The sequence below is a fragment of the Sinohyriopsis cumingii genome, chromosome 10, assembly GCF_028554795.1.
Source record: "Sinohyriopsis cumingii isolate HCF-2022 chromosome 10, ASM2855479v2, whole genome shotgun sequence".
Lineage (NCBI taxonomy): Eukaryota > Metazoa > Mollusca > Bivalvia > Unionida > Unionidae > Sinohyriopsis > Sinohyriopsis cumingii.
Window position 1 is genome coordinate 14,309,640 of NC_142970.1, and position 72,089 is coordinate 14,381,728.

General features: G+C 35.4%; 1 protein-coding gene and 1 pseudogene across 4 annotated transcripts; one reads left to right on the forward strand and one right to left on the reverse strand.

The window, feature by feature from the left end:
- The first annotated feature begins 18,031 nt into the window (after positions 1-18,031).
- Positions 18,032-45,845, forward strand: LOC149789628 (uncharacterized). 4 transcript variants are annotated; one of them, XM_089971663.1, is made up of 5 exons: positions 18,032-18,136; positions 21,989-22,156; positions 31,564-32,341; positions 38,357-38,476; positions 39,554-45,845. In XM_089971663.1, the coding sequence occupies exons 2-3, from the start codon at positions 22,078-22,080 to the stop codon at positions 31,971-31,973; spliced, it is 489 nt and encodes a 162-aa protein (XP_089827789.1). In that variant the 5' UTR covers positions 18,032-18,136; positions 21,989-22,077; the 3' UTR covers positions 31,974-32,341; positions 38,357-38,476; positions 39,554-45,845. The 4 variants fall into 4 exon arrangements, with proteins under 4 accessions (XP_089827789.1, XP_089827790.1, XP_089827788.1 ...); XM_089971664.1 differs by having other exon boundaries at positions 38,357-38,437; XM_089971662.1 differs by having other exon boundaries at positions 38,357-45,845.
- Positions 45,846-45,993: 148 nt separating this feature from the next.
- LOC149789629 (carbohydrate sulfotransferase 11-like) lies at positions 45,994-50,083 on the reverse strand (annotated as a pseudogene).
- Positions 50,084-72,089: the final 22,006 nt, after the last annotated feature.

Consider the following 72,089-nt stretch of genomic DNA (forward strand, 5'->3'; position numbering starts at 1 on the left):
GGGTGGGTTACCCTGGGTTATGATTGTAGTGTTATATATCGTCATAAAAATTCTTTTGAGGAACTATTTAGCCTTTTTGGCAATGCACACCACCTTAGACTTTGCAGTGCAGATCAAACATACTCAGCATTGTTTTATAATACATTTTAAAACTGATAATAAAGAAAGATTAAGCACGATCGAAAAAATATTTTAACAAAATTCATCCTTAATTGTTTCGGATCTTTTTGGAGACCAACCAGTATCAGTGGGTACATTGTCTCCGCCTTCTGTGTTTTGTTCGTACTTCTATTCGGAAAGCACCAAATGGATGCTTTTCTATAGGTATCTAAATATGCCGTGTAGTATAATCTTTTAAGATGGAGCAATGCAGTGTCTGTCTTTGTCAGAGTGCAATTTACTTCGTCGCGGACATGTTGAATATGTATATACAATGTTTTAGCAGTAATGCATTTTGAACACTTTTTTATCCTGCGGCCATCTGTCCGCTTTTACAAAGGTTTGCGGTCCAAAGATCAACTAGTCACAAGTCAAAAAGAATAAGTAACGAGTTACATATTCCAGATGGAAGAAAATTCAAAATACAAAATAAAAAAATAACACTCTGCCGGGCATTCGTTGATAGGGGTCCACTTAGACTCCTTCTATGAGTTTCACACGAGCCTAATCGGAGAAATAGGAGTGTCCGTATTGGTGCCAGCTACATATTGACATTTTCAATGACAGTAATCTTTGCTTAAAGTATGTTCATCTGTACCCCTCTTTGTCAGTTTATACCTAAGGATTTGCTCCAACCATAGAGCAAGTTTATACAAAATTCGTCTAGTCGATTTACAACAGTATAAAATGTTTAGACGAAATTCGACTAACTGATTTCCAACAGAATAGAAAGTTTAGACGAAATTCGACTAACCGATTTCCAACATAATACAAAGTTAAGACGAAATTCGACTAGCCGATTTCCAACAGTATACAAAGTTTAGAACAAATTTGACTAAGCCAGTTCGCGATATCGGAGACTACATAAATGGCAGCTATTAAACATGCACGCAAGGAAATAAAACCATTGATCTGCAAATGGACCATAACATTCCCTTCTTAAATGATTTTGACATGGACACTTCTTTCATTTATTTTATCTGGGAATCTGTCAGACAGCGAAAACAAATTGAGGAGATTTGTCGAGAGGAATCAGAGAAATAAGAAAGTTCCTATAAATATCGGCAAAATAATCTGATATAATGCACACCGTTTATGTCGACATTTTTCAATACGTTAACCCCCTTATAGATCATTTTGATTTCAACTCCTCATTTTTAAGTGGATAGAATCTTACATCAGCGTACGTGTCTTAACGTCGTCTTACGTCAACATATGATATTTTACGTCAGCATATGTGCCTAATGTCACATAAAGTGAACATGAGATTTGACGTTGGTATATTAAATTTATTTCTATGGATATAATTCAACCCACAGAAGAAGTATTGACAAAACTCGTGAAGGGGAATCAGAAAGATCATAGGGTCTTTTTGCGGTACCAGCTATGTAACGGATGTATACATTGGACCGATTCAATCAACAATTTGCACCAACCAAATCTCTGCTTAATGGATTTTTATTTCAACCCTTCTTTGACAGTGTATATCTATTGTTATTAATCTATGGGACCGCTTCGGTGGCCTAAGTGGCTAGAGCGTCCGCCTCGGATGCGGCAGGTCGCGACTTCGAACCTCGGCCGAGTCATACCAAAGACATATATACAAATGGTACTAGCAATTACCTCGCTTTGCACCCAGCATTAAGAGGGCAGTGTTAGGACTGGCCGGCCTGGTGTCATGATAATGGGACTGGGTAGGACATCATACCACATGGGTGCGGCATGATGCCCAAGTGCTAGACATCATTATTAATTGCCACGTCGTAGTGACATGACTGAAAAATTGTTAAAGCTACGTTAAAAATCCAAATCACACACACATACATTTAAAATAAAAAGCAGAAAAGAGAGAAAAACCAACAAGTTTTGTACAATTTAACAACATCACTTCGTATTCCCCAAATAACCAAGTGAAAATTTGAAAAGAACTTAAGCATTGTGAATTAAATCTCAAATAATAATGAAAGTTATATTACATGTCGGAAAATAGAGTATTCGGAATGAATCTCAGCAGTCTTCCGATATTTTGAATGTGTTGATGTACTATTAGCCTGGAACAGCGTTGATGTGCTAACAAAAGGCTAATTTAGTCCAAAAATATTACTGAGCATCTTCTAAGTCCAGTAAATGAATACATAAATAAATACTCTCAGCTATTAACTGAAACACAACTTAAATTGATTCCACTACGGCTGAAGTTAAGTTATGGAATGAGCAATTCTGAAGTAAACAATATTATATACGTCTCCACTTGACCTATGTTGCAATAATTATTTCCGGACACTACTATGTCATCCTATTGGAATTTGCCATGAATCAGGTATATTGACTTAAATTTTAGCAAGCTACCTCAGAAAGGTCAGGTCGGCCATGTTTTTCCTAGGAGAATACCATTGTCCCGAATTCAGATGCAAGTAAACATGTTTACCAGCAAATGTTAATACTCTTAATATATAATCATACAATCTCACATAATCTAACTGATATATTTTCCAACGAGCATGAAAATGAGAACTTCTTTCAATGCACATAGCTGTTGCATTTTCTATTTCCACACAAAACTTTCTTTGATACTCGTTTCTCTTGACCCTACCTGTGAACATATATATATTCGCCGCAATACCCGGTTGCATGTGTAACAAAACTACTTTTATATTGCTATTGAATAATCTCTTAATTTTGCACTGATGTATCGGTGTCTATGAATTTCGCTTCTTTGCCCAACCGTTCATCTTGATGGGATTACGGATCTGTAAACTGGCTTGGTGATGATAGCAGATACGTGCATTTGACTAACCACGTGCAACCACTCGATGCATACTGTATACAGTACTTGCTACTGAAGGACAGTGTAACAGTAATGTAAGTCAATTAAAAAAAAACATTTCAGCCAAATGTATTTATTTTATTGGCGTGTTTTCCATTGTTGAATCTCGACTAAGAGGTAATCGATATGTACTAGCAATTCTTCTTTGCTTTTGTACTGCAGAACATACCTTGATTATTAAGGCACACAGCTGTTACTTATATACACTACTTACGTTAACTGCTTAAACACACAGCTGATGATTATACAACACTACAGACGTTGATTGTTAAAGAACATTGTTGATGTTTATACTACTTTACATACGTTGATTGTTAAAACACACTGTTGATCTTTATACTACCCTACAGACATTGATTGTTAAAGCACACTTGATATTTATACTACTTTACATACATTGATTGTTAAAACACACTGTTTATGTATATACAACATTACAATCGTTGCCTGTTAAAGCACATTGTTGATATTTATACGTTGATTGTTAAAGCACACTGTTGATATTTAGACTATTTTACATATATTGATTGTTAAAGCATACTGTTGTTATTTATACTATTTTACATATATTGATTACTAAAGCACACTTTTGATATTTATACAACTTCACATATATTGATTGTTAAAGTACACCGTTGATCTTTATACTACACTGCATACATTGACTATTTATGCACACTGTTTATATTTATCCTACATTGCAAACAATTTCTCATAACTATTGTTTACATAATTGTCTGATGGAAATAAAACACGAGACTAATGTTTGCCGTACAGGGACATTGTTTCCGTGGTATAGCGCTGTTCATATGAACCCTAAAACGGAATCGCGTTATAAATAAAACCGCCTTATATTGATGTATATCCCTTCAAGACAGTGTCAAAATAGTGCATACAAGGGTAAATACAGATTTATAATGTAAAGCCATATTTCAGTTGGGTCTCATTAGCCAAGACCATAAATCTAATCAAATGAATTAAGTATTTATAATTACACACATATCCCAGCTTGGCGGGTCCCCTGCCCATTCCTCCCTTATAGAAAAGGCAGGGGCATAATGACGGTGCTTATATTTAGGGTGTGTAATAGCCTGGACGCTACTTTTTTGGGGTGGTGGGTTGGGGGTGGCTCAAGATTGATTTTCAGCCTGCATGCTGGATTAGGAACCAAACTGGGTCTTAAATTGAAAAAAACACATTTTCTTATCCCATGTCTTGTAATCCAATGAGAATGTTGTACATTTTGACTCAAGTAGGAAAAAAGCCATCATTTCAGGCAACAGGAAAACTCGAATCATGTGGTTGTTTTTTTAATCATACTTTGATCAGCTGTTCATCTTTAATTTCACATAACCGTAAAGGCTATCACATTGTCCTCTAATTTGCCGCCATCGTTTGCGCCATCAGATGTGTGGGAAATATTATTTTATACATATTTAAAAGCGTCACATTAACATTATCTATCCAAACCATGTATGAATTGTGAATGTATGTTACATATCTTATACTTGTTTAGTTTTATCATACTTAAAATCTGTCAGTATTCCTGGTATGCGTCATAAAAAGAGCATGGCACAGTGTATTGGTGGTGGTGGTTGTGGTGCACTTATGACCGTAGAGACCAGTATTCATATTTACATACTTCTATATCAAGGCATCATCTTCACAAGCCATGGTCTCGATACGATAACCCTATCTACACCTTGGCGGATATATTGGTGCTTTGTCCTAGCGACATCTATTGGATTTCATTAGCTGTCTCTCTTAGTATGTAATGCCAGCTAACCAATAGCGTGGTGTAAATCGGTTGTAAATGGTGGAGGCAACTGAAATAAAAAGGATACTTTGCAAGTTTAACATCGAAAGTATGACTATGTATCAGAGGGAAGCCATTACAGGTATATTTGAAAGGTATTTTTGCAAACACGGACCGGCAGCGGATAATTGCTTCTTTATCAGTCCATTCAATTTGTGTGCTCCCTTTGTCTCGATTATACGGATATAGTGTTCAAATTTTAACAACTTAATTTTGGTTGTATGTGGTGGCTCAATACGTCAGGGTGTAGATAGGGTTATCACATCGGAAACTTGGCTAGCGAAGATGTCAAAGGAGTGGCAAGCGAATCAAATGTCAGTGGCCTCATTTTTTTAAGAGTAGAAAACTGTGTGGTCATGTTTATTTTCTGGAACGTTTAGTGGCTTGGCATAGAATATGTGAATATTACGTTAGTAAAACCATGTCCGATTGCATTTGTACTACCGTAAGAATCCATAACTCACAGAGAGCTTGACTGTAATATATTTCAAGCTTTACAGAACACAAGCTAAATGTTATTTTCTTAAACCTGTTTATGATAATAAATCTGTGATGAAAGAAATTAACGATCCGTCTTTCAGGATATGGGAGTGATAAAAAGGTTAATTTGACACTGAAATGTCCATTTATCGTCTACAAATAGCCGTGTATCACTTAACGCCATGAGGTTTCTACGATGGTTAAACACCCGAGATCGGCAATCTCACTTTGTTGTACATTTCGCTTAACGGAGCAAATACCTCTAATGTATTACCATAAAACAACATGTTACATATTTCAATAACATTACAAGGTCATGGCTGATCTACTGGAAGACAAATTATGACTGGCGTGTTACATGCATGTTTAGACTGACTTTGCGCGAATTATGAAATCTGAATATATAAATATGTTTAGTGCATTTGAGGAAATTGTTTTATGACAAAGGAAATAGTTCCAAAAAGTGATATAGATGAGCGAATATACTTGTTGTAAGGGAGGACCAAAAATGTATTATTATAGTAACAGAGACGAGTATTTGTGTTTTTTTATATAAGAGAGGAACTTGTTTGTTAAGAACAGTATGAAAAACAAATGCCTTGCCAATGGCACATGAAATGTCCATCTCCTGACGTATTTCCCTCTAATGACCTTGGCCTTTGAGCGAGGGATTTGACAATTGTATGATCAAGTATGGACCTGGATAAAGTGTTACCAAACTTTTGTAGGGGTTAAAAGTTACTTCATGAAACAGGCCACTATTTTAAATTATCTCCGGTTTCGACCTTGACCTTGGGACATAAATTTGAAATGCGAGACACAGCCAAATCAACAATAATGTAAGTCAAACGTTTCATTGTAATATCTTCATTGGCTCAAAAGTTATACATGTACATCTATAGCTTTCACTTAAATATTTTCCATGTCATAACCTTGACATTGGGGGCATGTGGCATAATATAATCTCTTGTAACCTTGACCTTGGGACCATGTGGTATAATATAATCTCTTGTAGCCTTGACATTGGGGCATGTGGTATAACATAATCTCTTGTCATGAACAGTCATAATAAACTTAAAGTAATTTTTTTCCCCCCAGAGTATTGCACTAAAATTTTGGGCCCTGAGATCAAACTGACTTTGAAACCAAGTCATAAGGTGGTTTTTGACCTCTTTTAAGTATAAAATCGGACTTTCTATCACAAGTAGGTCTGTTAATGATTGCCATTGCACCTAAAGATAAAAATGACTTTTCTCTAATGAAAAGATACAAATATTTAGGCTGTTAATAGGCAAAGTATCTAGTCATCCATGCTTGCTAGCCGAAGCTTCCGATATGTTAATCGATTTAAATCTTGGCGGATCGATCTGATTTTTCATTGCTTCAGGTCAAGCCACTGCATCCCAACACAATCACCCTAACATTTACCGTTGTCACTGTCAACAAAATCGCGACTTGTTAGCAGCCTTAACCATTTTCGGCCGATGCACAATGCACCGCTGATACACGCTGCTCTGTTGGTTAGATGATATTACATGCTAAGGGAAGCAACTCGTGAAATCCAATCGATTTTGCTAGTGCAAAGCACTAAAATATCGGATCGGTCCGCTAATGTGTAGATAGGTTAACATATCAGAACCTTTGCTTACGAAGATTACCCGGCTAGAGTGCAAATTATATGGGCATACATTGAAACAACCAGTTTCATTTCATTACAAGGATATAAACTGTACCACAAGCATATCACATTCTGCTGCAGAGTTTTGAGTTAAGGCTGAAATTTGAGATTTAAAATGTAGATGCCTAAACCGAGCTAATATTTTGTGGACTTGGCAAAATGAAGCTAATTTAAAGGGACTGGTATGAAGGGAACTAATATTAAGGTACGTGACTAAATGAAGCTAATTTTAGGGGATTTAGCTACATGGAGCTAAGGGGCGGCACTTTGTTCGACAACTGCTCTATCTTAAATTCTATGGCGTTAAAATGTAGTTGTCAGTCATATAAATAATTAAATAGCAAACTAAATGTCTTCAGCGGAGCAGAATTATTCCATGCTTTACTAAGTTACCCTTATCCCGCACACCCAATGTACACCGCACACCTATTCTACACAGCACACTAACTATATACACCACATACCCACTCTATCCCGCACACCTACTCTACACCGCCTACCCAACCTACCCTACACACTCACTCTACTCCGTACATCCACTCTACCTTGTACAACCACTTTGCGTCGCATACCCACTCAACCCTGCACACCCATGTCCTATCCTACACATTCAACCTATCCCGCACACATACTCTACCCCGCACATACACTATACACCACATACACACTCTGCCCATCATATTGACACTACCCCGCACACCTACCTATCCAGCACACATACTCTAACCAGCATACGCACTTTCCAAGTCACTGGACACCATTTTTCTTTAAAATAAATGTTATAATGAGAGAGAATCGAACAACAAATTATTCCAACTTTCTATAAATGTTTTACTAAAAGGTCTTGTGCGGTTTAAACATGTATGTAAACTGCCAGTTTGAATTTAAATATTTGAAAGATGTATCATGTTCAAAACCAATCCCCCCCATGTCTGAAATCATAAAATAGATAGCCAGTATGTGTCCAAAATTATGAAATCGATAGCCTATATGTCCGAAATAAATGAAATCATTTAAGCTCTCTCTCTCTCTCTCTCTCTCTCTCTCTCTCTCTCTCAGTACACGTCAAGAGTTTGGTTCATGATGATAATTTATTTTTGAGCAGATCTTACATTTTCACCATTCCTATCAAGCCATCTTTGCCATTAGAATGACAATCAAAGTCGAATTTGAAAGATATTTGAATATGAAAGTTTTCATTCTATCTTCAGAAACCAAGACTGCAGAGAGAGAGAGAGAGAGAGAGAGACTTTCTATATACCACATTCTAATTAAACTCGGTTCTCTACAGTACTACGCGAAGATCTGACAGCGACTGCTTAGGGGTCATGTCCTGGCGACCCATGTTATTACCATAATCGCTAATGTTATCCGCCAATCAAATGAAGTATTATACCTTAGTGTTTGGGAGACTGAGTAGTACGGCTGAAGAGCATCAATGTGTGCCGAATGATTTGATTCATTTTCAAATTTCTAAAAGCTGTGTTTTCATTGGTTAATTAAAAAGTCACCTTGACCACGACCCAAAGCTTTCAGATGTTCACAAAGGACAGTGAGGATCTGATTTTAATCAGATTGTATATCACCATCCCATGCCAACTCAATTTCTGATTCACGCATGCGCTGACCTAGGAATTAATTCTCATGTATCTACACAGTCATTTCAGATTACTATGAAATACATCAAGGTATATATAATTAATTATAGAAAATTATAAGTATACACCAGACAGAAAGGAAAGTGTTATCCCTGGATTCCTATAGAAGAATGCTTGATAACAGTTGGCAGTAATAATAATTTAATACAAATAATACAAAATACATATGGCGAATAACAATCCTTTCAAGTGCATTCGATCCAGCAAGGGATCACGTGTGTCAGAAATTGATTAAGATAAATACAATAAACTAACAACGAATAGTGAGAAGCTAGTATCTAGCTAGCCAGAGCGCTTTCGACCCTTTAATTGTTTTTTTTCAAAGGCAAATACAAAACATAGACAAGACAGACAAATAAAACAGAAAAAGGGTTAAGTTTGCGAAACTTGACATGGCTGTTTCTATAGGAATTCAACCTCTTTACTCAATTATCATTTATACGTCGACTAGTTCATTTCAGTTTGTTGCTGATACTGGAACATATTTGTATTGATCAATAAATCGATGCGCCATAACGACATCTATTATTTTATGTAAATTTATGTAAGCGCAGATTATATCCCGGATATTTCTTTGTATTAATATAGCCTATGACTAATATAACAACGAAATAACCGGGATGTATCTGCGCTTACATAAATTTACATAATTTAATAACCAATTATGTTGTGAAGAATTGAAAAATAAATATGATTTGTAAATATCATATTGATTTATGGGCAGGGGAGCTGATGTCTAAAATGATCACAATTACTTAATAATAATGTGGAGAAAAAACTAATAGAAATAAAAAAGACCACAAAGTCTTATTGACGTCATCATGCTATCAAGCAAAGATGGTGAAGAAAATCATCAAAATATTTGTATAGATGACAACCTTTGATTCAGCTCTGATAAGACGAGTTTTTCAATGTCCAGAATTTGAGGGAAAAAGCTATGACCTTTTATGGCCTAATAATAAATTGTCCATTGTATGATTTGTTCATCTTTTATTATATTTTAGAAGCATTTGTTTTAAAAACATTTTTCTTTATGGAGAAAAACTTTGCATAAACCAACAGCTGATGGTTACTTTCTTTGCTTTTGTTTTAACTGTTGGCGTTAAAGAAGGAAGAACAATGCGTGTGTGCCTACGCACGTGCGTGATAAATAACAGAGAGAGAGAGAGAGAGAGGCAAATTATCAGGAAAAAATAAATTGAGAACGATTTTGCAAAAATATCATGCAAAGACTGAGTCTACCATGAAGATGCTTCATGTTCTCAAAGTCAAGACTATATGATGCCAAACACAACCGTGAAAAAAATAATCACTAGAGTGATGAATGTCAAGAATATGTGAGACCAAACACAACCGTGAAAAATAAAATCTCTAGAGTGATGAATGTCAAGACTACATGCTGCCAAACACAACCGTGAAAAATAAAATCTCTAGAGTGATGAATGTCAAGACTACATGCTGCCAAACACAACCGTGAAAAATAAAATTTCTAGAGTGATGAATGTCAAGACTACATGCTGCCAAACACAACCGTGAAAAATAAAATCTCTAGAGTGATGAATGTCAAGACTACATGCTGCCAAACACAACCGTGAAAAATAAAATCTCTAGAGTGATGAATGTCAAGACTACATGCTGCCAAACACAACCGTGAAAAATGAAATCTCTAGAGTGATCAAAGTCCAGACTATATGATGTCAAATACAACCGTGAAAAAGAAAATCTCTAGAGTGATCAAAGTTTAGACTATATGATGCCAAACACAACCGTGAAAAATAAATCTCTAGAGTGATCAAAGTCCAGACTATATGATGTCAAATACAACCGTGAAAAAGAAAATCTCTAGAGTGATCAAAGTTTAGACTATATGATGCCAAACACAACCGTGAAAAATAAAATCTCTAGAGTGATCAAAGTCCAGACTATATGATGTCAAATACAACCGTGAAAAAGAAAATCTCTAGAGTGATCAAAGTCCAGACTATATGATGTCAAATACAACCGTGAAAAATAAAATCTCTAGAGTGATCAAAGTCCAGACTATATGATGTCAAATACAGCCGTGAAAAAGAAAATCTCTAGAGTGATCAAAGTCAAGACCATACGATGTCAAATACAACCGTGAAAAAGAAAATCTCTGGAGTGATCAAAGTTTAGACTATATGATGCCAAATACAACCGTTAAAAAGAAAATCTCTTGAGTTATCAAAGTCAAGACTATATGATGCCAAATACAACCGTGAAAAATAAAATCTCTAGAGTGATCTAAGTCAAGACTATATGACGCCAAATACAACTGTGAAAAAGAAAATCTCTAGAGTGATCAAAGTCCAGACTATATGACGCCAAAACACAACCGTGAAAAATAAAATCTCTAGAGTGATCAAAGTCAAGACTATATGATGCCAAACACAACCGTGAAAAATAAAATCTCTAGAGTGATCAAAGTCCAGATTATATGATGCCAAATACAACCGTGAAGAAAAAAATCTCTAGAGTGATCAATGTCAAGTCTATATGATGCCAAATACAACCCTGAAAAATAAAATCTCTAGAGGGATCAAAGTCCAGATTATATGATGCCAAACACAACCGTGAAAAATAAAATCTCTAGAGTGATCAAGGTCCAGACTCTATGATGCCAAACACAACCGTGAAAAATAAGATCTATAGAGTGATCAAAGTCAAGACTATATGATCCCAAATACAACCGTGAAAAATAAAATCTCTAGAGTGATGAATGTCAAGACTACATGCTGCCAAACACAACCGTGAAAAATAAAATCTGTAGAGTGATCAATGTCAGGACTACATGCTGCCAAACACAACCGTGAAAAATAAAATCTCTAGAGTGATCAAAGTCCAGATTATATGATGCCAAACACAACCGTGAGAAATAAAACCTCTAGAGTGATCAAAGTCCAGACTCTATAATGCCATGCACAACCGTGAACAATAAAATCTGTAGAGTGATCAATGTCAAGACTACATGCTGCCAAACACAACCGTGAAAAATAAAATCTCTAGAGGGATCAACGTCCAGATTATATGATGCCAAACACAACCGTGAAAAATAAATCTCTTGAGTGATCAAAGTCAAGTCTATATGATGCCAAACACAACCGTGAAAAATAAAATCTACAGAGTGATCAGAGTCCAGACTATATGATGCCAACTACAACCGTGAAAAATAAAATCTATAGAGTGTTCTAAGTCAAGACTATATGATGCCAAATACAACCGTGAACAATAAAATCTCGAGTGATCAATGTCAAGACAATGTGATACCAAACACAACCGTGAAAAATAAAATCTCTAGAGTGATCAACGTCCTGATTATATGATGCCAAACACAACCGTGAAAAATAAAATCTACAGAGCTATCAAAGTCAAGACTATATGATGTCAAACACAACCGTGAAAAATAAAATCTCTAGAGTGATCAATGTCAAGTCTATATGATGCCAAACACAACCGTGAAAAATAAAATCTACAGAGTGATCAGAGTCCAGACTATATGATGCCAACTACAACCGTGAAAAATAAAATCTATAGAGTGTTCTAAGTCAAGACTATATGATGCCAAATACAACCGTGAACAATAAAATCTCTAGAGTGATCAATGTCAAGACATTGTGATACCAAACACAACCGTGAAAAATAAAATCTCTAGAGTGATCAACGTCCTGATTATATGATGCCAAATACAACCGTGAAAAATAAAATCTCTAGAGTGATCAAAGTCCAGACTCTATGATGCCAACCACAACCGTGAAAAATAAAATCTCTAGAGTGATCAATGTCAAGTCTATATGATGCCAAATACAACCGTGAAACATAAAATCTCTAGAGTGATCTAAGTCAAGACTATATGATGCCAAATACAACCGTGAAAAATAAAATCTATGGAGTGATCAATGTCCAGAGTATATGATGCCAAATACAACCGTGAACAATAAAATCTCTAGAGTGATCAATGTCAAGACTATATGATACCAAACACAACCGTGAAGAATAAAATCTCTAGAGTGATCAACTCCAGATTATATGATGCCAAAAACAACCGTGAAAAATAAAATCTCTAGAGTGATCAAAGTCCAGACTCTATGATGCCAACCACAACTGTGAGAAAGAAAATCTCTAGAGTTATCAAAGTCAAGACTATATGATGTCAAACACAACCGTGAAAAATAAAATCTCTAGAGTGATCAATGTCAAGTCTATATGATGCCAAATACAACCGTGAAAAATAAAATCTCTAGAGTGATCTAAGTCAAGACTATATGATGCCAAATACAACCGTGAAAAATAAAATCTCTAGAATGATCAAAGTCCAGACTATATGATGCCAACCACAACTGTGAGAAAGAAAATCTCTAGAGTTATCAAAGTCAAGACTATATGATGCCAAACACAACCGTGAAAAATGAAATCTCTAGAGTGATCAAAGTCAAGACTATATAATGCCAAACACAACCGTGAAAAATAAAGTCTCTAGAGTGATCGAAGTCCAGACTATATGATGCCAAATACAACCGTGAAAAATAAAATCTCTAGAGTGATCAATGTCAAGTCTATATGATGCCAAACACAACCGTGAAAAATAAAATCTATAGAGTGATCAAAGTCCAGACTATATGATGTCGAACACAACCGTGTAAAAGAAAATCTCTAGAGTGATCAATGTCAAGTCTATATGATGCCAAGCACAACCGTGAAAAATAAAATCTCTAGAGCGATCAAAGTCAAGACTATATGGTGCCAAATACAACCATGAAAAATGAAATCTATAGAGTGATCAAAGTCCAGACTATATGATGCCAAATACAACCGTGAAGAAAAAAAATCTCTAGAGTGATCAAAGTCCAGACTATATGATGCCAAACACAACCGTGAAGAAAAAAAATCTCTAGAGTGATCAAAGTCCAGACTATATGATGCCAAACACAACCGTGAAGAAATAAAATCTCTAGAGTGATCAATGTCAAGACTATATGATGTCAAACACAATCGTGAAAAATAAAATCTATAGAGTGATCAAATGTTTAATCAATGACATGGAAGAATGTTTCATTAATATCCGCTCGTGTCACCCATAATGGACTATAACCAAGCTTTCAATGATATAAGTGTATAAATGATGTAAATTGAAAGACTGTTAATGAAGGAAGCATTTATAATTGATCACAATATAACACTGCTAAACTTGTGACGTATGATGAACGTATGATGAACGCAGGGCCATGCTTATGGCTTGCTGTTCCTTAGGCCACATTAGCTAGAAAGAGTGGAGAATATACACGTTTAACTCGTGTGCTTTTACATTTTTCAATATTCACTTTTCTTTTCTGTAGCTGGACTGTAATGGATTAATTATTTAAAAGGTTAACAATATGATGACATTATAAACGCTTGTTTATTAACCATCCCCGCTTGTTTGTCTTTTTGCAGCTGTTTTGTTTGCAAATCAACAGAACACTATTTGCAGCTGTTTAGCTTGCAAATCACAATACACGGTGTGTCCGTTTAAAGCTGTTTTGTTTGCGAATCATAACACACGGTGCGTCTATTTGCAGCTGTTTTCTTTCCAATCATAACACACGGTGCGTACATTTGCAGCTGTTTTGCTTGCAAATCATAATACACGCCGCGTCTATTCGCAGCTGTTTTGTTTGAAAATCATAACACACGGTGCAACCATTTCCAACTGTTTTGTTTGGGAAAAAAATCATAACACGGTGCGTCCATTCACAGCTGTTTTGTCTGCAGATCATAACACACAATATATCCAATGGCAGCTGTTTAGCTTGGAAATCAACGACACAAGGTTTATCCAGCTACATAAGCATAAAGTCAAGACTTGTTTTTAAAGTACATAATGGGACATATTTTCAGGCGACCGTTAAGACATGTTTAAAAAAATATACAAACTATTTCATTTATTTCCAACATGTTCTAAATTCAATAATATTTATGTATATGAACATGGATTTTGACTGAAAATTTGCTATATTTCTTTGGCAGCCGGGTCTTCAGGTGATCAGTAAACTAGGTTGATAACTCATTCACTCTGTCAGTTTCTCCTTGAGCTATATTCGCTAGATCAACACCATGACCACAGCAGCAGAAAACGATTATACTTGTGATCTGGTCCAAGTTGGAACTCTGACATTAGAACAGTGAGGTATGTGATATATAGGTATTCTATAACAATCCATTTGTTTTTATTAATAAATAAGTGCGTATACAAGATGTTTTAAAAGCGCATTAAACTCAGTAGTGGTAAAATATATACCATCGTCAAAATTTCATCACTGGGAACCCTGATGAAATAATGTTACACGCAATCGATCTCATACCTAACAAATAAACATCTGCTTAATACTGAATCGATATGTCATGTTTTCCCATATTTACAAGAGCCCCAAGACAACAGTCATTGTGAACAGAAAGGTTCCTAAACGCGCAAATGCTACAGTAGTTTTTCTCTAATAACCTAATTACCACACATAACGAAACTCTAATAGGTACACACTTGCATGCTTTTTTGTTTTACATTTGTATCATTACTTAGGAAGCCTATCATATTAGTACATTACGTCACGGAATACAAAACACGACCCAAACACCCAGTGCAAAGAACTATTTGTATCCCAAATTACTAAAACACCTATGGAAAAAATTTCCAGATAATTCCAAATGTTAAGAAATTATGAAGGATGTATTTTAAGAAACTAATATATGCTGTCAAAAAGTCTTATGAATGCTATGCATGATGTCATCTGCTCCTAGAAATTGGCTAATTACTTGGGTTGAGAAATATCTTCATAACACCAACTCCCCATACTCAACAAGTGATTGCTAAAGTCAAACAAAGCTTTAAAAGGAGGCGTTAATACGAATAGTTCGTACCCAAGACGTTTTACAATGGTTCTGTCAATTCATTACTTTAGGTCTGACAAACGTAATGAAACCGGATATTGCATGAGCATTACTGCTTACTGTCGTCACTGACGTAACATGTTTGGGAGGGGGAAACAGCAGTACAAGTAGATTTGAAATCTTACCGGTAAAGTACCGACCCCCCCACTCCGTCTCAATGGTACGGCATTCCTTACCGTACCCATTATTTTCACTTTCATCAGCGGCAAGTTTTTAAAGGTTTTTCCCTCAACTAATAAAAAAGTTACAGCATTAGGATATTTTAGAAAGTATTTTTTAATAGCATTTGTGTAGTTTTAATTTCCAATATTTATACTGCTGATGGTCAGCATCGACATGAACTATCAAGTCAAAAGCAGATACTCGACAATAGTTTTAACTTGCATGTTTCTTTCCATTTGTTTCAATATCATTAGAAATTAAAAGTTAGACATTAGGAACTATCTTGCAACTCTGTGCAACCTGAATAACAGTGTCATAGTTTATCTTCCATTCAATTCCATCATTCGGCAAACTTGGATTTTTCTGTTAGGTTACATTGTTCACATAAGCATTAATTCAGGGCACATGTGTTCTCATACCTAACTCCACCTATCTTCTGCAAGGTGAAATGATCCAACCTAGCGGCTATAAACAGAAAAGTGACATTTAGAAGATCATTTGCCTTTAGACTGCATACAGAATGTAAGTGAAATATTGCATGAAACAGCTTTTACTGTGTTTCCCATCAATAAAATGCATTCGAATGAAAGATTTTCTTTTTTTCTGAGCTTGCATTTTACAAAATAGGAAGGTTTTGACTAATGATGAACCAACGGGGAATTATGGAGAATGATACGTTTTCTCCGCTTTGTCGGAACAGTATATTATCCAAAAACCTAATGTAGCCAGTTTGGCAAGACATGCAGATCTTGACAATCACAATTAATTTTGTGTTAATATAAGTGATAAAGGTGAATACATGCATCAAACTGCATGGCCATAACGCAACAGTGTAGAGGAGACTGAGCTACGTGTATCAAGCGATGCTTCAAACTGCATGACCACAATGCAACAGTGTAGAGGAGACTGAGCAACGTGTATTTAGCGATGCATCAAACTATAAGACCATAATGCAACAGCGTAGAGGAGACTGAACTACGTGTATTAAGCGTTACACCAGACTGCATGGCCATAATGCAACAGTGTAGAGGAGATTGAGTTACGTGTATTTAATAATACATCAAACTACATGACCATAATGCAACAGTGTATAGGAGATTGAGCTACGTGTATTTAATAATGCATCAAACTACATGACCATAATGCAACAGTGTAGAGGAGACTGAGTTACGGGTATTTAGCGATGCATCAAACAACATGACCATAATGCAGCAGTGTAGAGGAGATTGAGCTACGTGTATTTAATAATGCACCAGACTGCATGGTCATAATGCAGCAGTGTAGAGGAGATAGAGCTACGTGTATTTAATAATACATCCAACTACATGACCATAATGCAAGAGCGTAGATGAGACGGATCTACGTGTATTAAGCGATGCATCAAACTACATGACCATAATGCAACAGTGTAGAGGAGACTGAGCTACGTGTATTGAGCGATGCATAAAAATGCATGACCATAATGCAGCAGTGTAGAGGAGACTGAGCTACGCGTATTTAATAATACATCAAACTACATAACCATAATGCAACAGTGTAGAGGAGACTGAGCTACGTGTATTTAGGGATGCATCAAATTGCATGACTATAATGCAACAGTTTAGAGAAGACTGAGGTACGTGTATTTAGCGATGCATAAAAATGCATGACCATAATGCAGCAGTGTAGAGGAGACTGAGCTACGTGTATTTAGGGATGCATCAAATTGCATGACCATAATGCAGCAGTGTAGAGGAGACTGAGCTACGTGTATTTAGCTATGCATCATAATACATGACCATGATGCAGCAGTGTAGAGGAGACTGAGCTACGTGTATAAAAAATTAGGGATGCATCAAATTGGATGTCTATAATGCAGTAGTGTAGGTGAAGACTGAGTTACGTGTATTTAGCAATGCATCAAAATACATGACCATAATGCAGCGTGTTGTATGGTGAATGTACACATTAGTTTTCACAGAATCGAGTGCCTGTGGCTTCTTGGTGGAATTTCAAAGTTGCCGATAAACTGTATTTACTTTTAATGCGCAGAAGAATTTCTGACTCATACCGCGCCAAATTTGTACTCCGATTTGTTTACGTTTCCAATGGACGCATTTTCAAGTTCCGTTGACATACATTTGAATTTGTTGCAATGCGACAGTACTGTAGTTGAGATAGACCAAAGTTCAAGTAGGTACATGTTGGGGATAATAGTCTTGAACGAAACGAACCGTTGCTTACAGTTCCAATAGGCATAATATATTTTTATTCGTTTCGTTAAAGAATAATATTTCGACTTAACCCGATTTCAGCATTCCCGGCTTTAATCGCTTTCCAGCTAAGTTAAATGCAGGCCAGTGAAACTTGAAAATAAGTCCATTCCTTTTGTGAGAATTTGAAATTATTAGAGAAAAGACATCCGACTTTTTAGAGTAAGTAAAGTGACTAAAATATTATGATTTTACTTTGTAAAAAAGCATCGTTTTTTTTTAGTTGTCAATTGTTTGAAATATTCCTGAAAATTTGACTTTCGTAACGATGTTAGTCGACATCAAAGCACGCTACACAGCGCCATTAGTTAGGCTGTAAGACCTTGACGCCCACAACATACATATCAGTATCAGGTCTTACATGTTGGACTACTATAAGGGAGGACACTTTCTCTCCTTTCTCGCGCGACCATATGAGAATAGACGTTATTTTAAGCTACATTTCGCGTAGCGTAATACATTTCGTACTGTTATTTAGCACAGGCATTCGACTTTGCATGCTTATCCGTAGTTTGGCTTAGTATCATACCTTTAAGGAATGCCAAATCATTTTCCCACGGTACCGCTCGACATGTAACTGATCACGCCCGGTTAATATGTAGCAGTTATTATATTGTACATGTATGACAGGTCAATTTTAAGCTATGATACGAACCCATGTTGCAGTGATTGGTTGGTTTTGTGTATGATAATACGACTTTGCTTGAAGACAAGTACGGTCATTACAGAGAATACAGTCTGGTTTATTTGAGAAAGTTGCATTTCAAGGGATTTATAGATATTCTGTAAGCATCAGTCTTTCCATTTACTTTCATGAAACATGAATTCCAATTGAATCAATGCATGAAAATGGAATAATGTTGTACTGAATATGCAGTCATACATTTACTCAAATCAAGATCACAAAACACTCTGAGAATTATTTATATAGTTGATGATACATCATCAATTGAATTCAGAGTTTTTAAATATTCATGCGTACGTTATGATGCAGAGAGTTGTACAGTTGCATTGAGTCAGATGTTCACATATTAAATCAGTTAACTCACACCTAGGTCATTTAATGCGCAGAAAGTATTTTATTTTTAGCGAGTGCGATTATAAGGTACATGTGCACATCATTTCCAGTGACTGAGGTCAATAAGAGTAGATGAAGACTCTTTAGCAGAAATCATTACTGGTATTTACATGGATTTCTAACCTCCACTATCATTATAATTACCACTAACACCTCATCTACATTATTTACACACACAAATTACTCCCCATCTACACTACTTACACACACTAACACTCCATCTACACTATTTACACACACCACTAACACCCCATCTACACTATTTACACACACCACTAACACCCCATCTACACTATTTACACACACCACTAGCACCCCATCTACACTATTTACAGGAGCCCCGAGTGGTCTAAAGCATTCTGTTACCGATCACTGCCATCTAAACTCTGTCTGCGTGGGTTCGAGTCGTAGATTCGGCCAATGTGGATATGTGAGAAGGCTTGCTAGTAGCTTCTTGTGGGTCGGTGGTTCTTTCAGGGGGTTTTCCTGGGTTCTTCTTCCACAACTAATACTGGCTGCCATGTATCGCTTATCTTGTGCTGAAAAATGGCATTAAACCGAACAGCAAAAACAGCAACATTATTTACACACACCACTTACTCCCCATCTACACTATTTACACAAACCACTAACTCTCATAGTTGACTGCTCCAGTGGCCTAGTGGTTAGAGTATCCGCCTCGGATGGGGGAGGTCGTGGGTTCGATCCCTGGCTGAGTCATAGCAAAGATTTACAAAAATGGTACTAACAGCTGCCTCCCTTGGCCATCAGCATTAAGAGGTTAGTGTTAGGACTGGTCGGCCTGGTGTCAGGATAATGTGACTGAGTGGGACATCATGCTACATGTCAGCTGCATGATGCGTCAGTGCTAGACATCACTATAAAGTGCCGCACTGCATACAGTAATACCTCATGTATTCGCGTTTCTGGATTCGCAAAATTTTCATTGGTACCCTCTACGTACATGTTTTCTTTGTTTTATTGAATTGTACCTTCGTTATATGACTTCTGTGACATATGAAGTTTACCTAGTTTACCTTCCTGACAATGACAAAGAAAACGTCAGTCATTAAGTTTACTGTCCCATTCATCACTTGGTTTTACCTTACTGTGAGTGCAAAAGAAAACGGCAGCCAATGAATTAGTATAGGGGTAATATTAGTACATGTACGGTACTGTAAATGCGTTAGTGTGGCAAATATCCATTAGGCGATACTGTACTCTATTTTTACATCAACCATTTATTTCTCTTTTTAAGGGTAATGTATTAAGCTAACTTTTAAATGAAATCAAAGTGCTTTGGAAGCATGATTTGGGTCATATTTAGGGTTTAAACCCTAGAAATAAGCATTTATATGCATTTTTAGTGACTCATACCAAACATTCACGATTCCTCCTGAACTGCAGCTGGTTCTGGAACCTAACCTCGCGAATGTTCGAGGTATTATTGTACATCGTAGCGATATGACTGAAAAATTGTTAGAGCTATGTTAAAAAGTCAAAATCTCACTCACTCAGCTCCCATCGCTAGTTTTTAAACCCACCACTAACTCTTCATTTGCAGTATTTACATCCACTACTAACTCCATATTCATTGTATTTACACATCCCACTAACTCCTCATCTATATTATTTACACTTACCACTAATTAACTGATATAATTTAGCATTTACCCCTAAAACTTATCTCCCCATCCTCATCATTTATACTCTCAAACTCCAAATCTAGAGTATTTTCCTACCTCTAACTCCCCATCTACAGTATTTATACCCACCACTAACTCCCCATCTACAGTATTTATACTCACCTCTAACTCGCCATATACAGTATTTGTACCCACCTCTAACTCCCCATCTACAGTATTTATACCCACCTCTAACTCCCCATCTACAGTATTTATACCCACCTCTAACTCCCCAACTACAGTATTTATACCCACTTCTAACTCCCATCTACAGTATTTATACCCACCTCTAACTCCCATCTACAGTATTTATACCCACCTCTAACTCTCCATCTACAGTATTTATACCCACCTCTAACTCTCCATCTACAGTATTTATACCCACCTCTAACTCTCCATCTGCAGTATTTATACCCACCACTAACTCCCCATCTAAAGTATTTATACCCACCTCTAACTCCATATTACATTATTTATACCCACCTCTAACTCCCCATCTACAGTATTTATACCCACCTCTAACTCCCATCTACACTATTTATACCCGCCTCTAACTCCCCATCTACATTATTTATACCCACCTCTAACTCCCCATCTACAGTATTTATACCCACCACTAACTCCACACCTACATTATTACTAACCAATAATTCTCCAAACACAAAAGCACAATGCTTCATCCAGTCATTGTAACCATTAGCTACTCTAACATGTATAAGGCCATTAAGATCACAAAACACACCTAAGATGACACAAAACCACTTAATATCACACAACACCTCCAAGATCACACAGAACCACTAAGGTCACACTACACCTCTAAAATCACACCACACCTCTAAGATCACACAAAACCACTAATATCACACACCTCTAATATCACTTAAAAACCGTTAAGATCACACAAAACCACTAAGATCACACAAAACCACTTATATCACACACCACATCTCTAAGATCACACAAAACCACTAAGCTCACACAACACCACTAAGCTTGCACAACACCTCTAAGATCACACAAAATCACTTATATCACACTACACATCTAAGATGGCACAATATCACTAATATCACACAACACTAAGAGTGTACGTAAGTGCAGATATATAAGGTCTTCACACACCAAAATGTTTATGCGATTTCATTTTTATAGATATTTTCTTTTACAAGCAGGCTGATATCATTACAACAGTAGTTATGTATATTATTACATCGATACGGCTAGAATATTCCTGTCTATATTTTGCAGCCCAGTCCTCGTATCAGCATTGTGTTAGGTTGAAAACTCATTTCATTTGGAGTCAGTAACCCTCAAGCACAATCATATAAAAAGATAAAATGGCCACAGGAGGAGAGGAAAAAGTTTGTTACAGTAAGAGTCTTGCCAATGTTGGGACTCTGACACTAGAAAAAAACAGTAAGTGATCCATAAGTTACATATAAAAATCCAGTGGAGTTTGTCAGTGATCCATAAGTTACATATAAAAATCCAGTGGTTTTGTCAGTGATCCATTAGTTACATATAAAAATCCAGTGGAGTTTGTCAGTGATCCATATGTTACATATAAAAATCCAGTGGAGTTTGTCAGTGATCCATATGTTACATATAAAAATCCAGTGGAGTTTGTCAGTGATCCATAAGTTACATATAAAAATCAAATGGAGTTTGTCAGTGAATATTTTCATGCTCTGCATACTGATACTTGCAATACATTCATTACAGAGTGGAATATGCCAGTGACTATTTTCATACTGATTTGTTTCCTAAGACATACCTATTGGAATATGACAGTTAATAATATCAAATTTTCAGTCTTTGTTACATAAGGTCTGACATACCTAATGGAATATGACAGTTAATAATATCATATTTTCAGTCTTTGTTACATAAGGTCTGACATACCTAATGGAATATGACAGTTAATAATATCATATTTTCATTGTCTGTGTTACATAAGGTCTGACATACCTAATGGAATATGACAGTTAATAATATCATATTTTCAGTCTTTGTTACATAAGGTCTGACATACCTAATGGAATATGACAGTTAATAATATCATATTTTCATTGTCTGTGTTACATAAGGTCTGACATACCTAATGGAATATGACAGTTAATAATATCATATTTTCAGTCTTTGTTACATAAGGTCTGACATACCTAATGGAATATGACAGTTAATAATATCATATTTTCATTGTCTGTGTTACATAAGGTCTGACATACCTAATGGAATATGACAGTTAATAATATCATATTTTCAGTCTTTGTTACATAAGGTCTGACATACTTAATGGAATATGACAGTTAATAATATCATATTTTCATTGTCTGTGTTACATAAGGTCTGACATACCTAATGGAATATGACAGTTAATAATATTATATTTTTATAGTCTTTGTTACATAAGGTCTGACATACCTAATGGAATATGACAGTTAATAATATCATATTTTCAGTCTTTGTTACATAAGGTCTGACATACCTAATGGAATATGACAGTTAATAATATCATATTTTCATTGTCTGTGTTACATAAGGTCTGACATACCTAATGGAATATGACAGTTAATAATATCATATTTTCAGTCTTTGTTACATAAGGTCTGACATACTTAATGGAATATGACAGTTAATAATATCATATTTTCATTGTCTGTGTTACATAAGGTCTGACATACCTAATGGAATATGACAGTTAATAATATTATATTTTTATAGTCTTTGTTACATAAGGTCTGACATACCTAATGGAATATGACAGTTCATAATTTAATATCTTCATAGGCTTTGTTACATAAGTCTTGTATAAGTATTTGAATATTTCAGCAAATAGTTTGATCTTAGTTTCATACTCTTTGTTACATAGTGTCGGTCATACCTAATGGAATCGGTCAGAAAATATTTTCATACCCTGCATACATATGCTTTTAATACATATATTAGGAAGGAAAGACAAGAAGGACCATGTGTAATAGCAATACAGCAGCAGTGGGAAACGCATCAGAGTTGGCTAAACCTAAATATGGAATTACCAAGTAACCTAAAAACTACAATGTAAAACCATAAGCTCAGGTTTTGGTAACTTGATATTCCAACTGGCTGCAATACATGTCTTTTCATTGGTAATGCTTGTAAACTTCCACCATGACACCTATTGTTGCAGTACTGGATTTCTAAGTTTGCATGTCTAATGGTTATACATAGAACTTCCATTTAGAATTAACATTTTTATTTCGCTTTAAAGCGTCAAGTCCTTAGTGTATCAAACATACATGCAAATATAGTCTGTACAAAGAAAGAACCCAAAGACAGAGTCCGCATCATAACAAATGCATGTATTCTTTTTCTCTCTTATAAAAGAGATTAATAACTGACACCACTCTTTGTTCAGTGTAGTGTGTGGCTACATAATGTGTATTCATATGCAATATGAACCGACCAATAGCAAGTGTGACTGTGGTGACAGGTACAAACATGCTTTTGTCACTCTTGGCAGGTAATCTTATCACTGCAATGCTAGGTTTTGTTTTTACAGAGCTTAAAGAATTGTGTACTATTATGTATACCACTTAAAATGTCTGCTCTGTGGAGAGGTATTAGATTTTTGTAAGAAAAGGGTCAAAAATGTATGAATTCTTTTCCTCGCATGGACGATGTTAAGACAACCTTTCTTGGGATGATCTCGATCTAGATATTATGATAACAAAGAAGACTGGTAACGATGACAACGATTTCGTTGATAAAGCATCCCCAGACAGATGTGTTGTTGTCTCTGGCATAAAATAGATTCAAGAAAAAATTATATCTTTTAATACAGATTTTATGCATGTGCCATTTTAAAAGATTGGAAATTAGACGTCACAAGAATAAAACTTTGTACATGTATTTGTATGTTTTCAATTGATGAACATCTAAACCGAAAAGTCTAATTTTGTTTATATTAGAGTAGAATTACATTGAGGAATAATGTAGCCTTCTAGTTAAAGTCTACAAGAACATGTTTTGCAAGACCGTGGGTAAAAGAAATCCTGATATCTATATCCCGTATAATTCAGTCTATAGTCAACTTTGTTGGCATAAATCACAAATTTTTATTGTTATTAATACTTATCTATCACAAGCAAGTGTCCGCAAGAGGGCAACACAAGACTGCATTAATCGTGTAATCATATGAGGTGCCGTTTTATTATTGTATGTTGTATAATACATTCGGTGTATGATATGCATAGTCTAGTGTGTGATAGCATAACTTCCAGTTCATTATATTATTATTTCTTTCAATTTATTGTTTTATAAAATTAAATGCATGATATCTTAAATTTGTCTAATGAATGATTTACATTCGGTTGGAATAGAGTGAAAAGTGTTGGACATACTTGATATTTCCCAATATTAAAAAGAGAATTAGCTCGTTCCTCCAAACAAATCTCGAGCTGCCCCCACCTTTGCAGTGTTTAATTGCACCAGACGTGATTTTCTCAATAACGGTTTTGATGGATTCTTCAATTTCTTGTTATCGTTTGAATTCATCACATGAAATTCCGGAGATCAATTCAGGGACTATTAAATTCTGAAACTCGGTTTTTTCATGTCATGTTTGCACTCTCCTTTTGACTGCCTGTGCCAAAGGTATCCTGAAATCTGCCATGGTTGGAAGACGAGAACCTTCAAAACTACTGATCGTCTTATCGTAAATAGGGTTTTCCATACAAAGGGCATCAACAGTTCCGGTTAGGAAAGGTGTTTCAACCGTGATCCTTGCTAAGGGAATGCGACCGATCGTCTGATCGAGTAGCATACATGGGGACTCCCACCCAAGCATTTGGTTATCCTGCACGAAACTGCATTTGATCACTACACCCGTGCAACCAAGTGTCACATAATGCTATGACTTCTGGACCGTTCACGAAATCTCTCGCGGTTGGTACTCGTGCTTCGGGGAAAAGACACGTGCCAAGTGTATGAATACTTGGTTCTACCTGCTCAAAATTATTAGATATACCTTTATTCTGTATAGCCACGGCTACCTTATGTAAAAGTCCCTTTCTTTAAGGACATTTTGCTTGAACACGACCCCATTCCTTACACAAGTAACATCGTATATCCTGACGACTTGTATTCCTACTTGCCTCAGCTGATTTCACAATATCCCTAGGCATCGGTCTCGTTTACTGGTTTCCAGACTTTAAATGTTTTGAAACCACATTCTGGGTTCCCCCATGAGCCTTGGCAAAGAAATCGGCTTGCTTAACCATATCCTGTATGTTTGAGAAGACTTTCTCTTTCAGAAACTGATTTAGTTCCCGCCCAACTGTGTTCAACAATTGATCTCTGAGCAAGAAATCAGTCAACCCTTCAAAATGTTTTCACCACTTTGTCGCATTTAATCCACTGCTGAAAATAGTTCGCTATTCCAATGATGAACTGATCAAAGGTTTCTCCATTCTCAGGCTTGCTATACCTGTTCAGTCAGCTCGTACCTTTTTAGAAGTGCTTCCTTCAGGACATCCTGTTTGAACACATTGTCTATATGAAGTCGCGAGTACACATCCAGCGCTTTACCTTAAAATAAAGCACTGAGATGCAGTGCCCAGTCATTTTGACTCCACTTCTGGTTCATGGCATACCGCTTAAACTGATGAAGATAACTATCCATGTCATCTTTTTATCGTCAAAGGGGAGTAATTTGGGACCCTTTAATTTACTAGAGGCAGAATCATGTTCTCCTTTTCTAGCTGTTGCTAACTCTACCTTACGTTCATGATCTTGTTGCCTTAATCTTTCTTCTACCTCCAAAGTTTCTAACCTTGCTTTTTTTCTAACTCTATCTTCTTCCTCTCAGCTCCCCTTTCCCATTCTATCCTTTCCTTTTCGGCCTGTTTTTCTAGTTCTATCTATTCCTTCTCTGCCTGTTTTTCTAGTTCTATTTTTTTCTTCTCTAATTCTACCCGTTTTTCCTCTGTTTCCCTTTTTTCCCTTTCTAATTCCCTTTTTTCATCCCTCTCCTTTACCCTTTCATCCCTCTCCCGAGCTTGTTCTTTCTTAATAAATTCCTTTAAACTTTCTCCCTCATACCCATGTTCTTTGCCTAAGGCGACCAAGTCCTTAAGGGATGACATGTCTAGTAATATAACAAATTTAATTTTACAAGAGAAACTAATCCTATATTCCTGATGAAGGCAAAGTGATTATGGATTTATACTAGACCCACAGACCTAGAACTAAACAAAGTAAACACCTACTTGAAGATTATCTTGTCATGAAGGTCACACTCGAATATAAGCAATAAGTGTAGACTTTCACAAACAAGATGATGACGATTAACTTAATCCAAAGATCCCACTTCTGACCCCATTGTCGCAGAATAGAAACGAGTGGGTTTTTGGACTAAATGAATAAGACAAACACAATGTGCGAAAGATGGAAATTTATTAAAACTCTACACAAACATTCACACAATGAAAGTAAACCAAGAATATGAACTCAATATGACAAGAACCTCATGGACTGCATATACGTTTTCAAACAGTATTATACACTACAAGAGAGATTCACATAATGTCAAGTATGAACTCCGATTAAGATTCAAAATAATGTCAGACTTTGAGAGATAGTCACATATTCTCTTGTGACACAACTAAGATTCAAAATAATTTTATAAACATAAAAATGCGCCCAATTGGAACAGCAATTGAATCAAACGTATGCTTCTAGACCCCTTGTAGAGTCGCACGATTCCATAGGTTGGCCCACACTCTTATCGGATGCTGGCACCCTTCATGGATCCACCACATGTACAGTCATATGTATACACATGTACAGACAGCATACAGCACCCTCTAATTAGCTACATCTACGTCCATGGCTCAGACTTATGTACATACATACGTATTGACAGCCCGCAGCCTTAAATACTCTGGAAACTCCAGACAGCTTTAAACAGCTTCAGATAGCTCTAGACATCTCTAGTCAACTCTAGTCATATTCACACAGTCACAGTCAGAATCACCTAAAAGAAAACCAAACTGGTCATAATAATAGTTTCTGTAAAATCTCTAAATATATGATAATACATTAACCTCTAATAGTTACTTGTAATTCAAAGTTCAAATCTGCGTTGTAATAAATGCATTATTACGTGATAAGACATTACAAACCAAATAAGCTTCGCATATCAAATGAAATATAAATTTAACACTTACCCCTATGGCTGGAGAACAATGGAAAGCGTACACTCCTTGACGTGATCCAAAACAACCACCGCTCCGGTGGCCTAGTGGTTAGAGCGTCCGCCTCGGATGCGGGAGGTTGTGGGTTCGATCCCCGGCTGAGTCATACCAGAGACTTAAAAAAAATGGTACTAACAACTGCCTCGCTTGGTATTCAGCATTAAGAGGTTAGTGTTAGGACTGGTCGGCCTGGTGTCAGGATAATGTGACCGGGTGGGACATCATGCTACATGTCTGCGGCATGATGCCCCAGTGCTAGACATCACTATAAACTGCCACATTGCAGACATTGTAGCGATATGACTGAAAAATTGTTAAAGCTATGTTAAAAATCAAAATCACATCACACCAAAACTACCAGTGTTGGTTTAGAAATAGATCTTACTTAAATCCATAGGAGAGTGAACAATAGTCCGGCTAAAATACGCATGCATATCATGTTATTAATTTCTGGCGAGGTATAATATAGTCGCTTACCTGGAAAAACATTTATTCACCCTAGATAATGTATGTATGTACAATGAAAAATAGTCAAATAGTTCTAAGGCAAGACCAAGTTATTTCTTTGCCTAATTCTGTGACAACTTCCTCTGGCTTCTCGTGGGTTGGTGGTTCTTCCCTGGGTTTTCCAGGGTTCTTCCTTCACCAGTTATACTATGTATAGCCTATCTTGAGCTGAAAAATGGCATTAATCCCTATTGTTGTTGTTGTTGTTGTGGGGTTTAACGCCATTTTTCAGCACGATAGGCTATACATGGCGGCCAGTATTAATGGTGGAGGAAGAACCCGGAAAACCCCGGAAAGAACCACCGACCCACGAGAAGCTACTGGCAAGCTTTCTCACATGCCCACATTGGCTGAATCTTAGACTCGAACCGCCGCAGACAGAGGTGAGATGGCAGTGATCCGTAACGAAGAGCGCTTTAGACCACTCGGCCACTCGGGGCCCCATTAATCCCTATAACAACAGCAACATCAACTTCCTCTGGTGGCAGTCTCTCACAAGGACAGTTAGGTGATGTCGCATGACTGGACTAAATGCAATAATGATCACATTGGTACGCGTTTGACATCTAAGATACATTTGTTTGTCACTGTTGAGTTTCAAATCACTTATTAGGATAACTGTGTTTGGTAAATTCTTGGCAAAGTATTTTTGTTATTTTTTGCTTAATCGACATCGCTAATTTCATCAGCGTTAATAATTTTCAGCTTCTTTTAGAAAAGTGATTTGTTTGTGTTAATGCAATACATGTTGATACAATCTTTGTAATAGAAAGTCTCTTTTCAGGAGAAAAGTGCAGTTTTTGTTTGTAATTACCTTATTTCACGAAAAAGAGCCTGCAAACGGGGAAGAAAAAGTTAATCTGCTTGAAAATGTGCATTTTTCATACAATATAATTTCTGCATGAACAGGTATTGATCTTCTTTACGACCAGTGATTCATTTTCGTGAACATGGCGGACTCATCATAACAAGTTATTCATGAAAATCTTTTACTATATATATATATATATATATATATATACACACACACACACGTACACACAAGCATACACATGGTTTGAATGCACATGTTTAAAGTGAACAAATGGCGATTACTTTCTTCCCAAGATAGTCACTTTCTTTGCGAAAAGTTGTCTTCTTGAAAACTCACTACATCAGTGACATGCACGACATTTGCTTAGTTGATTCTTTACTATCCAATGACATGATAAAATGGTGCAAGACTTTCCTCTTATGTTGAGAAATAAAACTCGACACATATCGATAATTATATATCTGGAGTTCGGATCTCTCTTCAAGCTCGGGAACATGTTCTCATGGAAAAGGATTTAAACTAACAAGACCCACTACACAAAGAGAGATAACCCCAAACGCATTCAAGGTGTCACGGTTTAAATCTCTTTACAAATTATTTCTTCAATCGTTACAAATGTTTACCAGGAGTTTGCACATAACAGCATTAAGAACAATGATAAAATTTGGTTAAAAGCTGACGATATATTCTTGTTTTATATTATAAAGCAACCTAATTTACTAAGAAGTCTTTAAAACATAAACCTCTGTGTAATCTGTCTTCCGTTATATAAGTTTGTCAGATATTTTCATTGTTCCCAGAGAGTGTTGTAGTAGGCAGAGTTTGTGTGATACTTTTGAAGACGCATGCTCTTTCAAAACTCGATACTCAAACTCTGTCAGAGTAAATTGCTACTTTTGACCTGTGTCGTGTAAACTTTAATCCAATGCAGACAGCCCAGTGTGAGACAATGCAGCAGACAAGTAAATGAATGAAGACATTTACTAACATGGATTTTCATTGAAATATTCAGGGTAGCACATACATAACTGGTAACGACTAAATGTTGAGTATGACAGGGAAATGTTAGATGAATGGTTTATTATTATTATTATTACTACACTGTATTATTATTTTGTGAATTTTGTTCACCTGCTGCTCCTACCTCATTTGCATGGCCAATGCTAATAATATAGTTAAACATCTTTTCAGAGAATGAGAGAAATGGCATTCATCAGGTTAAATGCTTTATATTTTCGAGATATTTTTTCCCTGGCCTTTATTGGAATTTGAAACAAAATTTAATTTTTTTAAGTGATACTGTTATAGTTGTAAATTAGTGAAGTGTTTCACAATTTTGTAATGGTTTTGTTAACAAATGGAAGTTACGTTGATTGTGTTTGATTTATGTGTGATGATGCTTTATTTATAGTTGTACTTGTTAAAATTGACAGCCATTATTCTCTTTGCGAAACCGGTAGTCTGTCCACCATTTCCTTGTTTTGACTCAAAACCAGTTTAAAAAAGTGTTTTTCTTCTTGATTTTGGTGTATTCCTGTTTTGTGCAGTTAGTATGCGGTAGTGGGATAAAGACCTTTACTCTGTAGCTTTCAAGCAATGACACAGAGACTGAGTTACTTAATGTAGGGATGGCCCCCATGTCTTAATTTGTCTTGTCCATTTTGGAGGCATATACGAGTAATACACATGCATGAATGCACGTACGTAACATGATTAAAAATGAGGGACAATAGCAGTTTCCACATAGAGCCTGTTAACACACTATTGTTGGTATCTTCAGTTTATTACAATACTGTACAGAACTATAATAGTGTGATTACTGGATCTATGTGATGTCTGCTGTAAATCTCTCTTGTAATAATAATAAAATGATGACGCCATTACGAAGGTTGTAATGGTCAGTTATTTAGTATCTAAATTATACATGTATAGTATTTTTGTGTAGATGTGTGTTAACGTTTATATGATGTATTTTAATGTTTATGTCACACAGATGTTATTGTAGTATTTTAATTTAAATATATCTATGCAAATTTAGTAATATAAACGATGACAACCGCTACGACCATTGCAATTTTTTGACTAGATCTAGAACAAATAGTATAACAAATTTAACAGGAATTAATTTTTTAAAGTCATAAATATAATGAATTAAATCATTATTAATGTATTAATACCTACACACTTCAAATGTACAAGCTATTTCATATTTTAATATAATTATATATTTTATGTGTAGACGATTTTATATCACTTTATTTCCAAAGCCGACGTGGACCCCTTCTACATCTCTGTTGTCGTCTGCCAAGACAAGATAGTTGTCCTAGACATCAATGCGGATAAAGTCTGGATCCATTGTCTCCATGATGGAAAATTCCTGGCCACGTCAGACAGACTGGAGTCAGAACCACGTGACATGTGTCTGATGGACGCCATGACAATTTGTGTTCTTCATATCGACGGTCTGATAAAAATGATGTCCACTGATTCTACAGACATGTCACGTGATATTAAAATGACCAGGAGTTTACGTCTAGAGGGAGTATTGGATTTATATGATGGTGTTGTCAGATTCCAGGATAATCTTGTTGTCACTGGTGTGAAACAGGACACGATGTATTGGTGCATTGTGTCACTTGACAATGGACATTTTAACAGTGATTCACCAGATCTGTAAAGGGGACTTATTGAGTAGAGTGACAACAAAAGACCACATGATTTATATCTTGTGTGATGCTGGTTGTCAATCCCCTGATGATACTGGTGTTTATGGATTCGACGTTTTGAATCCCAGTCAGTTTAAATATACATACAGACATCAACATCTACAAGACCCGACATCAATCCTTATAAATGAAGATGGGAATATTTTCGTATGTGACTATGGACTTTGTATTCATCAACTAACAGCTTCATGTCAACTTGTTGCCATTTTCACACAGGGGATTCCACGGGATCTCCTTGCCATATTCTGGGACCATGGACATCTGTATGCCACATGCTATGAGATTAGTGAAATTACTGTATTCCAACATGTGTATCAAGGTAATTCATATTTCTCATATTTTATTGACATAACAAACTTTTAATGATGTCGTAAATAAAACTACAAACTTCATTTATTGACAATTCTTAATGATTTCATTTTAAATTTAGAAAACAAAATGTAAACATGACAGTTTCGCCATGCAGAGCTGTCATGCTGACATGAAGTTAGATATAAATAGATAGTATTTGTTGTTATAAAATTTATATTAAGTTCACTTTAATACTCTTAAGTGATATACATTTATTTATACTATTTTTTTATAATATATTAATTTTTATGCATATATAAATAACAATTTTTATAGACAAAAATTATCAACGACTGGAGGATGACGACATAATTTTATAGTTTCTTCACCAGATGATGCTTTCATTCCAAGCATGTGCCATTCAATCCGATTTAATGTGGATTACAAAGCTGGCCATTGGATATCTTCACTTCTTCTATAGACCATATCTCTTGACATGGTTTTAGAATTATTTACCAGAAGAGTATTGTTTACCCATGTCTTCAAATGTTTTCTTACCGCTCCGGTGGCCTAGTGGTTAGAGCGTACGCCTCAGATGTGGGAGGTTGTGGGTTTGATCCCCGGCCGAGTCATACCAGAGACTTAAAAAATGGTACTAACAGCTGCCTCTCTTGGCGTTCAGCATTAAGAGGTTAGTGTTAGGACTGGTCGGCCTGGTGTCAGGATAATGTGACTGGGTGGGACATCATGCTACATATCTACAGCATGATTTCCCAGTGCTAGACATAACTATAAACTGCCACATTGCAGACATCGTAGCGATATGACTGAAAAATTGTTAAAGCTACGTTAAAAATCAAAATCACATCACATCACACAAATGTTTTCTTGCTTTATAAATGAATTTCTATTTATACATTTTTTATAATTTAAAAGTTATGCCACGACAACCATCAGTAAAAAGGAAATTTATTTTAAAACCAAAGTTTTCACTGATGGATCCAAACAACTGACCTCCCCCCACCGAACAGCAGCTGCATTCCCGAATTCAACATACAAATGGGATCCAGATTACCAGACCACTGCTCTACTTTTACCACAAAGTTCTGGGCAATAATAGAATCAGTAAAATGGATCCAAAAGCAGTTATCAGTGACTCACTTAGTGTTATAGAATCCATCAAATCTAACAGCACCAAATCAAGACAGCAATTCTTGACTAGAGCTTTCTGTATGGTAAAGGAATTATCCACAGTGGATCAGATAGTTGAATTCGTGTGGATACCCTCGCATATAGGAATCCCTGGTAATGAGCTAGCCAAAAAAGTTGCACAAACATGTTAGGAAACATGAACCTTGCCCCACTCAAAACAGAAGCCCAAATCATAAACAGAAACTACATTAACTAGAAGTGGCAGGAGCACTGGAACACCAATATCAAAGACAGGACACTCCATTATGAAATAAACTATATTAACCAGAAATGGCAGGAGCACTGGAACTCCACTACCAAAGGAAGGATACTCTACTCCATTATGAAAGAAACCAATAGGTCCATCAGACCACCCAAAGTGAACAGCCTGGACCAAAAAAGTATCAGTCTCATTGTAACTGGAAAAACTGTTATTTCCTGGAGGACCTGAGTACTCAGCAAGGGTGTCCCTCTAGCTAAAAAATAACATGTAAAACATATAATCCACCCAGATACTCTCAAAAACCAGATTAATATACATAGACAGATGGGTGCTTTGGATGCATCTCTAGGGACCTAAATACTCAGCAAAGGTTCTCGTTTTCTTAAATCCCAAATATATCTTAAAAATCAACAAAAATAATTTAAAAAAACATAAAAACATCTTCTCTGCTCTCTACCTAGCTCTAACATGAAAGACAGCCAAGGTAATACTGCGGCCTACTTCTGTGTACAGACCATATTAACACTAAAGCAGCAGAGTTTTCCATCCAGTCTACATTTCTATGCTACACAGCTACCATTTCCACGAAATTACCAGAGAGGAAAAAGGACTGCGGAGAAATGTAAAGAAGCAGAAGAAAAACGGGGAACTTTTGCTTACAAAGTCCTTTAAGGGCTATCAATATTCACTGTATCCCCCAGGGGTGTAAAATTGAGGGTACAAAAAAAACCCTAGGTGTCAAAACTGGGGGTCAAATAAAAAATGTGGGGGTCAAAAATGTACAGACAAATTTTCATACTTTTTCAGCTTGAAATAGGATATTGCAACTTGCACAACATTCTCTCTCTCTCTCTCTCTTTCTCTAAACATACAAATACACCAACATGCACAGTTAACAAACAAATGCATTGTCCATTCAAAGAATAATTTTATTAGTTTATTTTTCTTTTAAAGTCGTACTTTTAACAGTCACCTCAACAGTATTATAGCTCAACACATTACATATAAGCCAGTACAAAAAGCCAAATAAATCTTTTTAACCAAATGGGAGTTAATTTACTTCCTTTCATCAAATGTGTACTATCATAGGTTTCATTGTACTTCATCCTAGTATACATTTATCCAAATATTGAGGAGGATACTGATTCATCTTTATAATAAGTTACACTTGAACTTTAAGATCTTTCTTTTATTGCAGTAAAAGTTAAAAACCAACAAAATCTGCAATGACCTGCTGACTTTGTAATCCAAATAACGCATTTGTCTCTGCAAGTTTACTGATTTCTTTGTTGTGAAATAATGTCTTAGGTTATAATGTGTTGTCCAGATATGGTGAATGAGGGCCTATTTTTAAAAATTTTAAAATCCTGTCACAAGAGGATTATTCAATTTTGCAGTCTTTGCAATCACGCGATCAGAAGTCACACAGGTAATCATAATGAATATTCAAGTCAAGGGAATAATTTTCTCCATTTTTCATTAAAGTTAGATCCACAGTTACTCTTTTGTGTTCTGCTTCTTTCACTTTCTTCGCTAATGCTTTTTAGTGCATGACGTTTTAATCTGGAGATCACTTTCTAGTGCAACGAGCCTTGATGTTAAATATCTAGAACAGCTTGCTGAGCTCCATGGAAATTGCAAGATTAGGGGAAGCTACTCCATCATAACATTGCCTATGCTAGTCTGGTTCATTGTTTTATATGTTCCATGCGTTACACTTTGCTATACGAATAGAGGAGCGCAAGGCAGGGAACAAAGCGGGGAACCAGTCAGTGCCTATGCTCGAAGTATATACGATGCCACCCTTCGTCCTACGCATTGGATATTAAATAAATCCTGATTGCATTATGCGAATCCTTTGCGTCAAAAAAACGTATGGGAACAAAATGTGTGTGTCAGTTTTCTTCAGCGTGTGTCCCTGATGCACAAATTAGCGTAAAGGGAAACACTGATATTGCGTCTTATCCAGGGAACTGTTTTGGCTTGGTATCCTGTTTTGATAAAACTATTATGTACACTAACTTGAATCCTTCAATCCAGTGCTTCAAAATTCAAACCTTTTGTAACCTAATAGTGACCAAACTTTTTATATGTCACTCAGACATTTTAGTTATAAAAAATGTGTAGTGCATCTACAATGTACAATATGTACTTGAATTTTTCCGATTGTTAGGATGTAGGAAAATTTTACTTGTTTTGATTTGACCCAATTGCACAGGTGGCTAACACATTTATTGTCCATTAGTACAACTAGACTAAATTAGACTAAGTACAGGCTGGCGTTCTTGGGAGTGCACTACATCCATGGCTGGCTTGCCGAGTTCCTTGCCCTCTTGCCTCTCTTGGACATTGTATAACAGTGGAGATGTGGAACAGGTTCCACCCACCTAAAGATAGGTGTCCCGATGTGCTATCATTGTTCTGTCCAATCACAACGGGCATTAGATACTGCTTTTGTCAACACCTAGTACAGTCAGTAACAGACTGAAATCAACTCTTTGTTAACATGAGTGTGTGTTGGGCCCATTCCCACCCATGAAAGCCCTTCATTCAGGTCGTTAGAGACATATAGTCCTATGACCTGATGGCTAAATTAGCATTGCTCCTTGAGCACATAAACGCCTGTGGGATGTGGCACTAGTTCCTTCTCCCAGGAACATTTAGCATCCTGATGTGAGGGAATAAACCCGTTTGGGCACACGAGACTTAACTCTTAAGTAATCAATCAATCAATCAACCAAACAGATGCTGTCAACAATCAGACAGATGTCCACTGTTCTTTCTGCATTTTCGTTTGCAATATTTCTAACACCATTTGTAAGAAGATTTTACCAAGCTTAAAAAGTGTACTTAAAAAAATGTGCACTAAAAATATGAGATTCCCAAATTTACGAGAAAGAAAAAAAAATATTTTTCTAAGACGGTGAACAATATCTCAGTTGTATGGTAAAATGATGGACTTGTACACGTAAATAAATCGCCGTAAATAAAACCCATAAATTTGAAATTGATGAATGAATGAGCATGTTTTGTAGATTGGTTTCTGAGACTTTTCATCACCTTTCAACCATCTTGATTTTTAGATATTTACCTTTGTAGCAGATGTACGTAAATATGTAAGCCAAGTCGGTTGTTCATTTGCAGTCTGCTAGTCTAACTGTGACAGGCAGTCACCAAACAAGTCAGCCCAGTTTCAAGTCTTGCTCAGAGTAAATCTAAACCTAAACCAGATTTACCTTCGGTGTGAATTTATCAATGCTAGGTGTATGATAATTAGGTTCATGCCTTCTACCTTAAAAATTAGGGAGATGTAAAATGTGAAACTATTGAGACCTAAGGAAAACACTTAACAAACAATTTAGATTTATGTTCCTTTTTTAGTGTCAGTACAATAATGACTTGGTTTATTCTAATGGTCACTATGGGAACAGATGCTGGCACTACCTGTTCTCTTTGGTCAGATGTGGCCTATGAAACATGTGGCATTTTCACACACAAGTCATGGGAAAATCATGTATTTTCATACACAGATCATGAGAAAATCACGCTCACTGTGCACCTGAATGAATGGCAGTCATTTGGGGCACTTTCTCAAAAGTTTTGCATGTTCAATTTGTACACATAAATAAAGGTAATTTTTTTCTTCATTCCAGCACCGATTTGACATTAAAATGTCTTTATTCACCTTTCACAAGCTTATTTCCATGACATTCCCAAACCTGGACGATTGATAACGCTAGATACTACATTTTAATACTAATATCCATCGTTATGTCATCATCAGTGATTCCATCGAATCAGATGTCATCATCAGTGATAGAACTGGACAACAGATGTTACCATCATGTAACTTGAGACTTAATAAACTCCCGTGTTTTTGTTGGTGCTTGAATGGTCAGGCTACCGAGGTCTCACATTATCAAAGTTTATTAACTACAGAAAGTGAGTGAAACTCAAGTTCTATCTGTGGTCATTATTAACTGCGAAATAAAATCGCACAATATTTCTTTGACACTGAATTGAAAAGACAGAAGGTGATTAGTATTAGCACAACTTTCATTTTATGTATGTGTATCTAAAATAATAGTCAAAGAACTATTGCCTGATAACAGGAACAATAAGATCAACAACAATACTAAATAAAATTATAAGGAATTAATAATATAATAACAACTATGCAATAATAATAATAACAATATAAAAATAATACTATAATATGATAGAAAGGGTCTTGTATTATAACGGGTCATAGGGGTCATCAGAGGTAATTTGTTCACTTATATTTTCCTTCAGATTGTTACTTTTTCAACATCAAGCTCACGTCGAGCACCTTTGTATCATATATGGTACAGTTTACATGCAATTAGAGAACTGTGTCAGATTTCAAATGTAAATGAGTCAGTTCAATTTAATCCAGTTTTGAAATATGCAGAAGTAAATGCCATGGAATGAATTTGTCAGTTGCAGTTGAGTAATGCTTTTTGTAGTTAAATGCCCGTGTCTCAAGCCAGTTATATTAGGAAACTGAAATTATTGTTGCAGACTCCGGGATTGTATCACAGAGCATTGTTTTTTTGTACATTAAGTTTTGCCATAGTTTACCAGTGATTTCTTTTGTTTGACATCTAGGTTGATGAAGGCAGTCAAGTGTAGAGACGGAAATGCCTACATCTGGACCAGCCACTGCTGACCCTGAAGATGAGAAACAAGGTCACAGCAATGACACAAAATAGGATTCAGTTAGTTCAGGTTCATCACCAGTATTGTGTATAATATGAGAATTGTAGAGGTGTGCCTCAATTAGATACATTTATATGACATTCTGATTTACAAAAAATGAAAGTATAGTGGGAATTCAACGGTTTATTTACATGACAGCCGTCATTTCATTATGCATCTTTGCAGATTTGGTATTCTAGTTTATATTTCAAAGTACAAACTGTATATGTCTTGATGAGATAAATTAGTGGAAGAAAAATGATATAACCACAATGGTGGTGTCTCTTGTATTGCCCCAGTGGTGATATCATATTTGGAACTACATGTGGTTTATTTTTGCATTTAGAAAGAATATCTCCCCTTGCACATGTTCTTCAGACCTGCATTACAATACTTATATAATTCATTATTTCCTTCTATCTCTCTCTCCTCTTTCTCTTCCCATCATATGTTTGAATGGATCTTAAAATGTGTCGAGACTGTTGACCTTCTAGGACACATATTTATGTAATCAGTATAAAGGTGCCACCAATAATGCAATCTCAGATAATAAAAAGCAGGCTTCACATTTATAATAAATAGTTTTTCCCACTGTCACAGAATAAGGCAAGAAATAACTTGGTTTTGCCTTAGAATGATTTGATAATTTTCGTCGTACACGCGTACAACATTATCATGGGTGGATAATTGTTTTTCTAGGTAAGCAACTGAACTAGCATGTATCTTGTCATAGATTGCTTGCTGCGAGAGTCACTGAAAGTATGGTATGCACGGGTTTACCCTAATACTCACTCTCCTGTGGATTTAAGGCAAGTTCTGTTTCTAACTGACATACTGGTCTTTGGATCATGTCAAGGAGTGAACGTTCTCCATTTGTGTTCTCCAGTCATAGGGGTATGTGTTACATTTGTATTTTATTTGATATGTTGAGCTTATTCAGTTTTTAATGTCATATCATGAAATGATGCTTTTATTGCTACTACGCAGATTTTAAACGTTGTGAACATTTGAATTACAAGTTGCTATTAGAGTTTAATTTAGTAGCATGTATCTATTATAGATGTTAAATCCGAACCTATTATTATGACCAGTTTGGTTTTATTGTAGCTGTCTAGGGCTGTCTGTACGTATCTCTGTACGCATGGTGGATCCATGAAGGGTGGGCGTTGTAAATACAAGTGTGCCAACCCAATTTAGGAGAACTGTGTGCAAGTATCTCAGGCTATCTGTCCGGCAGGCCATATGAAGACGAAACTGCTAGTTTGTAAACTTGTGCGCATGGTGGATCCATAAAGGATGTGTATGGCTAATACAAGTGATGGCCAACCCAAGAATTTGGGAGAGCTGTGTGGTTTGTCAGTGCATGGACACATTTGCAAGTTTTACAAATATTTATGAATCATACAGCTTTACAAATGACTGAGTCATGTTTGTTTCAATTTATTGTTGTTTCGTTTGAGTACAATTGAGTCATTTTGAATATATGAGATTATGTGAATCTCACTTTCATTAGATAAGATTATTTGAATCTTTATTTTCCATCCAGTAGATTATTTTAATCTCACTTTCATCACAGAAGATTATTTGGATCTTGTTTTCATTCCATGAGATTAGTTGAATCTTATTTTCATTACATGAGATTAGTTGAATCTTATTTTCATTACATGAGATTATTTGGATCTCACCGTCATTTCATGAGGTTACATAAGAATACATGAATCTTTTTTAGTTTACCAGTTTGGGAATGTTTGGGTAGAGTATTTGAATGAGATGTATGAGATGTATATTTGGAGCATAAACGTGTATATATATATATATCTATATCTATATATATATATATATATATATATATATATATATATATATCCCATACGAAATCATACGCCTGTATCATAGACATACTACAGGTGTATTCTGCACCTAAAATATGGGTTCTCTTTGGTTTATGAGAATATGAGAAAAGTTTCATATTAGCGTATCTCAGGCGTAATACTAGTATATCTCGGGCGTAATACTAGTGTATCTCTGGCTTAATACTAGCATGCTTTAGGCATACACAGAAGTGAATTATTTAAATTAGTATACCTGTATTCAGATACATAAATGTAATAAGGTGTATTACAAGCGTAAATCACACACGTAAAACATATTCAAGTACAGGCGTAAAACATATCAGAGTAATATTACAGATGTAAACCATACAAAAGTACAGGCGTATATTACAGGCATGAAACATTGGCATAAATCAGACCTTGAGTATGGGATATTTTATATTCATTTCAAACAAAGCATATTATGCAAGAGGCGTATTATTTGAAAAATGTACATCCAGCTAATTTGCTCATCAAGCAATGAACACAGACGGACAAAATAGATGAACAGTGTAGTTGATTTTAATAACATCATAACACAAATACATTTGTTGGCAGAATCATTCATAGCAATACAACCATGTTCTTTGTCTGCTGAACAAGGATGTTTTATTGTGATTCTGCACTCATCAAGTTTTGTCTACATTTTCTTCTCGAATAACTAACAGCTTCAGTCACATCATCATTCAAATCAGTCATTGATGGGTTTGTTATTCCACATTGACTACACCATGCATTCACATATTCTGAAATAAAGATATATGTGGTAAGAAAATGAATTTAATTCATTTCATGAAGAAAGTAGAAATATTAATTTTTAATATATGTATTTGATATCAATTTGCAGGGAGTACGTTATGAAAATGGAAGGTTGATTTTGTTGTTTAGTAGCACATTACGCATGTTATTGGCTATAGTATGTCAAGGAAATGGGAGCTAAGTACTTTTCCCCAAGGATACACCAAGACAGCTGACCTAGTTGAGTACCGAACTCGTGACTCTTGGATTACAAGGATGACACTCAACCACCGAGCTACGGTGGCTCGCTTTTCAAAACTAAGTCATATTTTAGCATATCAATTCTGACAAATTTTAATTAAGAAAACTTTTGGGGTTTGGTGGTTATACAGCATAACAACATGTTTAATGCTATATTGTGCTGAGGGAAAAGAAAGTGCCAAGGACATGTACATATGAATTAAACTCCACCCTAATGTCACGAGTCCAGCATCTTAACCAATAAGCCACCATGGTTAAAAAAAATGAAGGAATATAATCAGTTGTTACAATATTATTAACATATGCAGAGAAAGCATATATTATTGAAACATCAGTTTCATGCATTAATTATGTTTGCTGTGAAATATCATTCATGGAATATGATATATTTCTAATAAAAGCAAAACCATATTTTACAAATAGAACTTAAAAAAGAAACTTTTACAAATTGTGGATAAAGATGCTTATCAGTAATGCATCTCACCTTTACATGATGATATGCGTGTTTTGTCTAAGGGAGACCTTAGATCTCCTTCCTTAAATTTCAGCAATCACTGACCTTGGGAAAGGTCCGTTTCCTTGTCAGTAAACACTAATGGTAGCAAATTTCTCATGAGGGCATACCCTGGACGGCTTGCTTTCTTGTCATGGTTCAAGGCATGCCTCAGTCTGATAACGTCTACCATGACATCGTAAGAACTAAGGAGTTTTGTTTTCTGGAAATGCCAAAGAATTTCATGAAAATATTATTAACAAGCTTTTAGAAATAACTTATCAAACTTAAAAAAGTATGTTATATAGTTTTACACACTATTTATACATAGGTTAGAGATATTATAATTTAGATGGCAAATAATAGCAAGATATTTTACATTTCTAAAATATTCTAGCATTCTTTTTAATATAAAATGTTGGAAGTCAGAGGTCATAGTGACCAGGGTTTGGTGAGTTATAGATTTTTCATCTAATGATGCTCCCAATTGTGGAAATATGCTTTAAATTAAGGCAGTTAGTGTTACTGGCTACATTTTAAGAGTTTTCAGTGAAATTCTTAAAAGTACATGAAAGGGATTGATCGGGCTGTGATGTGTACATTGATGTGACATCGTCATATTTAAATAGTAGAAATTTGTGTGCTTCATGGAGCAATAATTTTGTGCTTAAAATGGATCATTTGATAGTGTTTGGCATACAATTTATGTAAAAATGGGGTCCCCTGGTGGCTGAGTGGTCTAAAGCACTTGCCTTTACTGATCACTGCCATCGCATTTCTGTCTCAGTGGGTTTGAGTCTTGGCATCAGTCAATGTGGTTTTGTGAGAAAGTTGGCCATTAGCTACCCGTGGGTCAGTGGTCCTTACTGGGGTTTTCCTCAGTTCTTTGTCCACCAGTTATACTGGCTACCATTTTTAGTCTATCTTGACAAACCAAAAACAAAAGCAACATGTACCTAATAATTAATTATTTAATAATAACAATATTATTACACAAAATTTGTTGGTCTTACTTCGCTTAAGTGTTTCATCCCACAGGCATTTATACCTCATGCAGGCTCCTGCAAACATTAATGCTAAGTTAAATATGTTTACCCCTATGTTTAATTAAAGCAGTTGGACAAGGATGAGAGACAACTGACCATATACATGTGCTCATTTAGATGGACAAACAGAGTATCCCTGCCCACAGCAAAAAGTGGATCAAAAATACTAGATACTTGCTGCCATCCGACTCATCATTGTCATTCTACTTACTCCGGAAGATGAAGTCCCCAAAGCTGGTGATTCCTGTGCAGCCAGCTTTCATGGAGACCTCCTTGGTGATGAATGGGTGGCATTTGCTGTTGTTGACATTATCAGTGTTGGTGGTGGCAGTAGAGGTTGCTGCTTCTCCTGGCTGCTGATGACTGTGTGAGTTGTCATTTGACAACTGTTCATTTGCTCATAATTGCAGGAGTCCTGATAGAGGCTGATATCTTCATAATTCCTTTCCATTGTTGCATCATGGGTTTTCTTTGCTTGTGTTACAGCAGATGGGACTTTTCCGCTGGGCAAGTTTTGGGTGTTTTGTATAGGATTATGAAGTGATGAGGGAGCTTCTAGTGTGTAGTATGTTGGCTCTTCTGACACAAACAAATTATTTTCCCATGGAGTTGACTGCTTTGTATGATTCTCTTGAGTATTAAGTACTAGTAAATGGAATAAGTAGGTTTATTCCACCAAATAATCAAACAAATTTTAAAAAGTTCTTATAAAGAACTACCTCATCCATGTAATTTTCTGTTTACATGATTAATGCCCTATTTGTTGACTGTATTTGTTACTTCCCTTTCTGGCAAGGTAGGTAATTCCCATAATAGTTACCTTACTATACAGATATGGCTGAAAGAACATTTTTTTCAAGTTTGATGATGATCTTAGAGAAAGTATTAATCAGTCTATATGTAATAGTGAATTTGCTCAAAATGCACAAGAATGTATAGTTGTATTCATCATTATACTGTTACATGCATCCATTTAAAATGGATAGCTGTACATAAAAATACCAGTAACCTTGCAGAGAAAAGGAAGAAATTTGTATCATACCAGTTGAAGGAAGTGCCTAATGTCTAATATGATCTCGCTATGTACACTCTATTTGACTCAGTTGCATCATCTCTGATAGCTCATATGGTACAGCACTTGTTTCAGAGTAGAGTGGTCCAAGGTTTGAAACCCTGAACATATGACCTGATGACCTCAGAATATAAATTTTTTGAAACTGTGAATAAATGTGTATAAGTATGGAATCCTGTCCATGTATTTAACAATACAAAATACAGTGATTTCACTAGAATGTAGACAGATCAGTATTATCTACATATCTACAAGTGAAACCACTATTTTTTTAAAGTCACTTAGTACTTGTTTGTATCTACAGATCACATGTATTCTCAGCTGCAGCCTGTACATCACTTAATTCTGTACTATTTTATTACGAAATCAGAAGTCTAAGCATGACATGAAAAAGGAAGATCTGTGCTGCTCACAATGGGCCTGCTTCTAATATCAGTACAACTGAAAGTCCTTTCCATTTCTATATATCTTAAAAAGAAAAAAATCATTTTGCATATCTGTCATTTGCAGAAGAATAGTCACCTCAAAGCATTCTAAGTTTCCACTGCCTCGGATGCGGGAGGTCGTGGGTTTGATCCCCGGCTGAGTCATATCAAAGACTTACAAAAATGTTACTAACAGCTGCCTCGCTTGGCGCTCAGCATTAGGAGTTAGTGTTAGGACTGGTCGGCCTGGTGTCAGGATAATGTGACTGGGTGGGATCACTATAAACTGCTATATTGCAGACATTGTAACGATATGACTGAAAAATTGGTAAAGCTACGTTAAAAATCCAAATCGCATCACACACATACATCTAAGTTTCCATGGTCAAAGTTCCCATCAACATCAAAATGATTGCACATGGCACAAAGGTAGGACTGAACCTCTGGATTTATTAAAAGGCGGAAGAACTTCAGGACATTTGTTGATGAAACTGGAATTTATATGAACTAAATATCAAGCAAATCACATACATGCATATGCATATATATATATATATATATATATATATATATATATATATATATATCATCAATGTTATTTGATGAATCTTTTTACATAATATGGCACTGATATATACAAATTACAGGATATATTGTTGTTTTCATATTTTTATGGAGTGATTATATATATTATTAATTTAATTTAAAAAGGGACTTTGAAAATGCTTTTAAATAGATAAAATAGGAGTGATTACTATATTTTTTTAAGAGATACAGCAAACCTGTTAACTTTGTTTTCACCGGATATGTAATTTTATTAATGTCATGTTGTACAATCCCCAGGTTTCTGTGAGTGGTGTATCCTCTAGTGAATCCCTGCCGACTGTGGAAGGGCTGGAAAACTGGTTCATGAGTATTGTCTGGAGCATTTCTTGGCTGGCTGTACAGGCTGCAAAAGCCTCCATTTTCTGCTTCTCAGCCTTTTGTGATGATGGTGTCACCTTTTCTTTTTTCTTCCTTACAACTTCATTCCCTGCATCTTTCTGTTTTACTTTCTCTCAATGTCTCCGTCTCTTTTCTCTTCCTCTTTCCAGAAGCAGGAAGATCTTCAGAGTTGTTTGACATGTCAAGCTCAAACATATCATCTGGAATTTCTCCTTCATGCTTTGGATTGAAGAACTTGACAACAGATTCATAAGCTCCCTTGGCAAATTTCTTGAACACTGCTTCATTATCTAAAACAATTTATAATTTTTCTTCTTTTACCACGAAATTATTTTAATGATTTTTATCTATAAATATGAATCAATTAAAGGCAAGTGGCAAAAATATGTACATGCAGAAATAGTAATAATTGTCTCAGCAACCATGCAGCAGTGGCAAATTATGACTGCTTTGGTAAAGCTCCATTGCACTGGTCTGACTTTAATCTGATATTTAACAAACACCACAAGGGTATTTTGAATAAAAATTTTCTTACTTGGTTCTTATAATTCTAAGCTTTTCAGTCAACAATTGCCCACAATGAAATTTTCTTTAATCAGTTTACAGTGGCTGTTAACCTACGTGTTGATGGTCGGACAGGTGTTATATTAATTTATCATAATGTACAATACTTAAGAATGTATTTACTTGCATATCTGCCAAGTACACAGTTGTTTTATCTTCATGCCATAATTAATCTTCATGATAATTAAGCACAAAAAGAAACCTAAGCTGTAACTAGACGGCAATGACAATGAATCGATTGATTATATGCAAAGTGTACATAGGTTTTTACTTACCATCTACTTTGACTATAACTCCGCTGAAGAATTTGCAATCCCATTTCATCTCCACTTCTCCTTTTATAGTGAACTCAGTCTTCATTTTCAGATAAGGATTGCTTTTTGATACGACACTAAAGGTTTCATCTCATGAAAGTAAATACAAGCAAACATTGTGTATATTTGGAAAATGCTAGTCCTAAGACTACCAGAGTTAAAATTACAGTGATGATTTCAAATTTTGAACTACTGATGCATTATGGGATTCGTAGGGCCTTCCTGAGTGGTCTTAAGTATTTTTTAAATAAATTTTCATTGTAGAATGGATTCAGTGCTAGTCAACCTTTAACTCAATCTGTGAAATCCATTCAATGCAAAATTCTGTCATTGAGGTAATGACAGAGTGCTTTCAGTATCTTTATAAATATAATTGTTATTACTCCAACAGGAAAACCGGTTTAATTGTAAGCAAGGCTTGTCTTTGAAGCTCATTTTTAGTAAATATCTTGTTTAAAGCCTACAATTCATGGCAAAATATAAGGTATGCAAAAGCTTCACAATCCACAATCTTGGGCAAAAGTCGAACACACAGCATAAATTAAAAAAAAAAGTAACAGGTGATAAACTGTGTTGTGTTTGATTTGCATTAAAAACTGTTGACCGACTGAACTTTTTTATAACTGTAGGTTAAAGGTCACTGTCCACATATTGTACAAACGTGTGATATTATACTTATAAACAAAACGCATTGGTTATGTATGCACATCAAAAATGTTTAATTAGATTTAAAACTCCGTTTTTTTGAAAAAAATTATCTGGCAATCTCCGTAAATAATCGATAGTTTCCGCGTGCCAAAACCGGATATGACTTACATTTATCCCTTCTATTCAACCTAGCCATTCAAGTGTTTAATTTCCCCTCGCAAATGTCTATGTGATATATCGTATGATTGTGCTTTGTACAGCACATGGTGCACTGTGTTACATACGGATGTAACCAAAAGAGTGATGATGGAGAAAAAGGGTTCATTCTTTTTCCGAAAGACCATGTTCACCATACAAAAGATGGATTCTATCTGTGGGATCGAATAGGAGCGGGATGGGAAAGTTGTGTCATTTATGCCGGATTATAGTGAATTTGGCCCTAAGACAATTCGGCCCAACTCGAAAGACAATTCGTCCAAATTTAACAATAGTTTGTACGTTCTTTTTCTTCGACAAAGATGTAGATGCTATGTAAAATGGGTTTTAGGAAAAAGAAAACTAAATTTAAACAAACTATTTTGATATTCTTTGTTTGAAAGAAAATAATCATACTTAATAACATACATATTTATGAGAGAAAACACAAACTGACATCTCTTGCTCATTCTAATTAAAATATTTGTATACATTTTCTTAATGCTAAAAAGAAATGCATCTGCACAACGATATGCTCAATTTAAGTCTTCCGGTCAAATTATCAATAATCATTTATAAAACAATAATACTTAACAGATAATATTCTATCATTTATAAAACAATAATACTTAACAGATAATATTCTACATATTACGACATTTTGCTATGGGTAGTGTACATGAGATATTATAACAAATATACTTAATTTTAGGCTTCATGTTGTAACACTGATTCATACAGAGAGAGAGAGAAAGAGAGAAAGAGAGATGATTTCAGTATCTAGTTGCTGCATTATGAAGCTCTTACCAGTCAATTTTATTGTTTTTATTTCAAGTTGTCTTTGTGCACGCGTAAATTGAAAGCTTGTCATTACTGGTCAATATAGTAATTCTACATTTAGTTAATACATGCTAAGTCAATCTACATTGTCGCATTTAGTTAATACAAGCTAAGCCATTCCTAATATCGCATTTAGTTAATACATCCTAAGCCATTCTTAATGTCAAGTTTAGGTAATACCTGCTAAGCATTCTCATTGTCACGTTTAGTTAATACATTCTAAGCCATTCTCAATGTCAAGTTTAGGTAATACAGGCTAAGCCAGTCTACATTGTCACATTATTTGATACATGCTGAGCCCGTCTACATTTAGTCATTCTACATTTAGTTAATACAGGCTAAGCCAGTCTACTTTGTCACATTTAGTTAATACATCCTCAGCAATTCTACATTGTCACATTTAGTTAATACAGGCTAAGCCAGTCTACTTTGTCACATTTAGTTAATACATGCTCAGCAATTCTACATTGTCACATTTAGTTAGTACAAGCTAAGCCATTCTACATTGACACATTTAGTTAATACATGCTAAGCAATTCTACACTGTCACATGTAGTCAATATAAACTAAGCCATTCAACATTGTCACATTTAGTTAATACAGTCTAAGCCATTATACATTGCCACATTTAGTTATACAAGCTAAGCCATTCTACATTGTCACATTTAGTTAATACAAGTTAAACCATTGATCATTGTCACATTTAGTTAATACAGACTAAGCCAGTCTACATTGTCACATTTAGTTAATACAAGCTAATATAGTCTGCCTTGTCACATTTAATTAATACAAGCTAAGCCATTCTAAATTGTAACATTTAGTTAATACAAGCTAAACCAGTCAACATTGTCACATTTCGTTAAAACAGGCTAAGCCAGTCTCGATTGTCACATTTAGTTAATACCAGTTAAGAAATTATACATTGTCACCTTTAGTTATTACAAGCTAAGCCAGTATACATTGTCAAATTTAGTTAATACAAGCTAAGCCAGTTTACATTGTCACATTTGGTTAATACAAGCTAAGCCATTCTACATTGTCACATTTAGTTAATACAGTATAAGCCATTCTAAATTGTCACATTTAGTTAATACAAGCTAAGCCATTGTACATTGTCACATTTAGTTAAAATTAACAATTCTACCCTGTAACATTAAGATATCCATAGGTTACAAATGGAGCCTCTCTGTCAAAAACAGACGCAGGTCTGTCATTATATTTAAACAATTCAAAATCTGGCTTGTAAATTTGCCAAATCTTCTCCAAGTATGTCACAGGCACAGTTCTATACAATTCTCTGAAAGCTTCTCTTTTTGTTTGATGTCTCTCCTCAGTCGACCCAGCTCTGGCCTTCTGTACGAAACTTAAAAATTGTTCTTGACTAAGCTCAATGCTGCTGTCGTTTGGATGTATAAACTTTTGTCTTCCATTTAATCCACGTATTTGTAGTTTCCTCCATTGTTTTTTAAACTCTTCCTCCACATGTATGCATTTGAGCATGTGCATTATATTCAAAGACAGTGGGAACGCATCATTTACAGAGTCCAAAATTGCGTCCTCTTCTGCCAAATCGGACTTGTTGAACTGCTGCTTTAATGAATGGAGCTGAAGTTTATCAAGGATGAATACAGAATCTCTTTGAAAAGTTTCTATTTTGCCTACAAAGTGATGATTAACCTGACAAACGTGGCAGTTGTCACTAATTCGAACAAAATGTGGATCAATATGGTGTTTTCTTCATGTGCTTTGTTAACATATTGAATGAATTCTGAGAAAGAGAGATCATGTCCTCACCAAAGACAGGTGTTACTCGCTGATTTCTGGATCCATTTAATTGCCGGAATTCCTATGTGCTTCCATTGATAATACTCTGGAGCCACGATCTTATCTACGTAGTCTGATAAATGACGGGAATACGGATCTCGAACAAAGATGAATTTAAAGTGATGAGATTCATGTTTTAGCTCCATCACAGAGACTTGGCCAGCTTCAAATTCTTGATGCGGTGGAATTAGGAATGGATTTTTAAGGTGTTTATATTCACCGAGAGAATCTATGGCGAAAATTCGTCTCCAGAAAGTGCTTCCGACTTTGTACGTAGGACAGATCAGAAATTGCATGTCTTTTGACAAGTGAACTGTAATGTCTTCAGAGAAGTTCCTGTCCGTATCAGTCTTATGATCACATTTCTGTCTTAGGAACTGTGCACGCACAAAACCGCTCATCTCTATCTGTACTATCAAAATAATCAAACCAGCATAATTCTAAATGCTTCTTAAAATTCCCCATTTTCATCACGAAACAAAGAAGCGTCAAATGAGTAGAAATGTATATCAACAACTGGAGACGATTGGAAAAGTAGTGAGGAAATGTTGGTAGGATATTTGAACTTCAAAGTACTTTGTCATGTAATAAATCATTAATTAAAGCAAACTGAAAAACACTCGTAACGAAAGACTGTTGAGCTCAGTACACCTAAATGACCCAAAGGCCTGCGAGTTAGAAAACTTCAGGTTTCGAAATTTTTCATAACTGCTTAAAATACACTCTAGTCCTTGACACTTTCTAATCTCTCGAGGAAGCATTGAATGAAGCGGGGGAGGGTGGAATGATACAATTTAATTTTTTTTATACACTTACATAATGATCAGGGGAAATTTAAAAAAAATTGTAAACTATGCTAATACCAATTCTCTCCCTTATGTGTTGTAGTATGTACATGACCGTTAGCAGCAGAGAGGGCGAACCCTACTCTAATTGGTTCACTCTCCGTTTCGCAAAATATGCCTTCCTGGAAAATCGTGAATTTTCTCAGTACCCAGTATGAGACAACCCTGTTCAACGAACTTAATAGACTCTAATTGACTTACCCAGCCTATTGCGATTAGCGAAAAAATCTCAGGAAAATCAGCGATTGTGTTGGTGTCAATTTGGAGACAGCACCTCTCTGCTGCTATTAATTAAAAATTATTATATCATAATATGGTACATTCGGAATCTTACACAGCTAGATTAGCTAGAGAGCGACTAGAAGCAATCAAAAATTTTTTCCTGTTAGAGATGAATTTAGAAAAAACTTACAAGCGTGACAAGAAGCACAGGTTGAGTACGCAGTGGAAACGGAACAGTTATTTAAACCCGTCACTGCGGTTACTGGAAAGGTCTAAACTGATATTAAGGGACCTGAAAAATAAGAGGGGGAGAAGGAAGAGAGTCTTCTTCATGTACTGTTGAAAAATACAGCTGTGATAATGTGCGGCGATCACGGTCAATCACCTCCGTTTGTTGGGCCATCTCCACACGATTGGTTGAAGAATTTTGTTGATTATTACTCGGAAATAACTGATGATCGCATATCTCTTGATACAGAATTAAAGGAATTAAAAAAATTAATTCGAATAATATTCAATGTGAAATAATGCGCGAGGTGATTTCAGAAACTTCCTCGAACTACTTTTGGGAAACGTGGAAACCAAACGATTTGATAGCAGCAAGTAGAAAGATAGTCAGAGACACACTTCAACAGCAGTTATTTCAGTTACACAAGAAATTTTTTCCACCGTTGCCAGTACCGTTGTGTTATAGACCAGCTGATACGCGACAACAGAATATCGACGTTGATATACCAGGACAGACCCAGAAACAGAATCTTGTGTTGAATGATATTGTCGCAGTTGATGTCAATGTTGTTGAAGATGCGTTATCTTTGGATAAATCTCTGTGGACGCTATGATATGCAATGACGATTCACTCATCTCAAGGATTAACTATTACTGATACAGTTGTTTGGATTGTTGATGATCGTATCGAATGGTCAAACTTAGTTTATCTCGCAGTGTCCACAGTCAGAAAAATATCCTAGCTGCGGAGAATCGTCATGGACTCGTCGGTGATCAATGATGATATTGGCAATGATATAATAAGAACAAAATTAGCCGGTTATAAACAAAGAGACCAAAAAAAATAATAATAAAAAAAAATGAACGAGATTTTGTTCTCGACGTTGAATTTATCATAGCGCTAAAGCAGCAGCAGAATAATTACTGTGCGAGCTGTAGTTGTATAATGTTATGGCAGTACTCGAGTAATAATCTAAGACAATTTACCGTGGATAGAAAAGATAGTAGTCGCGGTCATACACAAGAAAATGTGATGCTGACCTGTCTTGAATGTAATCGACGTAGTGGTGCTAGTTAAGTGATCGCGGTGGTAATTGAGTGTCTTCGGGAATTACTTGTAATTGTTCACGTGTAAATCCACGTTGGGGAGCAATTGAATCCAGTCTGTAGATTGCGGGTCTACACAAGGATCTTGTTATGTTAAATATCTTGTGTGTCGTGATGCTCCAAATAGGATCAGTCGCTCTTTTTTTACCACCTTCGAGTTCACCGGGCTCATATAAATATCTCACAGTGTGATAGCCCAGCACTGGCTGTGTTCAAACATCACGTCGTTGTACTGGTATATGTTTTATTGTGACTGCGCTAATGGGTTTTATGTTGGTTGTTCGAGTAATCTCATTATTTAACGCGGTTATCACATTTGGTAATCTTGCAACCCATTCGCGAGATCTCTTTTCTTGAATAAATTCCTTCGCGTAATGATATCCAAATAACCGCTCAGCAAGTGTTCGATTAAATCGTTGAACAAATGCCTGATCGCGGTGAATTGCAGTATCTCCTCGTCTGATGGTGATGTTATGTTGTTTCATAAGCGATGATACTACCCCCTGCAATTCTTTGCCAGGATCAACTTGTAACAGCTGTGGCCATTGCAAGGGTCCACGTTGATAAATTCGTTTAAATGCAGAAACAACTTCAGCAGCTGTCTTTGTTGACAACGGCTCTGCTTCTTTATATCCACTTGCAACATCAACGACAGTTAACGCGTATGTGTATGTACGCGATTGACGTCTACCAATTTTAATAGTATCATGTGGTAAAAATAAAATATCAGCCTGATGAACTTTATCAGGAACACTAACATCAAAATGTGCAAAGTTAATTTGTTTAGGTGGTGGTAGCTATTTGCATATTGCCTGTTTGGATAACCATTTTTTTTTAGCAGTAACACGTGTAACGTTTGCTGCTTCAGCGAGTTTACTAATCGCTGCGTTACCCTTCCAGTATCCTCTTGGGGAATAATAAATCGATTCCATTTAAAATCAATTATCATCACCTAGCGCTAATTTACCTTTCAATGCAGATTTTAGTAACCAGTTAGCTAATGATTCCATGAAAGATTTATTCGTAATGGAATTTAGCGCGTGAATTAATTTCACATCTGCGATATGTCTATCTTGTAGATTTTTACTTTTATAAGCTACATCATGAGCATGACACGCTTTATCGATAGCGTTTATTGGGTACTCACCTGGTTTTGGTTGGTCTTGGTTGTCAAGTCTGATATCAAATCGGGTTCCAGGACCGCAGTAATTATATCCCGGGAGATGTTTTTCTCCTGGGTATTTAGCCCCGGTAATTTTCCTAATTTTGCTGCAATATCACCTCCTCGTTTTTTATAATAATATTGTTTGGCTTTGACTGTGAGGGAATAAATTTAAATTTCTATGTACCGCATCGTTCACACTTACCTGTAACCGCTGATCTGTTATTTTCTGTTGTAATAGTTGTTAGATCACCTGTTGGGGTACGCATCCTGCATTTCACACAATATAAATCCATATTCTTTTTATATACCATGAATGCCATTGATTTTTCTGCGACAAGAAAACAAGAGCCGGTTAAACATCATGCTGCGCTACCTAATTCAGTCCGTATGATTATTATAGGACCATCTGGAAGTGGTAAGACGCAACTGTTACTTAATTTGATAATGAGATGGTTAAAATGGGATAAGTTGTATTTGATTGCTCCGTCTGTAGATGACCAGGGGTGCTATGATGTACTAAAGGATTTTAATGAAAATGCAAAATCGTTAAAGGAAGACGATGTTGTTGAATTTATCATTGATATCGACGAAGCGCCAAGTATTGATGATATTGATAGGTTTATTAACAATTTAGTCGTGTACGACAAACAGTCAAATCCTGCTAGAATATTTTCCAGAGGCAGACATAAAAACACTGATGTGATTTATGTAACCCAGCGGTATACACAAATACCAAAAGTGATTAGGGACAATTGTAATATTCTTGCTATGTTTAACGGAGTTGATACACATACACTGAGAAATATTCATCAGACTTGGTGCAGCGGTGATATGGATATTGATAAGTTTAGAAATTTATTTTCACCAGCGCAAGCTACTCCACACGGATTTATAACAATAAATCTACATGATCCCAGAACAAGATATCGTGCGGGCCTTGATAAACTTTTTTGGATAAATTTTTAGCAGCAGAGAGGGTGCTGTCTCCAAATTGACACCGACACAATCGCTGATTTTCCTAAGATTTTTTCGCTAATTGCGATAACCTGGGCAAGTCAATTAGAGTCTATTATGTTCGGTGAACAGGGTTGTCTAATACTGGGTACTTAGAAAAATAGCGATTATTTTGCCATTTTCCAGGAAGGCGCATTTTGCGAAACGGAGAGTGAACCAATTAGAGTAGGGTTCGCCCTCTCTGCTGCTCCGTTATATCAAAACTGACCCCCCCTAGGTTTTCTATTTTTAATCTGAAATTTAAAATAAGAACGATAAGAAAATATTAAAACAAAGATATTAAGCAACGTATTTGACTGTCACGCCTGTGTTTCAAAGAATCTCAGAAAGGATTTGCAAGCTTTAACAGATATTTGAAAAAGAAACAATATGTATTTTAATAAACCCAGAAATAATTTTAAAATAAACGGTTGCAAGAACATCATATAAGAAATTAGACCATTAATGTTTGAACTTACATGTGCTTTTCAATTCATTCATTCAAGTATGACAGCGGATTGTATTGTATGGTCCTGACACGAGATAGCATGGCATCAAATCGATACTGAGGGTAAGCATTGACATTAGTTCAGGTAACAATGTATATGAAACTGAGGTGTACTTCACATATCTAGATAGGGTTTCAGTATTCCCACATATTGAATGACTTTGGAACTTCTTGCATTTCGATCAAGATGCCCCAATGGGAGTAAAATTCAACAGTGATATTTAAGTTACTCTGCGACATTTCGTATGATTTGATTTCAGAATCCAATGCAAACCCACCCACTCCAATGCAAAGTAAATAAGACACCGGATGATGTTGGGGGATGAAGTTGGAGGTGTAGTTGCAATCCAAACTCAAAGTATGGCTGCCACCAGGAACAGAGAGACTCTAGCATGCAGAATAGGCTTTTATATTAAAAAAAAATGTATTACAAAGCTCAAAGGTTAAAGCTTTCTGTACATCTCAAATATTTATTAGCTAAAACGAGATTTAAATTTCGTAACTTAAATAAAAAAATCCAGTTAAAATAATTTTAATTTTCTGACTTGAAAATAAATCAATACAGTGAAGCTTTTGCTTAAATAAATCAAAAGTGTTAAACATGCATTCAAAGTTCAAATTTCATTCAAATAATGAAAATATATATTCCCTTCTGGGTATATAAAATCAATTAAAAATGAGATACACATTGAAAAAATTATATTAGAAATCAGCGACGAAGACTTCAGTACTAGTTTTGCCTATTGCATAGAAAATTAGAAACAAGTTTCGGGATCCATTGATACGACTACAAGCAAGACATTGATATGTATGTGTAAGCAAACTATAACATAATTATCACTAAAAGACTTTAAGATTCAAACAAGAGAAATTTTGTGTGACATTTTCATTGACATTGAAATGTAATGAAAGCAAATATCATTTGGACAATTAGACAATTTGGTTCTGTTAAAGTACAGTTGGAATGAATTATCATATTTATGACGGAACCTACTCAAGAGAAGAGAAAGTAGACTACAAAGAATTTTACTACATAATAAGACCTATCAGCATCACGAACAACGGCGAAATGGATAATGCCATTGAACGTTTCTTGGACATTTTATATAGCAAATAAAATAAGAAAAATACAAAAAAGGATGTTTGACAGGGTTGAATATTAAGCATAGTACATAGATAAAGTACCAGAGTTTTAAAGGACATTAATTTATTGATTTGCTTGAATAGGTTAATAACAAAAAAAGCCTTTATCAAAATAAAAATGTAAGATAATTTGTTTTAGTTTATGCTTTGAAATTTGTTCGAAATACACAAGGTGAACATGTAGTTTGACCATAAACATACGTTTAGATGACTGGTTACCCTGGGGGAAAAAAGAAACCATAGGAATAAAAGAAACCAAATTTGACCCTCTCTAAAACGCAGTCTGATTAAAGTCAGATCCCCACTGTCCTACGTGAAGATCTGACAGTAGCAGCTTAGGGGTCATGTTCTGATAACCTATGTTATTAGCATAATAGCTCACTTTATCAGCCAATCAGATGAAGTCATATCTTGACGTGTTGGAGACTGAGCGGTATGGATGAAGCGCATCAAATAAAGAAGGCTTACTAATAATGAAAGGATAGGATATAATCTATTTCCACTGTTCTTACTTCCATTTTATATCATTCAACAATATCAGGAAAAAATCCGCTCAAACAGGCCAAAGTTGTGACAGAGTCAAGTCTGTCAGTCGGAATAATCATAGCTTTTCCCGTCAAAGTCGAGAAGATACCTTGGATGTAATTCGTTGCCAAGTGAACTATATTTAGAACAAATTCCGTGCACATAGCACGATGTGGTGGTGGAAGGAGACAAAGTCACAATCAGAATGGTCGGCCTTTCCTGTCGCAATATATGTGATGCACTCGGCCAGAGGCAGATCACCATGCCTATGACATTTATGTGTATTCTCACAACAATATCCGAGGTTATTGTTTCATCATGACGGAAGTGTCCGAGTGATGTTCTGATTGGCAACTCTGTACAAAAGGTAGGTCAACAAATGCTGTCTGAAAACAATATTCCGTATAATTTTGTAAGATTACATATTACATTTTAGACATCGCTGTAATGATACTCGAGCACCAATCAGTTGAATTATAATAGACCAATTACATTTGTAATTACGAAGATTAGTTACATTTTTGTTCCATTTCCTCGCTCATTATAATAAAGCTGCTCCCATGTAATGGCCATTGCAAGCAGAAATTAGAAAGATGCATATTAAGTAAGCTTCCCCCATGTTTTATGGTAGACAGACATTCAAGTCTATTAATTGAAAGACGCAAATATATATGGCAAAGGTTCTGTACATATTCATCCGCTTCGTTCAACAATAGCGATATTAAATAGTGGCTAACCCCTAGCCAGAGATGGTATTGGTCAACAGGGCATCAGAATACGTCACACGTTCAAGTTTTATTGACATGTGGGCAGAGCACTAATGTTCGTGCTACCTACTTAGATTCCATCCTTTTATAAATATTTCGAAAAGCAAGACTAGGTAATTTTATCTACAACACATACCAAGTGTAAGAGGTTTCTTTTCTTTCTTCACCGTCCGATGCACAAATGTCTAGAGCAATGAACAACGGACATTAGTTCATTGATGTAGTTGTTGTACTAGTTGTGGTACAATATTGCTCCTGTTTCTACTACTACAACTACTACTAAATACTACTTCTACAATTACATCAGCAATAATAATAATAATAATAATAAGAATAATAAGAATAGACATTTCAAAATTGCCGTGCCCATCTCATATCCTGACATTCGAAAAGAATTGATGGCATCTCGTCCACCCATGTTGCTACCTTCTGAAAGAAGCAAACAAACGTGGGTATAGATTTAAAAAATGTACTAAGAAGAAAAGATTATCAAAGAATGACAAGAAATATATTAATAAAGATATTCAATGTCTGAGAGCGTTTATTATTGTACTGAGACAGAGAGAGAGAGAGAGAGGTGGGGGTGGGGTGTATGAGGTCGATTTCACCATAATCTCCCTCGCCGAAAATCGATTGATTCATATTCAAAACTGAGAATACATGCCGTTATAGCAATCTGCTGTCAGTTGTGTACCTTGTGTACCTTGTTTCAAGAACAAAATGAATAATAATTTTTTGTAATGTTGAGAGAGAGAGAGAGAGAGAGAGAGAGAGAGAGAGAGATAGCAGTTAGATGAAGTAAGAACTTTGTAGAGTTTAAAGGATTTGTAATCTATAATGATGTAAGTACAACATTTTATTTTAGTCTTATGATCTCGTATTTTAGCCCTGTATCATAGAGAAAACTGTATTTAAATTTTGAATATGGATGAGGACAGTAATTAAAACTATCCCATTATTTATGCATAATGCCTAAATCTTTGCCTTCTGTTATTATTATTATTATTATTATCATTATTATTATTATTAGTTGTTGTTGTTTTGGGTCTAACGCCATTTCTCGGCGCAAGATATGCTATATACGGATTCCGGTATAACCCCGGTAAGAACCACCGACACAAGGGAAGCTAATGACAAGCTTTTTCATATACCCACACTGGCCGATCATGAGTCCCGAACCCACGCGGACATATGTGAGATGACGGTGATCGGTATAGGCATGCGCTTTAAACCACTCCGCCACCCAAGGCCCTAGAAGTAGTAGCAATAGTAATAGTAGTAATAGTCGCATTTGTAGTAGTAGTAATATTAGTAGGGCACTGTATTTCTGAATGTTATAGGTTGAAATTTAGGCATCAGAATAAGGACAGAGATGTTCAAAATGCTTTTGTTTCTAAGAGGTCACGGTCGTGTATCAAAAGAAAACATATGCTGGTCTAGCAGATACCATCCTAATTTCATTACGGAGAATTATGAACCATTCGCGTCGTTTCTGTATCACTTGCTGGTGATTATGACAAGCCTATTCATATTAAGATATTAAAAGACACTGGAGCTTCTCACTGTCTTTTATTGTCAAGTACTTTGCCTCTTTCTAAGAAATATTATTTCAGTGAAAGTGCTTTTATTCAGCAAGTACAGTGCGGATTCATTAATGCTCATCTTCATTTTGTAAATTTGTCATTAAACTTAGCGCCAGGACCCGTGACAGTCGGAATAGTAACTTGTTTACCCATCGATGGTATTCACTTATTACTAGGCAATGACTTAGCTGGAAAGTTATGGTTAATTCACTTGTAACTGGCAAGCCTTGTTGGATCAAAGAGTTAAAATTTCAAAGTTTGGTTTATATCCAGCATGTGCAGTGCTAGAGCTATGGCAAAGAAAGACCTTGAGAATGATGTTGTTCCCTAAGCTGACACATTTATAGGTAAGTCTATAAACGTGGTAACTTTTGCTCACAGTATGGATCAATCAAGAGGTACTGATCACATTGATGCTCTTTTTTACTACATATTCAGAGTAATAAAAGACAATCACTATTTGTCGCAAAGGAATAATCTATAGAGATCACATGTTTGTTTCAGAGAGCTATTAGCGAAACGGAAGCCACATAAGTACAAACTTGTTATATTGTGCAAAATGGGGTCGTTATGAGGAAATAATGGCCACGTGAGGTACCCGATGGTGATGAGTGATAGTAAGGTATCCAATGGTTGTCCATAGGTCATATCGAAAAAAATGTTTAGTCTAGCCCTTGAAACTCCGTTTTCTGGCCATTTAGGAGTCAGTAAGACTTATCGCAAGATCTTGAATCATTTTTATTGGCCGACAATTAAACGTAATGTTTCTGAATACTGTATATCTTATCATACTTGTCAAATGGTAGGAAAACCCAATCACATGATATCTAAGGCGCGTCTGCAACCTATACCTGCATTAAACGAATCATTCAGGAGAATAATGTTAGATTGTGTCTATCACCGACCACCAAAATAGGCAACCAATACTTGTTGACGATTATGTGTGCGCCTTGTAAAGTATTCAGTCAATTTAGTTGTACCTGTCCCACACGATGAGGATTTAAACCAAGACGTGAAATCGGACTGTAGTGACTTTGGTGTAACCAATCTTTGCAATTAGACAATATTGAACCAGAAACTTTCCTATCTAGTGCCACAAGAAAAGAGTCATTTTAAAAGAGTTATTATGTGAATATGAGTACTTGTTTCCAGATGTTCCAACCCGAACAAATAAAATCTACCATTAAGATGAAATCGTAGTTTCTACGCTTGTGAAACAACGTCCAGGTTGAATCCTCTCAAACAAAACTGTTTGAAGAAAGAAATTCAATATTAGCCGGATAATTACTTTATTGAATCAAATAAATGTAACTGGAGGTCAACGTGCATTCTAGTGCTGAAACCAGATAATATTTTCCCTATGCGTACTGATTACAAAAAAGTGAACAGTGTTATGAAGACAGATTTGTTTCCAATACCAATAATCGATGACTTTATTAACAGAATTGGGAATGCAGTATATGTCACCTAGTTTTACCTTTTGAATTGATTCTAGCAAATTACACTTACAGAGATTGCAAAGGAAATTTCAGTATTCGTAATTCTAGATGTACTTTACTAATATAAAGAGATGCCGTTCGGGATGAAAAGTTGACATTGCACTTTTCAACTTTTGATAAACTTTATAACATCCAGTTTAGGTGGCTTTCTACAGTTTCGTATTTTGCATAGGGTTAGCATTTTTAAAGGAAAAGAATTTCCCAGGGTGTCCTCACTGGTTATATTAACTTTTTGAAAAGGACCTTGCATATCTTAAATATTGTTCAAAGAACCTTTAATTCCCTTTATTTTGGTGTATGATTGATGGGTGTAATATGGGTTATAGCGGATACAGCTTGGCCTTACTCCAGATATGCACCTTTTAAAATTCAGCTTGCTCTACTTGGTCATTTCACTTCCTGAATTTCAAAGGTAAATTGTATAAATTCTTTCATTGTACTTCCAGAAGCTGTATCGTCTATTCTGGCAAAATTCAGTGTCCCTATTTTAATAGCTGCTAAACATAGTGTACATTAGACTAATTCAGGATGATATTTTGAGCACAAGGGAGCAGTCATTTTAGTTATCAGTGTGCTTAGATCATGTACAATTTCCACAAATACAATATCCAAAGAAATGCCACATTACACCAAAGTTACATATAATTATGCAAACATTCTGTCTATTGTGCAAATGCAAACAACTTCACCTTACATACGTCAGCCTCTCAAAAGTACATAATAACTGGTGATTGTAACTATAATATCGATGACGTGATAATCTACAATAAATGGAAAGACCACATGAAAACCATCCCGAAATTCTTTGATTAACTTATTGAAGTAAAGTTGACAATCAGTTTAGGTGGTGCTCTATAATTTCGTATTTTGCATAGGGTTAGATTTTTAAAGAATAAGAATTTCCCCGCTTTTCCTCACTGGTTATGCTGTCTATTTAAAAAGGACATTGTATATGTTAGACATTGTTCAAAGAACTTATAATTCCCTTTATTTTGTTGTATCATTAATGGGTATAATATAGGTTATGGAATATACAGTTTGGCCTTAATTCAGATGTGCACCTTTCAAAAAACTGCCAGCTCTGCTTGGTCATTTTCACTTCTTGGACTTGACAAGTAAATTGTAGAGAAAAGAGCCGATACTTTTTTGCATGTTATATATATATATATATATATATATATATATATATATATATATATATATATATATATATATATAATTCATTCAATGCACTTTCAGGAACTGGTATTGTATAGTCTGGCAAATTCCTTTTCCCTATTTTAATAATTGCTAAAGATAGTGCACTTTTCACTAATTCAGATTACTCTTTTGTGCGCAAGGGAGCAATCATTTTAGTTAGCTGTGAGCTTAGATCATGTGCATTTATCATAAGTACAGCATCCAAAGAAAGTTCAGCCACAGTACATGTAAGTGACATAGAGGTATGCTAATATTCTCTACACTGTGCATGTTGCAAATGTAAACAACTTTAACTCACACCCGCCACTCTTGCAGAAATTCACAATATCTGTAGAACGCCACCATAAGTAAAAGTGACTTTTGCCGCTCTCGTCTTACATTTTTATGAAATGTTGTGGGACTTGGTCAGGTTAAACCTGTTAAGACTATATCTGAATTCCCTGTGCCTATCGGTAAGAAGCAACTGATGCAGTTTTGGAGTATGGCTGGTATTATCGGAAATTGCTCTAATTCTGCATAATTGCTGAAACCCTGAAAATTTGTTGAGACAGAAACCAAGTTTAATTAGTTTGAAACATGCCAAGAGGTTTTTGATAACTTTAAAGCCATATTCAAGAGTGCACGAGTTCTTTCCGCTCCATATTTTAATCAATCGTTTAAAATGTATGTTAATGCTAGTGATATAAGGGTTGGTGAGCATTGATGCAGGAAGATGACAGTGTCATCATCCAGTGTGCCATTTTTCTAAAACATTGAACAAGCACCGAACGAGAAATTATTCCATAATTGAGAAAGATAATGTGTGGTTTTCACGTGGCCTTGCAACACTTTGAAGTGTATGTTAGTTCAACTCCTCCCCCGATTGTTGCATTTAGAGATCACAACAACCCTTACTTTCATTAATAAAATGAAAAACAAGACTCAAAGATTTGTAGGATGCGATTTAATGATGTTGCAGGCATAAAACATTGATCTTAGGCACATTAAGGGAAAAGAAAATTTGATTGCAGACGCACTTTCATGTGTATAGAATTACTATTGTGTACAGAATTACTGTTGTGTATAGAATTACTATTGTGTGTAGAATTACTATTGTGTATAGAATTACTATTTTGCATTATTCAGTATATATGTTGCATCATTTATGAGAAATTTTCCTTTGTAGTATTAATTATATGAATATTTTTAATATGCCCAAATAAACATTAATTGCATTAATCTTTCTTTTTCTTTGTGAATGTATGTGTTATGTATATCTATATTGTACGTTTTATTATTTATGATAATAGTTAGTAAAGGTTATTTAATTAATAATATTTTTAATGCTGGCTTTCTGAATGAATGAGTTTGTAATGTAGGCTGAGTTATTAATGCGTATAACCCAGTCAAACATCACGTGATGTGAATGGAGGTCATGTTTTTTTTTTTTAAAGGCTAGTATGACCCAATTCTTGATTAGCTTGTATAACCCACATGACACTGTTTACGGTTTAGATTATGAATGCGAAACGTTATCTAATGTTTATATGTACCGTAATAAAATGATTACATAGAATTAGGCATTCTTAGTAGTACCACGAGTCTTGGAAGTTTTTTTAAATTCTCTTGAGAAGAATTATTTTATTTAATTTATTAATTAGTTGGAATTACAGTGCTCGAAATATTTTAGTCTTTCGAATAATAGCTGTCACGGAAATACTGTGAATTCATTTAAACATATCCTGGGATAATATGAATGATTCTTCTGTACAGTTGAGACATTATTCCATTACATAACATCATCTGGAATATAACTGGGACTCTTTCGTATTACTCAATAGTTTTGGAATTGATAGAACATTTAGGACCTAAGGATTTCATTCTCCATACTGTTAAACTATGCTAAATTCTTTCACTTTGCATTTCAGAGAAATAAATAATAATTTCAATTTTAAAAAAAATTGGTTTTTGCTCTTTCTTGTTATTTGTTTTAAGACCTAATAGTCCTAACACAATAAATAATATAAACAAATAGATTAAAGAAATTATTAAGCATCAATAAAGTGACAAGAAGAAAACCAACTATGCTGATACACGACAAACGTTCCCTTGGATTGCACCGTCAGTTATATGCAAATTACAAGAGTGCGAAAACAAGTTCAGAAACCAATTCAACAAGCCAGAAGGACAGTATGAACAACAACAATTCGATGAGTTCGAAAAGGCTGCAGAATTGGATGTAGAGAAGTCCTATAGAATAGTGCGACTGCATAAGAAGGCAGGGGGATGAGATATCCTTGAACTAAACGTAGACTAAGACACAAATATGCAATATATCTGATTTTTTAACGTACATAACTTTTTATATCACTTCTGGTGTGCGAAATCAAACTATGAAATCCAATTTTTCTCATCATACACAGTTTATTCTGGAAAATGCCCATCGCCCATTTTATATGGGTGGTATATAGACGTACATGCAATTATGCAGTATGTTTATATTATGTACATAGAATGATGTACAAAACCACAAATGTGGCTACTAAAGGGATCCATATCAAACAAATGACTGATTCTTTGGGGGGAAAAGTGTGAAAGGAGTACTTCTTCACAATGGAAACAGATGCAACATGGCTTTTGCACACTCAGTGCATCTGATCGAACTTTTTGAATGTGACATTAGGGCGAGAAATCAACGCTGGAAAAAGAAGTTACGGCAACACAGAAACACACTTGCAACAAGTTCACAAAACACCACCCACGAAAAACTAATTGAACCTCACAGGGTTTTGTTACCACCACTCCAAATAAAGCTGAGCTTGAGAAAGCATGTGGTCAAAACATTAGATAAGGAGGATAACTGCATCAAATATCTTTGAAGCTCATTTCCAACACTCAGCTTTGAAACAGTAAAAGAAGGCATCTTAGCTGGCAGGAAACCCGAAAGTTGACATAGGATGAGCAAATTGAAATAACGACCAACAGAGCATAGAAGGATTCTTGGACTGCATCAAAGTAGGTAATTCAGAGTTTTCTGGGCAATCACGAAGATTCCAGTTGCAACGATATCGTCCATAAAATGCTTAACACATCTGAAAATCTAAGCTGCAACATGAAGTCTAAACATTTACATCCTTCACTCGCATTTGGACTATTTTCATGAACTCTTGGGTAGTGTGCGTGAGGAACAAGGAGAACGATTCAACCAGGACATCTAGACAATGGAAAAAAGATACCTAGGAAGGTGTTGTGTTAACATAATGGCAGACTATTATTGGTCCCTGAAATGGGAAATCCCAGGAGAAATGCAGCCAAAGAGGCAGGCCAATAAACGAGTATTTGTCATATGGATCAATCATGATTGATCAAGTATGTATCAGTCAAATATGAAAGGTGAATTTATTTTAAATTTTACTTAGTATTTTATACGATAACATTTCCTGACATTTGTAATCACGATCTGTTAATTTTGTAGTCTTGGAAATTTATTTGTTTAATGCAATCTATGAAAATTTGTTACTTATTTTTGTGAGAAAATAAATATGACGTGATACGTGATAATGGTCGTGAAACATGAACTCAGCATGGCAATATTGTATAAGATTATTTAATAGAAAGAAAACATCTTGTCCTCTGTTTTGAAATGTATACTTGTGATATTTGGAAACTTGTTTGATTCGTAAATCCTATCGTCTTCGTTTTGAAACACCAGGAAATGAAAACTCAGATGATCGCTTCATCGGTTCTTTTGCAAAAGAAGTTATGAACACCGTGAAGAATATTATTTCACTAATATTGAAGAAGATACAGACAACACATTGTGCGGTAACACAATGCAAAATGACATTGAAGAGGCTGTGAAAGAGCTGAAGAAATCATATGGTTATTTTAAAATATATGTAGAACATGTCATCTATGATTATCAATCTATACGTTCTATTGTGTACCATCGTTTCCTCATAGCCTTATTCCGATCATTTTAAATGTGTAATTGTTATACATATAATCAAGAGTGGAAAAAAAGATAGTCTTCATATGAATAACTGTAGAGGCACCTCAATCGTTCCCTTTTTTCAGAAGGTATTTGAAAAATACCCTTATAAAACTTACTCCATTTAGTGAAAGGATCAATTTTTCTCACCTCTTACAATAGAAATTTCGAAACGAATGTAGTAGCATTACTGCAGCCTTTATTATAAAAGAGAAAGTAGCCCACCATTTTGAGGGTCACTCTAAATTGTATGCGGCAGTTCTGGATAATACGGAGGCCTTCAATACAGTATGGTATGATGGGCTTTTCGATAAGCGTTTCTCTCTTGGAGTTAAAGTAAAAGTGTGGAAGTAGATTCGTAATTTTTTTCGATGTTGTGGCCCTCATTCGGCTCAACGGACAACATTCGAAACCATACTCAGTAAACCAGGGGGTAGATCAATGAAGAATGCTATCAGCGTGGCTGTTCTTAGTCATGGTAGCTGGCCTAATATCTTTATTGGTATCAACAAAATGTGGAATACAAGTTGATACTTTAAGCATCCCATATGTTCGACAGACCTGATGACACGACCCTGCTATCCTCATTATTTAATAGCATAGGTATATTTGCTTCGCAACCTCCATGACTATGCATCCAAGTGGAGACTGAGATACAAAGCTGATGAAAGCAATATTGTTATATTTTCAAAGAAAAACAATCCTGCAAGAAAACTCGCCCATGCTTGGAGACAAGCAGATTCCTATGGTTTCGTCAAGAATATATGCTGTGTTTACTATCATTTCGGACCTTTCTAATGCTACAGTGAAATATGCTGGTAAAGCGGGAAGATCAGTACTGTATGCCCCTGTAGAGATTAGACATACTAACCTGGAGACTTTTCCATCTATACATGAACAACCTAATTAGAAGAGGAATACTGAAACAACATTTTCGAAGAGATTGTTAAGACCTAAACTGGAATCGAGACCTGACCATTGCTAGTATGCAACTGTCCATACTGTTCTTCAATCACTTACTGTCTGGAAAGTCGGAAAATGTTTTACCGTTTAAACTTGGTCTTTGCAAACTTCGCTTATTTAACAATGTTCATTTTTATCCGAGGATGAGAATAATTGTAAACTCAATAAACAATTGGTTGCAGACAGGGTCAAACATATACTTCTATTTTGCTAAGCCGTAAGCGATGAACGCAATATTATATTTGAACAAAAATAGACGCAATAGACATATTAGACTAACAATGGCTTTTCTGTCAGGACTTAGTCTACTTCACTTAGACAGTCTACTTCACACCTTGCTGGATAATAGAGTGGAAAACTTATACTGAATGGGTGACCTGACATGGCAAAGATTCAATGCCTGGCGGCAGAAGGATTAAAATCAATATACAGAAGAACAAAGGAACTTGAAAGTGATATCTGACATTATGTTTGTACATTGCATTAGGTTAATGGACATTGTGCATTGAGTTAGGTTAAAGGACATTGTACATTGTATTAGGTTAAAGGACAGTGCACATTGTTTTAGGTTAATGGACATTGTACATTGTATTAGGTTAATGGACCCTTTAAAATTTTGACTACTATATATAATATTCACAAGACTCCTAGTGTTTCGAGTTAGAGCCAACTAGATAATTCATTTTAAAAATATTAATCAAATGTAAATAATTCCAATTCTTCCACGATGTTTTCATTTTTTTAGCATGTTATTCTTCATCGTTGTTTCTTTTGTATTTTTTTCCTCTCATGTTATATGCGCGTTTTCATCAAAATGTTCTAGTTCTACGGTATTGTTGTACCCCTTACATATATTTGCATACTTTCGCTCATACACACATACATGCACGCACGCACGCACGGACACACACACACGTACGTACATGTACATACATACATAAACACTTAAACATATGTTCCTGCATGATTTATACCTATTTCATGTATATAATAGCTTCATGTTTAATATATTTTACTACTTTCCATCAGACATATTTCAAATCAAATATATGGTTAACTGAAAATATTAATTATATGGTGTACCGCATACTATCAGCTAAACTGTTAGATATTCTTTTTAATATATCCTGTTTTGAAGATAATGTGTTTTTCTATTTCCCTTGCTTTTCATATAGGCCATCATATTAATGAAATCGAGACAGAACATATAATGTTAAAGGTTAATGCAGAGGACTAACAACAATCATTAATTTTTTGTGGGTGTGTGCATATATATATATATATATATATATATATATATATATATATATATATATATGTGTGTGTGTGTGTGTGTGTGTGTGTGTGTGTATATATATTACATGGTTAGTGTGTTGTGTGTTTATTAATATCGCTTTATGTTCCTGTTACTAATATGTAATATGAAAATTAATGAGTGCAATCTCTTTGGAAGAGGAAATAAAGAAAGTCAGTTAAACATGTATCCATCCATCATTCCATCCATCCGTCCATCCGTCCTTACAAAGCGACAGCGAAATAAAATAAAAGGAAATAAACAATAAATAACATGAATAATAAAAGTTTAAAAATCATTAAATCATTTCATTCATTCATTAGAGAGAGGTGGGGGAGATGCTGACTTTTAAGAAAATATCTTTGTTTTTCTTCATGGTCTTGATTTGTTAATCAGAACGTAGGCTTTCTGAATGAGTAAACAATGGTACTTACCTATATTTCTTTCTGTTAGAATTAGCAACTCTAGAGGAGTGCTTAGAAGTCCATAAATTAGTATTCGTACTTTCCGGAAGCGATACAACTTTGCTACAATTCGTACTAGCTCTGACACCATGATTGATGTTGTACAACGGATTCAAGTATTACCGAGCGTTTGTCCGGTGTTCATCGACTGACAGTTATTTTGCCCTGACAGGACATAGGACACAATTAATTTTACTATATGTTCTCTACATTTGTTTCTCAGTACTGACCTTTCCACTGTGTGACAATCAATACAAATCATATGTTAATCTAAAATACCTTCAAAGATGACTTCACGCTGAAGTTCTCGTCAAAGGTTGACCTGCTCTTTTTTAGATGCTGGACTGTCAACATAGCAGCATGTAAACAGAACACAGATTTCACTTCCGGATCATCACCAAAGCCTTATTACTCACTGTGCACTGTCGCCGAAATACACACAGACAACAACACCCTGAGCTCATATTATCAAGAATAAACAGTTACCTTTAAATCCCTACCAAAAATGCATAAATAAAACTCTTCTATCACCACCAAAATGAGAGAGGATAAAATGTTCTAAAAATAGATTAGAACTACATTCGTGGGTACTGAACTGGAAATATTAATTGTGAACCGATTCCAAGTGGTATAGTCGTCTAAAGGGCTCTCTTTTACGAATCATTATCATCTCACCTTTGTCCACGTGGTTTCAAGTCTCGCGCTCGGCCAGTGTGTGTATGCGAGAAAGCTGTCAGTAGCTTTCCTTGAGTCGGTAGTTCTTACCGGGGATTTCCGCGGTTTTCTTGCAACAGTTATACTGTCCGCCACATAAAGGCTATCCTGCTTTGAGAAATGGCGTTAAACTCAAAACAATACCAACATATGCTAGTTTGGTCCAGGTAAAGTATTGAATAAGAACGGATCTATGTTATCAACATTGCAAGCATGACGATTTACTACGATTGTTTGTGCACCCCTGAACTAGAGACTCGGTCTGGTGGAGATTCAGAGAGAGAGAGAGAGAGAGAGAGAGTTCTGACTGAACGAGACTAAAAATGTGGAACTATAGTGTCATATATTTATTTAGCATTACATTTGAACTGCTCACATTTTTAGGGACGTTTTTGAAACTTTAATAAAAATGGTAGCTCTAGTGATAGATTATTAAATACTTTTTATATATTATCAACTGTCATAATGTAGTTTAGTTTGTACTATGCTTATTTGAAACCATATGTCACAATGCTTGGTGTATGTGCAAAATGGGTATGAAAACGAAAAGCATGGTCCAGCATTCCAGTTTTAGAAGTCTCACGAAATACGCAACTAAGTGAAAATGCTATTCTCCATAGTTAGGAAGAAGGCAAGAAGAAAGAACTCCAGAAAATAGTGTAGTTCTGGCCATTACAAATTTTTAATTAAATAGCATCACGGCAATGATTTACTTCTAAACTAATACTGCATATATGGCATGGAACGCTTATACTTTTCATGACATAGTTGTGTATCTTTATTTTTAATATGGGATGTTGTCTAAAAAGCTATCGATAACGAGTCAAAAAACAATTTTTCTTTAATCAGGAAACCTTCATTCAGCCAAACCTTACTGGAGAATTAATTAAGTCCATGTGTTTTTGTCCTCTTCATATTCCTTTATTTCATAATCATGGATTATATATATGGTCTAAAAAAACCAAATAACAGGATTGGTTTCTAACAATGTGTAGGAACTGCTGATGCAATTTTTTAATAATAACATTGTAAATAAATACTTATGTGAGGGTAAACGTTTTTATTCCATATTCGTAGATTTCACTGCAGCGATTAATTATAATAATAGAAATATAATTATAATTAATTATTATTAATAATACTACCTATATAGAAATATAATCTGACACTTGACTTTCATACAAACGAATACTTTCAAATGTTCACCATTTTGGGTTCTTTGCATAATTCGGTTAAGACATGCATTTTGCATACTGGTTTTTATTCTTAATTATTTTAAGTATATACTTGTTCTTTTCAGAAAAGGATGCATATTTTAAATTTGCCAAAATAAATAGTGGCATTATAGTGGAAAAGTAGTATAAACAGTTGAAAGCTTGTATTATCCAGGTCTTGTTTCAGTAACAGTAAGTTTTGCAAAACACAATATACTCCGCCATGTACATGAATAAGGGACAGGTAAGATTTTAAATTCACATGTCACACTTTGTACACAGGAGCCAAGAGAATGAAAAACTATAACCAAGTGAACGGATGGAGTTATTTCATACACATATCAGATCCTTTTCTAACGCCTCTGAAGTTTGGGAATTTTAATGGTGCTAACGTACCTGAGGGACTCAAATGCTGCTGTGTATTGTGGAAATTGATCGTTTTCCTATGAAATTTAAACAACTGATAATTAGGTATTGGTTATTGACTGAGTATTGAAAAATCTTGGTTCCGAGCTTGGGATTGCATCCTACTTCACTTGAACGATGTCCCAATATTTTTCAATACTTAGTCAATACCCTTTTTAATATATACTTAAAACAATCATACTGATCATTTTGTTATTATTGTTTCGTTATTAAGGGAATAATACAATTGAAACAATACTCATTTATGAATTAAACCTGAACACAGCGTGAGGTTGTATATTAACTACAGTGTGTATGTGCGTGTATATGTGTGTGATTTGGATTTTTAACGTACCTTTAACAATGTTTCAGTTATATAGCTATGATCTGCAGTGTGACAGTTTACAGTGATATCTAGCACTCGGGCATCATGTCGAAGACATGTAGCATCATGTCTCACCCATCCACATTATCCTGACACAAAGCCGAACAGTTCTAACTCTGACCTCTTAATGCTGAAGGCCAAGCCTAATTGACTGTACCATTTTTACAAGTCTTTGGTATGACGAAGTCTAGAGTTCGAACGCGTAATCTCTCGCATCTGAGGCGGACTCTCTAACCAGTTAGCGCACAGCTACATTGCATAAGGTACTGTATGAACAATCATCTCTAGCTGGACAGCAATGTTGAAACACTTTAGATATATGTTTTTCTTCCGATGTATATAACTGCAGTCAGAATATAGATTTGTCTGAACTAATGCTTCATACGACTATAAGAAAACTTAGACTTGGGATGTGGCAGTACTCGGATAGACCCAAAACTTGGGATATGTTTTCTGTGCGATGAAAATGATGATGAGGGCGACTATCGCATCTCATTGATTTATGATGAGTAATACTTTTTGAGAAAATCGCTCACTGATAGATATCATTAGAAATTACCATTTATAATAAAATGTGATGAATTGTACACGTATGAAAATGATATGTAATTAGGCATATTATGAATATTTAGCATTTGAAAGGAATCAGAATGTTATGTCACCTCGATTCGAAAGATTAATTGTAGTTTAGGTCAAACTATTTTTCAGTATTTAATAATTGTTTATCTATTTCTGCCATATTCACCATACAATTTGTACTGTACTCAGTAAGTAAGCAACGCTTAAGATTACACGTATATTTAACGACATATCAACACATCATCGGATAATGGGACAACTTATAGAAAAGTTCTAAAAATGTAAATGTGCATAAGAGTAAATAAAGATTCGAACCAGAATCTGTTTTTTATAGATTGCACCCAACTATGCATGTCTTTCTATCGTAAAGGAGGGAAATAAAGTATCAGAACTAGCAGTGCACGAGTTATGAACAACCTATGAACGAACTGATTCGTGCACGTGTGTTGATCCAAGTAGTAGTCCTCACGAAACCCAAATTAACTACACATATTAACATACAAGCACACTCACGCACACGCACACAAAAAAAGGCATGGGCAGACGTGGAGAGAAGAATATCCAACCGTTTGAAACCGATAAAGAACAAATCACAAACAAACAAAACGCATATAAAATTTAAAAGTAAATTGTA

Bases quoted from the DNA above. Each gene is read 5' to 3' on its own strand.
- LOC149789628 (XM_089971662.1), top strand. From the start codon at position 22,078: ATGGCCACAGGAGGAGAGGAAAAAGTTTGTTACAGTAAGAGTCTTGCC. The intron at 22,157-31,563 runs GTAAGTGATCCA...TTATTTCCAAAG, and splicing joins TCTGACACTAGAAAAAAACA to CCGACGTGGACCCCTTCTAC.